The 72089-nt window shown below is 41.2% G+C and overlaps 1 protein-coding gene across 1 annotated transcript; it reads right to left on the bottom strand.

The window, feature by feature from the left end:
- Window positions 1-19281: 19281 nt before the first annotated feature.
- Window positions 19282-50967, bottom strand: hhip (hedgehog interacting protein). Its single transcript, XM_070924575.1, has 13 exons — window positions 50698-50967; window positions 46618-46810; window positions 40960-41104; window positions 38937-39138; window positions 32724-32875; window positions 31113-31286; window positions 30846-30989; window positions 30433-30551; window positions 29015-29138; window positions 27992-28137; window positions 26670-26751; window positions 19684-19832; window positions 19282-19478 (listed from the first exon to the last, which is right to left on the bottom strand). The coding sequence occupies exons 1-13, from the start codon at window positions 50965-50967 to the stop codon at window positions 19282-19284; spliced, it is 2097 nt and encodes a 698-aa protein (XP_070780676.1).
- Between the last annotated feature and the right edge of the window lie 21122 nt (window positions 50968-72089).

Below are 72089 nucleotides of genomic sequence, written 5' to 3'. Positions count from 1 at the left end.
GATACAGGACTGTGAGTTTTAAACGTTCTGTTTAAACAGGAAATTACTCACTGGTGCAGGTGTATCCATCTGCACTGAGTGTGTATCCAGGTTCACAGTAACAGCGATAGCTACCGTGTGTATTCATGCAGCGCTGGGAACATGGTCTCTCCAGGAAACCGCACTCATTCACATCTGGAGTCAATACGAAACATTATTCGAGCAGCAGATAGAAATCCTTGCGGTAAATGATGCCGGAGAACACAGGTAATGGTTAAGAAATTAGAAACATAAGACTGACAATGATTTTGTGCATTATACTCCACCTTCATCACACTGACGTCCTTTATACCCTGCGGAGCATAAACACTTGTCTGGTCCCACACATTTTCCATTTACACATGGCTTCTTGCACACCGCTGTGGAGGATGATACACAATATAAACCAACTTCAGTACACTGGTATATGATAAGATCCATCATTATAGTGAAAGTGTACTACATAACTGCAAAAATCAATGCAGCATTAATCAGTTTTCTTCCACTTGAGGGCCATGAAAAAAGCTGTAAACACAACGTTGTATCATGTTATAAAGCGGATACAGTGATATGGTGTTAGCAAACAGTTGCCTTTACACATGTACACATTCAGCAGTTATGCAGCAACATTAGCATTCATTTGCAGTCGGGTTTCATGGTGCCTGGAGTATGTAAGTCCAATATTCACTCTCCTTTTAACTCCATTTTGGTCTCCACCAACTCCTGAGAGAAAGTTGTGGGCCATAAAACCAAAACAATGAGCTGAAAGAGGCCAAAACGCTCCATAGAGCTGAGGGGAACTGCAGAGTTGGGTGATGATTCTCTGTGAGTTTGTTAACACTTAAAACAACATTGTTTGTATTACATATAGTCATTTGATACATTACAGTATAGAAATATTTATTAGTGCAGCTTTAAATATAAAAACACTCCATTGTATTCACAGTTCTGCTTAAACAAAGGTAAAATAAGTAGTATCAGCACAATGTACTTATGTAGAATAATGTATAATGAATAAGAGTATATTTTGCAGAACTGCATAATATATAAATATTGGATTATTACTGATGCATTCACACCTAAGTACTATTTTAAACTCATCATGTGTTTTCATCACACACATATGTAAAATCTGCAAAGTGACTAGTAACTAATGGTGTCAGATAAATGTAGTGGAGAAAAATATACATTATTTCCTTCTGAAATGTAATAGCGTAGAAGAGTAAACTAGCATAAAATGGAAAAGTAAAGCACATGTACCTCAAAACTGTACTTAAGTGCAGTAATTGAAGAAATTACTTATTTACTTTGATTAATGATTAATTTGACTAACTGATTAATTCACTAATGATTCTAATGTTGAAATGTTAATATGGAAGAAAAAACTTTGCAAAGAAAATAACTATAAATGCAAGAATCAAACTTCCTTGCACTTATTTCATGGTGTTTGTTGTGTTGTTGAGATCCCGGACTGATAACCTGTGAACTGTGGGTAATGTGTCATTGTAGTTGTGCTGTCACTGAATTTGCAGAATGACTTACGCTGACAAATGCCGTTAACATTCCTCCATCCCAAACAACAGGAAGTAGTCTGACCGTAGCTGCAGAGTCCTGGCCGTGCGCGACCCCCAGTGTGCTCCAGCGCATCCTCCACTGACCTGTGGAGGCTTGGACAAAAGGTTATCAGACCATTAAGCATCGTCAAGCCTTCAGGGCTTCAATTTCAGCACAGAACCCACACAGACTGATGCCTTCAAAGAATGTGATACACTTAAGAGAAAAGCACAGAGGTAGGCTTTTCTTCTGCCCTCGCTATGCATGTAGCTATGCAGCGAGCTAAATACATAGTAAAGTAAGAAGTAAGCATACTTCTAATAATGGTCGAAGACGGCAGCTTTCAAAGTTTTTACAGCAAGCAATTGTGAAACTGAAAACAAATTTAATTATAGGGATTACAAATCAGAAAAATTAGGCACCCTAAACAACAGTTTGACCAATGGTATTCCACAAAAATGAATCAGTACAGTAACAAGGAAACTGTATTCACAAAAGTATAAACTGCTGTCGAAATGACTTAGGCCGAGTCCCTCACGCCAGAAAGAAAAGAAGTATCACAGGTGAAAGATCATCATTAAATCCCCAAAGGAAGTGCAACCCAATGATTAATCCAGTACACAATTCATCATTCACCACCCCCCGTACAATAAACACGTAGTAGTTTACTCTGTAGTGAGCAGTAAACTGATATTTCAAACATTTATTAATCACGGTCATTTTGCGTAATCACAGGCAGGTTCTTCTTATAACAGTATTGCACTGAGGGACTGTTGGCTGAAAGTACATGCCATGTACTTTATATGGTGCATACATTTCATCATCATCATTATCAAAATGAGGCCCCAGAGGAAATGGAGAAAGGTAAATGTAGTGCACTATATAGTAAATAGCGTGTGATTTTAGAGTCCACAAGTGTAAAAGTAGAAAGAGTAAAATACATTCCAGTTAGGCCAAAAGTAAAGTACCAGTTACTTAGATAGATGTTGTATTAGCAACACATTCCTCAGACAGATAGCACAGTGGCTAGCTTGTTAAACAGTAAACTGATTGCAAAAAAATAAATAAATGACCAAATCAACAACCCAAAACAGCTGTAATAGGAAAAAGGCAACTCCAGGGCATTTGTGGAGTAGATAAAATATGTCAATCAATATTTGTTTAATCACGTCTGACAAAATAGTGGATGTTAATAATGTTACTTTTCTTTTTGTCTTTATAGCTCGCTATTCAGAAGAGGCAGTCATAACAGTACCATGACAACAATAACCAAGAGACAGATGTGACATAAATCCTGACACAATAATCATTCATCATCCTGAATATAAAAACAATAAAATACATTGAAAATATAATATAATAAAGACAATAGATATTAAAGGTAACTAAAAAGATAAACAGTGGGGTTAAAAAAAAAGTAAAAAAAAAGTAATGGCCATGTTTCGATGCAGTCAAGAATGAATCTAGCCTGCAATGAATTGCCACTAAGTTTCAATCCTTTATTCAGATAAATATGTAAATATCTCATGCAGTTTATAGCTTACCGGATCTTTTGAGCGCCCCAGAACCGACTTACTGCAGCTGTACACTGTAACTACTTATGAAACACCTTCCTCATTCCCATGCATTCACCAGAAAAAGTCCTTGAATTGTAAGCAGTAATAATTTATTCCCTCATTAAAATCTGCTGTCAGAAACAAAAGTGCAATAAACTACATGGCCTACAGAACGACTGAACAAGCTTCATTCATAGCCGCTGTTAAATCTCCTCACACCCACACTGCAATAAGAGCCTATTAAACGATTAGACACAGGCCAAGTAGGTTCATTTCACATGCTCACACTGTACGGGAAGAGCCCACCAACAGTCCTTCTTTAAAGAAGTTGACTGGATTGCTCAGGTTCTTGCTCTTAGGGAAAATTATACCATACCATACAGATGAAATTAACAGAAAAAGACAGATTCATTTTCAGAAAACTCTTTCTTACCTGTCCTGATGATGAGCCACAGAGAGCGTCATGAAATGCAGCATCACCACAAAGACCCTTCGGCTTATTTCAATCATTTTCTACCACCACAGTTTCTATAATAACCCTTTAAGTTCATATTAGCTCCCTCTGTCCTCCGAAACCTTCTCTCCGTCAAACGAGACACTTCGTTTTGTGATGTGTGTGTGTTTAAAAGGGAACTCTAGAGGGGTCTTACGTGCCAAAGGGCATTTAAGTGTGTGTGAGGGTTTGTTGGTGTCACATGGTGTAATTGTAGGGTGCTGAGGTAAGAGGTGTGACAGCTCACCTGTGTGCAAACAGAGACAAAGAGAGGCAGGGGGAAAAACAAAGAGAGAATGACAGAGGAAGAATGGAAGTACAAGAATGCAAAGAACTGAAAAAAATATATTAGTGGACAAAACAATATCCACTGAATGTCGACTTACTCATTTGTTCTGGATCGTCTCACACAGTCTTTATCAGCTCAGTTTGCTCAGTTGCCATTATTCTGAGTACTTCTTATTCATGTCGGCGTGACCGTTCATTCTTGACCTTTGAAACTGCAGTTCAAGGTCCACTTATTCCAGTTTTCTGTCTTTATATGACATGGTCTTCATCAGCAGGACAAAGTAACTGAAACTGAAGTGGAGGTTGTTTCGTCATCTGCTGTTTCCAAAGGCAAGACTGTCAAGCTAAACTTTTAAAGGAACAGTTTGATGGAAAATATGCTTTTTCGCTGTCGTGCAGATAGTTAGGTGAGAAGATTGATAAAATATAGAGCTAGGGCCTGCAGGCATTTGGCAAATTTATACAAGGTTTACAGGTTTTACACCCATACACGATGGCAGCAAGGACGCAGATAGGTTGCTGGCCGACCATCGGGAGCAATTTGGGGTTCAGTGTCTTGTACAAGGACACTTGTGAACAGGAAACAAGACACAAGGGGAAAACAGCTAACTTTACAACATATGATGACTTTATAAAATACAATGCATTGTTAGAGAGTACAGAGTGTAAAGCACGGGTAAATATGACATCTACATACCAGCTACAAAATACTGCTTAGGTTTGAACATCTCTAAATTTTACAAAGCAATTGTATATCCTTTGTTTGTTTCTTGCCACTGGTTGCTGGACAACCTCGCAGTTACAGCAAGACTTGTTCCAGCTACCTGTAAAACCCCAACCTGTGATACTGTTTATACTATACTTTTATGAGGATTAAACAAAATAGATATAATGTATTTATTAGTGAGCTTTAGAGGTGATGATAGGCAGATTTTGTATGTATGAGAACTTTGGACAGAGCCAGTCCAGCTGTTTCCCCCTGCTGCCAGTCTTTATGCTTAGCTAGGCTAATCGCCTCCTGCCTCTAGCTTCACATTTAGCAAATAGGCATGAGTGGGATGTAAATCTTCTCATCCTAATAAGCGTTTTGTCAAACTGTCCCTTTAAACCAACATTGACAAGAAGTCCAAAAAAATAATAATAATACAAATTTAGGGAATGTGTAGCTCTATGACAACATAGAAAACTTCATCAGCTCCAGACCTCTAGAAGAAGAACTGTCAAACTAAAATGATATTATTGTTTCCTATTCAGAATATGTAATGGTATTATTCTATTTTTATTATCATTACTGACAAAATAATGACTTAAATAATGATGAATGGCTTCTATTGTTTTGTTTGTTTGCTACTAACTGTACCGAAACTTGCAGTAAAAGGTCAAAACAAAATAAAAACAAATAAATTATTGTTCATACAAAATGACAGCGATGAGGACTAAGTGTTCTCCAAAGGCTGGGTCTGCGATCTCAGGGTCGGAAATAACTGCTGGCAGCCTCAGAGGTAGAGCCTTTGAAGCCTTAACTATTACCAGCACTGATCAGAGTGCAATCAGTTGTATTAAGCTCAAAGGCGGAGTCCATGTCTGGACGCCTGGTGGTCCGCTCACTATGCAAAAATCACAAGCGCTCACGCACACATCTTGCCTTAACATCTGTCTGATGAATGAACATCAGCTGTTAAAAAAGTCTTTTATAAGTTGAGGTCATGTGTTAACCTCCCTACAGCTTCACTGAGGGCCCAGATCAAACTGATTATATACCCATCCCCACCAAGGCCAACATTATTCTGCTTGTTTAGTCAGTTTACACCAAACCAGACTTTTCTGTTCTCAATCGACACCTCAATTTGTCCGACCCCATAACAGCAAATGTCACATATTTGGCAGGTCCCTCGCATCCCATTCGGCTAATTATGAGATTACTGTGGGTAGGTGGCCCCAGGGTGCCACCACTGCGGAGGAGACCATAGCACAGAACTGCAAACCACACAGTTTTTAGATTCAAACCAATCGTACTTGTAGAAAAATGTGATTGTATGAGGTGATGGAAAGGAGGCTAGCAGGAAAGGAGATGCGGTTAAGGGTGACTGAAAATTGAAAATTGGTGTGTGTAAAACTTTTGTCTCAGTTCATTTTCAACTGCGTCTCTCTCTTTAGACATATACCCCCCCCCCCCCCCCCAGCTCTCCATCTTGGATGGTTTTTGTGTCACCACCACACATCAGCAAGTGAGGTGGAAAGAAACCATAAAATGGCTATGCACGGCCTGCCTTGAATTAGTGCCAAACCTCACTCTGTATCTGTCATAAACGATACAATTAAACTTAATCCTGCCTGCCAAAGAGGAAAGCAATGAGGGAAAAAACAGAAAGTGGCCGTCAACAGTAAAACAGAATGATAAACGTTGTCAGTGCTAGCGCAGTGTGTGGCAAGTGCAGGAGTTGATCAGAAAGTTGTGCTGCGCTCGCCTCCATCTGCCAGCATGGACTTGGTTGGAGCAGATCAAGATTTCAAGTGTGTGTCTGCGCCAAATCTGCAGATCCTCCTCCTCCTCCTCCTCCTCCTCTTTTGACCACATTAGAGGTGCAACACATTGGTGGTCTTTGATTCCTCAACTTGAAAAGGGATCAGATGTCATGTACTTTTTTTTTTTTTTATTCAATTTGTGCTTTTACAGACAACATGCTGCCACTCCAGAACAAAGACAAAGAGGTATACACACACACACACACCCACCCCCACCATTTATTGGGTCATTTACTGACAGCCTCCTCCCCACCCCCACCTGCTCAAAAAATATAACATATCCGTCATAAATGATGAAGTTGGAGTGAATCCCCGATGTGAAAATGAGATTCCTGGAAGAATGTTGGTGGTCAGTCACACAGGCCATATAGACAGCCCCTCTGCTCTTATTAAATCATACTTTTTCATATGTAATAGTGACATGCGGGTGTACTACGTGACAATTCAAATTTTCTTGAAGAGCATTTGCTTTTCAGATTTTGCCCACAGAACCAAAAAGACCACCAGTGCACTGGAAAGTCAAATTAAACTTAAATGTATAATTGCTGATTATGATTTGGGAGTTACATACTGCCACTAATGGCTTAAGTTAAACTTAATTGTCAAAGGTCTGCTTCCAAAATGAAAACTTCAGGTTTCAGAAGTGTATTTTTTGCCTTTTTGGTGTTTTAATTTTTCCTGTTCAATGTTTTATATGTCGGAGACACTGAAATGTTTACATGCCAAGAAAGATAAAGATATGTGGAAATTAATTACAAAATAAACTGTGGAAATATGACAATGTATATCCCCCATATATGTAAGAAATAACTTTGAAAAGACACCCACTGTGAAATAGACAAGTTATAAATGGCAATATACTGTACACGTGCCGAAAGCTTACTGAGACCATGTTTCCTTTTCAAAGCGAATCACATTCTGAATTTCAGTGTGCTATGGAAACAAGACAAGGATAGAAAACAAAAGTAATAAATAAAAACATCTAACTTCTACAGGCTCCCATATTCTCAATAAACTTTTTTGCTTCGTGTCTGACATGTGATATTTTTCAAATTCATCACATAAACTGCTGGACGCTGCACACTAAGCTGCTTAACCAAAGAATAAAGCTTGTTTAGAATCCCAAGAAGAGAAAGGACAATAAAAGAAAAAGGAAAGGTGAGCTTGCTAAAAGATTTAATGATTTGTACGTTTTAAAAAATGTCTTACCTCACCAGGATGATTTTCTATAAACAAAAGCTTGAAATATGAAATATGATCAAAATAATTTGAAAGATGCTACGGTCACATACTCATCAAGTTTTAGGTTCATCTTTTAAGTTAATATCAGTGAACATTATAACTTCCAAGGGATGCTTTCAAAGACTACATTGGGTATTGAAATAAACAATGTATTTAGAGGTGCATCAAGCAATGTGTTTACACTGAACCAGATAATTCCTGTGGCTGCTACTGTACACTACCAGTACCCCTGAGGCCGAACATCCCACTCTGCAGCACGACGCAGCTTTCTGTCGCATTTCAGTTATCTGGACTGAAAAAAACAAAAAACAAAACAATCTCACATCATATAAAACTGTGGGCAGCTGCTCCATGCACAGGAGTGCAGAAGTAAACAAGTGACTGGTATGCTGTATCTCTCATGGTATGCATGATAAACACACTGTACTCGTGCATTCATATGCATAGTTTCAAGTGCACATGAAAAAGTGCAAAAGTACATCTGGTTCTGATACACATGCAAGTTTACAGTATGAATGTATGTATGAGTGTATATGTAAAGCAGATATTGGTCTTTGCGTGAGTACCATGGGTGTTTTTTCTCTATTTCTTGGTGAAAAGCAAGAAACTTCAACACTTTTATACCCTACAAGCAAAATCAACAGATAGATGATCAGGTTTATAGTCTTTTTTATATTGTGTATGTACATAACAACTTGCATGGCTATTTCAATATTTAGGCCTACCTGCGTATGAATGAAACTTGTTTGTCAGATAAGGAGGGTATCATAATTGCTTTCAGGGTATTTCTCTGATTTATGAGAGGCTGTGAGGAGAGCTTCATCACCTCAGAGCTACTATAGTTTCTTTGGTTAATGCTTTTAGCAGGTCGACCCCAGGATGATGGACAGTCTGGGGTCAGAGTTCGGAGAGGGTATGCAAAGGAGGCGCCCAGGTGTGAGGGGTTAAAGACTAAAGGTCAGGGATGAGGTCAGCAAACGGGACACCTGCGAGGGCCTGATGAGGACAGCAGGGATGGCCGTGGCAGGAGGACAACGTAAACGATTTGAGGGTAAAATGGGGAGGAAGTCTCATTCCATCTATCACCATGATGTTGATTAATGTTTTTTTTTTCAATCCTCTCTCTCTCTGATCCTGCTTGTGATCAGTCCGTCTTTCATGTGTGTTCTTGTTTGATGCCAGTGTGGTGAACAGGATGTCTGTTTCAAGAAATACGTGAGAGTACATCTGTCTCACTTATAACAAGACAATTCTCTAAACAGATAAATTATCCTACTAACAAGTGTTGTTGGTGTTGCCACAGTCGCGACCACAGCTGACTCCAGCTTCATTGTAAATTGAATATATTTGGGTTTTGGATTGTTGGTCGGACAAAACAAACAAGTTGAAGTTGTCACTTTGGGCTGTTAAAATTTGCCTTTTTCTCTATTTTCTGGAACGTTTAAGGCTTAATGATTGATGGATGATTGAAGTGTAAATAGACAGAACAATTGGCAATGAAAACACACGTGTAGCCTCATCGTCACAATTCAAAACACAAGACTGGAGCCTGCTATCACTACTAAACGGATTGACAGGTCTTGTGTGAGGCAGACTTAAAGAATAAAATCTCGGTAATTGATGTTTTCTGATGCCGTGACAGGTTTGTTTACATAAGCAATGTTTGTCAACACATGAGTAAAACAGGCATCTATTTTTGTCTATGATCAGGCGGATTCTTCAATTAAAAGTCACAGCTTCTGCTATTATATATGAATATGCCCACAATTTATACTGTCAGTCGGCCTTGCTTCCTTCCTTCCTTCCTTGCTTCCTTCCTTGTCTGATTGTGTAACAACCTTTTCCTGTCACCACTTTGCCATGCTTGTTAGGCTATAGCTAAACTGGAAGTACACAGTGTACAGAGAGGCAGTGCAGCCATTAGACACAGAGCTTTGGAGAGATTAAGATGCACACAGTACACCACCACCACCACAGGCAGTCTCTGTACCAAAAGCGAGGATTAGGGCTTTGGCAATGGCAAAGGCAGCACCACAGAAGAACACTTAACCATGCAAAAGACACCAGAGCATCGCCAAAGAAAATGATACACCATATGTGTTTTTACCTTATGTGGCACTGATGAGAATGAATGGGCAATATTTTCTGAGAAGGAATGAGCAATATTTCTTATTCAGTTCAATATTTTGCTGAGGAGAAGGGCATGTTTACTCTGTAATCCTCCGTTTCTGGAATAACACTGACTTGATTTATTTATGATTCATTTTGTAGAGTGCGCTCTGACGTTGGAGTTGGAGTTGGAGTTATGGGGGTGCATTTGTGCGATTGTGTGTGGGTTTGACTGAGAGGCCGAGCGCTGTTGCAATTTGTTGTGATAGCAGAAGCCATAAACAATGTTTTTTGTTTACCAAGCCCTGCGTTGCCTTTTTTTTGTTATACAGTAGATGTTGATTCATTAGACAAATTAAGAGAAGAGAGGTTTTTATTTTGATTTTGGATGTTGACTCATTAAAAAGCTTTACTTAATCAAGCTTCAAACCTTAAAGGAATAGTTAATTTTGGGAAATGTAATGATTTGCTTTCTTGCAGAGAGTTTGTTCCTTGGCAGTTTCTCGTGTTTGTACATTAAGTATGGAGCTAAAGCCAGGAGGTGATTAGCTTATCTTAGCATAAAGACTGGGAGCAGAGGGAAACAGCTAACCTGGCTCTGTCTGAAGCGTCTGCAGCCATGCTAGCTGTGAAGCTGTACTATGGCAAAGCCGTGTTTTGAGCCAAATACTAAAGTCAGTATGCTAACATGCTCACATTAACAATGTTAACATGGTGATATTTAGCAGAAAAAATGTTTGCCATGTTCACCTTCTTAGTTTAGGATGTTAGCATGCTAACACCTGCAACACTACACACAAAGTAGAGCAGAGTTTGATGGGTATGTCATTAGTTTTGCAGGTATTTGGTCAAAAGCCAAATATTGGACAATTGGAGATTTTTACAATTCATCCTCAGAATCAGAATCAGAATCAGAAATTGATTCCCAGGGGGAAATTACACAAATTGAGGCATGAATGGGGGCAACGTGAATGTTTTAATCAGATTTCATGGCAATACATCCAATAAATGGATTTAACTAAAAACTGAATGAAACAAGAGTATTTTTTTTCTTCTTTTTTTATTTTATTTTTTTTTTTTTACAATACTTCAGATTCATGCTGCAGTAGGATGATCGTCCTGCAATATCTGCATGCAGGGGTGTGCATTTGTCTCCATGCATGTTTGTTCATACATGATTCTCTCTCTAAGCGTACATGCTACTCTGGTGTGTGATTGTGTGTGTGTGTGTGTGTGTGTGCTATCACTCGTGCAAGACCCCAACCTCTTTGCTAGTGGTGTGTGATAAACTGTTTGGCCCACACAGCGCAGCAGAACGGGCCGTGCCTGTACAGATAACAAGGCGGCAGGCATCTGGCAGAGTTCACTGGCCAGGACACACAGACACACGGACAGAGGGCTGATGCAAGGCTATGGCCGCACTTCAGTCAGAGGAAACCACATCTTTGCAAGCACAGAAAACCTTAGTTTCTTTTCCTTTCGCTGTTTTTTCTCTCTCTCTTATAAGGCAGGAAAGTTCTGGAGGAAAGTCAGTGTTTGAAGAGCAAATATGTTCAAGGACACGGTCATCAGAAAATCAGATTGGTTACAAAGGGATTGAAATTGTTCTCTTGTAAATGAAAGAAACGGAATAGGACTAGTTTGCTGCAGTGGTCAGGTGCCTGTGAATCATCATCAGTGGACATTTAAAGTCAACTTGCCGACCTTTTTTGGTTTTGCTTGGTCTCTTTAGTTGACGCACACAAACACATACGCACACTATTTGACCCCAGTGTTAGCTCTAGGGTTAGCAATAAGGCTGCGGCGGATGTCCCTCTGTTGACTCTGAATGATGTAAGCTCGAGATGAGCCCCGCAGATTAAGAGTGAAGGCAAACAAAGGGCCCTGCCAAGATGAGCCACAGTGTATACAGATTAATACAACAATACAGCCACACGAGCGCTGCCGTAAACCATTTGCATAACTCTTTTTAATGTGTTTCGGAAAATTTCCTCGCTTTGCTTTGAGGGGATACCCCCACATGGAAACTTGTACCTAGGTGGTCCATTCTAGCCGACATCAGTTGTTTACCTAGCCCGGCTGAGGATCACAGAGACGGGAAGCAGACAAAGAGCGATGTGTTGTCTTTGACAGCCACACGCACATTCATTATAGATCAGACGCACACACACACAGAAATGTGTGATATATGCAAAGTTACTCATGCACTGTAAGGACCTTCATGCTACTGCACACTCACTCACAGTAGCACATTTCACTCATACTATCAGACCCCTCAATCAGGAAAGATACCACAAGTGAACAGGAATACTTTATGTCAGTTTCTCTCACAGACGCCCCTGAGGAGCGACTGTGAGTTGAATAAATCTGATTCACGCGGTCACACTAAACAAACACGAGTGCTTTGCGGCATTTATTCAGAAGGCAAATCTTCATGTCAAGTACAAGATGAACAGATTTTGACAGGGAAGAAAAGAAAAACAGGAGATACTCATCGATTAATTAAATCCAAAGCATGAAGGAGCCTATCTTCCTCTTGAGTTCACTGTCCAAGCAGCGGGAGAGCCTCTACAGTTTAGGCAGTTGGGTCAATTGTCAGTAACTCATGAAAAACACGAGTTAAAAGAAACATCCAGTTCATGTGCTAATACTTGTTTTAGTGCTACGCTCTGCAGTGTTCAAAGTGTTAAAACTTTAGTGTATTAATTCAACTTTATTTAATCTTAATCTGAAGTGATATTTTCCAATGTTTTCCTGCATCAGAGGTAGTTGGATGTGCGAATATCTTCTTGAAAAAATGTGCTTTATTTGATACAAATAACGTTGCGTTGATCCCCTCAATTAGATTAATTTAAAGGATTAATGTAGAACTCTATAGGTAAATAGCAGTATGTCTTCAACTTGTGTACATTAAATCAAATAAATTTATTTTTTAATTAACTCTTTAAACCCTTCTTTCAATAAGTCTCTCCTGACGAAAAGCCAGATCAACATAAATATACAAATACAAGTAATAAATAGGAAAGTTTTTGGATGACATGTGGGCATACAAACACACACACACACACATACACACACACACACACACACATTCAAGCACACAACTGAGAATCCTCTCCTTTCAGTGTGGTATCATTTATCATGGCTACATTTTGCTTCTTCTGCAGTACAAGACATCACACCCCCCTCGCTTTTTTTAACCACCACCCCTCACCCCCGTCAGTCTTACCTGTCGCCCAACACTCTGCTGCTCTCAGCCCTCTGCGGGGGTTTAGCATGTGTTAACATGACAGATTGAGCCCCAGTGGGAACCTTAATTGCATCATTTCATGGATGCGAGTCAGTGCTGTGGTCCGGGAGAGTAAACAAGCTCTGAATCCAGGAGCAGAGAGAGAGAGGGGGAGAAGGAAGGGGAGAGGGGGAGTGATGGAATGAAGAGTGGATGGAGAGATGATGGTAGAAAGAAGAAAAGAGGAAGACGTGCTTCAGGATTGGATATTGGTGTAAATAACTGAGGTATTGCAATGAATTGAGGGAGTGTGAAATGTGAGATACTGGAGGTGTGAAGACGGCAAAAAAAAAAAAAGAAAAATCTCTTAATAACAGAAGCTGAGAAAAATCAACAGCGTCGCATAAAACCACCCAAACCTCCTTCAAGGTGGTCGTTGAGTGAGGTTTGTTTTGTTATGTGATAAGCCGAGAGTTAAGTGAGACAGAAAGAAAAGGCAGCAGCAGCAGCAGCAGCAGCAGCAGGCTGGTCGGAAAGTGTGTCTTCATTAGTAAGTGATCTGGGCCAGGGAATATGAGATTTCAGCTGCTCCAGTCGTGCGTTTCAGCAGTAGTACTCACCGAGTCAAACACATGAGGTCACAGAATACACTATGCAATTAGGGGTGTGACAAAACCAGATATATAACCGGGGGATAGACATGCACACAGATGTACACACAGAAAATAAATGCAGGTACAGACTCACTGAAACAACCACCACAAATGTTTACACAGTCCAGATCCAGTATTCTGACATAAATCAATATGTTGGAACCTGGAGGGGCCACGATTTATACTCAAAATCACAAGAGACCAGTGCCAATGTGGACAAACACAGATGTTAATGCACAACATTAATCAGCCCAGCCGGGATCCTTCCCTGACAAGACATCATGACTTCATGTGTTAACGCATGACATCAAACTCAAACCAAATGTACAACATACTGTACGTTTAACAGTGATTTCCACTGTTTTGTGGTATGGTGGTAATGTACAGTTAGATCAAAGTGGAAACAGTCCATGGTGCAGGGGGAGTCAAACAAGACTTAGTGAGTATTGTGTGGATACATCACAGAAAAATCAAGAGGCCGTTGGAATAATGGATTATAATGTAGGTTTTATAAATGAGCAGAGCCAGGAAAACACTTTTTCTTTGTTTGGGTAGTTCAAGAAAATACCTTAAAACATGGTGGTCTACATTTAAGATAATTTAGTTCAGCTTTATTATAGGGACTAGCCCTTTTTGTGCAAATCTTAATAATGTATACCATATTTATAAAACCTTGAAAAGGCTATTAAGCAATTAGGTCATTAAAACACATATTTCACACCAACTACAGGCGTTTCAAGTTTCCAAGTTTACAGCTGGGTAGATTTATATGTGTGTGGTTTTTTTTAATTGTACTCTCCTAGTTAACAAACTGTTGTAAATGTCCATCACATTAATCAGATGACCCTTTGTATTGCACTGGTTGTGATCGCACAGTTTTCTTATGCAATCAGTGATTATTACCGACATTTTTAGTGCACTCACTTTCAGTTTTACCTCTAAATAAAGTAAAAGAGGAGTTTGCATGAGACTGATCACTCTGTGTGAATCAATTAGTTATTTCTTTGCTTGATTTTCATAGCAGGAGACAGTGATTGTCCCTAAAGAAAGCAGCTATTGCATATCTATCGTATCTCCCACTGGACGTAATGAGCTACTGCAGAATAAAAACACAAGTAAATGCAGCATAATGAATTGTTCATGTTCGTCTGGATGAGGAGAAAAACAATGACGTGTCTCTTTTTAATCACATGGCTATTGTTTTTTCCTGTTTTTTCCTGTTTTTTCCTGTCTGCTCCTGTTACCCTACAAGTATTGCTTGTGCTGACTCTTTCACTCATGTATACAATATTATAGCATGCACTTCCAGCCATCTCAGTCTTACAAATATTTGGTATACAGGCTCCTCATGTTTATTCAAAGTACTGGGTTACACTGTTTGGGAAAGATAGCCAGACAAGAGCCCTTTGGGGAGGAAAAAAGAAAACTATTCCAAATGAAAAGTAATGATTCATGCCACAGATAGTGTATAAACTCAAATATACGCTGGACCTCGCAGCACTATTGGACAGTTCCACTTTATGCAATTTTGATTGGATCTGAACAGTGCATAGACAACTTAGTATTGCATTACTCTAAATATGGCAGTGTGTGCACTTGTGTGTATGTGTGAGCGCGACCAGAGTGAGGTGGGTGGTCTCCACTCACTATCATTATACAACACAAAGCCTCATTGGTATTTTGAGAAGGAAATTAATATTGCCATCAGCGGTGGCTCTTGCGTGTGTGCCTCCATGCATGAACGTGTTTGTGCACTTCCGAAAAACAGAGTGGAGAATTTCCACTTTGCGTGAAGAATTTTCAGGCCGAACTTTGAGCGATGCCATGATGCTGTATGACGACACAGCAGCCATCTCGGCTCTCTCCTCGCTGTCAACTCTGCAGGCTGCTTTTCCGTTCAAGCAGGAGAAAAGGGAAAATCCTGGGCCCGGAGCCACATTGGCCCTAGTTTAACTTAAACATTTTCTTAACATCCTTCTCTTTACTCTTTTTACCTGGCGGTAGGACAAACCATCAGTGGAAATGTTGCAGCTGACTTACCAGAAATTAGACAGTTCCCAGTATGGGGCTAAGATGGGGGTTCTTATACATAAAATTACCATCCCTATGACTATGTTTGGAATCTTAGGTTACCCTTTATTTTAAGGGTCTGCAATTTCTCAATAATTTCCTAATGGTTGAGATCCTTTTTTGCCATTAGAGTATATAGATAGACAGGAAACATGGGGAGAAAGAGACGTGTCCAACAACAGTCCCGGAAAAAAAGGGACAGGGACATTGCAGTTTTATTGCACTCGTCTCGAAGGAAACCAATACCACTGTCAGATCTGTACGATAAACATGAAACATGAATACAGCTAGCAGCCGGTTAGCTTAGCTTAGCTCAAAACCACTGTAAACAGGTGGAAACGGCTAGCCTTCCTCTGTCCAAGCCTAAAAATATAACAATACTTTATAATATACTGTTATTCGTACAAATCGCGAGTATAAAAATTACAAGTTGTTGTTTTACGATGTGCTGAACTATTTCTTGGCTGAGAGCAGTGACTTCCCGGAGGTTCCGCTGGTTGCCTGGCAACCTCACAGTGATGACAAGTTCTGACAAAAATCAAAGTAAACAAACAAGACATGACGTGTTAATTAGTGAGTTTTAGAGATCTTTGTAGAAGTATTAAGTAAGTACCTTTCGACAGAGGCATAGTGTTTCCTCCTGTTTAGTCTTTTTGTTTAGCTAAACTAACCCTCCCATCTTACTTTCTGCTAGAAAGGAAAAAAGTGTATTTCTCAAACTGAGTGTTCCAGAACTTTGAACCACATGATCTTCCTCAGCAGATGTTGCTTGTCCAGCCAAGATAAGCCACGATGGACAAGTGCTCAAAGTCCTCTGAAAATCTGTAATTTGAACATTTGAACAGCTCCATCTGCTAATGAAGGTCATGCGAGACGATCATAAGCTCAAGAACAGAGAATAGTTGGCCTTGTGGTGCGATTGTTTTGTTAACTGCCTAATAATTTGCAAGAAGTTCTCTGGAACGAACTATGGCATTTGGTATTAATTATTTGGGAAATTCAGACAATTGGTACACTTTCAATTACTATGATTGCTAGTGTAACCAGGAGAGTCTTTTAGTCGTAGTTTGCAATGAAACATGAATAATTATTAAATATTTACGGCAACAAAACTTTTACTTTTCCAATAATGAGTAGTACTTAATAACAATAGGAAACTTATTAGTTAGTTGTTAGGAAATCTAAAGCTTTATCATATATTACTGAATACCAAAAACAAAAGAGAGACAAATATTTCAGACATGCTATAAATTTTAATAGACATATTGATATTTCTGTAGAGAAACAAAGTTATCCCTAGTTTTATTTACAATACAGGAATAAAAAAATTGTCACATACAGTACAATGGTAAAAACAACATAGAGAACTTAAATAATTATTTTATTTGTGTAACTACTTAAATAATGAAAATGGTTATTCTATTCACACCACGCCGTCTCAGCAGCTACAATGCAACTTTCACATTAAGTGCTAAAAAAAATTATAATTTTCCATTTTACAGCATGAATTCCATTTTGACCAGGTAGAGTTGATTTATTTCAGCAAACACGAGCGAGGCGGGAGATGAAGAACAAATACATCTTTTTACGGACACTGAACTTCAATTAATCATGACACTTTGGGAGAGGGCCAAACTGCAACTGTTTGCCTTCAAAACTGTTAAAGACAATGACTGATGGTTCTGTCGAGACTCATTTTATGGAATTTAAATGGCAGAAGATCAAATGTGTTCTTCATCAGATAAGTTATTAGTCCAAGAGAAAATGGGCATGTGTGTGTACATGTACTGCATCTGTATGAACTTCAGTCTGGCATCTGAAAAGACACAACACATTAATGTGGCTCCAGACAACCCCAGTCTGTGTTTAACCGTTTTCTGACTACGTCGGAGTCAGATGCTCATTAAAGTGTGATGTTCATCTTCATTAGACTGATCCTTGGGTTAATCTTAAATCTGCTCTCCACAGATAAGATCTGCCTCCGACTGTGGACTGCTTCCACAGTGACTTGGTGGCCCAACGGGATCTTTGATCATCTCACAACAGAGACACATTTCTGACAGTGGTAATGAAACCACATGTCGGGGGGGGAAACGAATTACATGGACTCAGCCAACTGCTCTGAATTACTGTATGCAGGCACAGACATGCATTACTTTTACACACCTCACGTGTCTTTCTTAACAGAGGAAAAAGCTGCATATGTATAAGTATAAGAACATGAAATGACATGAACTGACAAGCTTAGTGTAAAACTGCTTTCTATAAACACCATTCTCTCCCATATATTATTACGCTTAAAAAAATAAACCCTCCTCTATGATAACAATAGTAATGCTATAGTTTTTTTTTTTTTGCAATGCTAAGTAGTACTTAGGTAAGCTCTATTGGAAATATACATCACCGCGCATCTCTTCCCTTTGTAGTTTTAAGTTCAGGTTCAGTTTCAGTGTGTGACGTAATGAAAAGGAGTTTGTTAATCCATACCTGTGATAGTGTGATGTGTATGTGTGAATGTGAAACTACTCTCATTGCGCTTTTAATGACAAATTCATTTTGAATAATAAAGTGAATGAAACAAAAAAAAAATGAATACAGTGCATGGGAGCCAATAACTCCGTTCAGATTGTATGAAACTGGCTTTGACAAAATGTTCTCACTCTGTGTAGGTAACAGTCCTCTGTTGTAGATCCATTCTGTACATTGATAGCAAGTGAGTGTTACAAAACAAAGTATACATACTGTATACTGATATAGCTTTTTATGACAATGTGCCCACAAACTAAATACAACATCATAAGTGAGACAACATGGTTCATCTCTCTTGTATTAGTGCCTTTAGAATAGTATAGCACTGCGGGCTCTATGTGACCCACGACTCTCAGTGACTTCTCAGCTTTTTATAACTGAGGTGCAGAGTGTTCCTTCACAGTCTGTGTATGTAGACTGGGCAGACCTTGCTGGGTTTTGAATGGACCATGAGCACAAACGGGATCTTGAGCCACGCCGCAATTTTGAATCCTTAAAGAACCCCTGAACAATCAACCGTCTCCGCTGAAATGCCTCAAACTCCATTTTTTGGGGGGAGGGGCTATTAAGTAAGGCAACAGATAGCCCCTGAAAAGATCCAAAGTCTTGAGTTCTGTTCCTGTGGAGTCCCTGTTCCTGTGGAGTCAGCCGTGTGCGAGCGTTTTCTGAACGACAGAGGAAATGTCTTAGTGGAACTTCCGTAACTTGGCAATGCTTGTCAATCACTTCGCTGCTGTCTGCAGGTCTCTCTGAAAAGTGAACACGGCTTGGATGCCAGGCCTGGTGCTCAAGAGCAAGTAGCTTATAGGCGAAAGAGGAAGAGTTTGGTGATGAGGATGAAAAGCTGTCTGACGGAGATCCTGTGTACATTTGTGTGTTTGTGTGTGTGTGTGTGGGTGTGAGGGATATTAAGAGGCCATATTAAGGACACCTCGTTAGAGTCTGCTGGTGGTGGTAGGTAGATTTGTGTCAACTTGAGGATGACAGTGGGGAGCAGCCCCCCTCTGCGCACCCCTATACAATGTAGCTGGTCAGGTCTAGGAGGTACGAGGTCATGTCAATGATGTGGTCCAGTATGCCGTCTTTCTCCTGGTCATTGGGCATACCCCGCTCACTCTTCTCACACTGCATCCCGGAGTAGCCGCTCTTACACAGGCACTTGTTGGGCTCCATACACACTCCTCCGTTGCGGCAGGCTGGTTCACATTTGGCTAGGACCGCAAGAGAGAAGAGAAGAAAAAAAGAGTGGTCAAAAGTCGAGTAAGAAAAGTTGAAAAGAAGCACAAGCTGGTGTTCTGTTTCATTCAGAATTTAAGTCACAAAAGATCAAATAGATTTTTGATGATTTATAAGAAAAATGTGCATTCCTAAACCTCATTAATACATCTGGAAAGGGACAACAATGGGATGTCTCACCAACTCGGCAGAAGGGTCCCTCCCAGCCGGGGCTGCAGCAGCACTTGCCAGTAGGAGTGCAGTGTCCATTCTTACAGTGTCTGGAACAAGCTGTCATCAGCAGCTCTGGAGGCTCCACCTGACGCTGGCACTCCTTAGGGGCGTGAGGCCTGCAACAGTTGTTAGACAGAGGGAAAGTCAATATGTGGGGCATCATATGGCATGCTAAATTATAGAAAGTAGGGCTAGTCATTTATTTAATTCAATAATTTATTTAATTTAATATTATTGTGTAATCTAGTCTTTTAATAGTCACACTCTGATGAAATAATGATACTACATAATTAAGACACAACAGCTATCTCACAATTGAAGCTATTTAGGGAATATAATTTGTAAATATTGGTTTTAGGACATTGTATGACATTAACAAGATTTTAAATATTAATAACTCCAGTAATTGGGACCCCAAATCATTCCATATCCATTCTAGTTGTCTAATAGGGAGCAAATACAAAAAATGAATCTCTTTGGCTCTGAGGTCGCAGGGTTAAGTCATGCCCTCATTAGCATTATTAAATTCGGTTAAATGTTGATCTTACATTCTATAATAATGACAATTTTGAATCCTTGAAGAACCCCTGAACAGTCGACTATCTCTGCTGAAACAGCTTTTTTGGGGTTAGTGTAAAGTGCAGTGTAGTTATACTGTAATTCAGTGTTTGGATGATTTCATGTAATGAGACGAGACATGTTTAAATTGTAGCAACTTTTTTTTCCACTAGACGGCTAATCAGCTCTGTATTTGTTCTGTGCTCAGCTGCTGTGCCAAGTGGAGAAATTGACAGGGTTGTTATGTCCAAAACAGAAACGACTTCTCCAATGTGCAATGTGCAACCAAAGGTTGTTTCATAGGAATAGTAATGGATGGTTTCCTTCTTCTTACTGTATGTCTGCTTTTAGTCTGTTTGAGACTCTCAGGGAGAAGTCACACCCATCAACACACATCAGTTGTTATTTGCCAGATCACCACAGTTTCCACAAAGTTTCGTGCGAAATCCATTCATAACTTTTTTTTAAATATCCTGCTAACAGACAAACAAAAAGCGGGGACTGAGAACAAAACACACGCACAGTAACACGACACTACGATTTGAGGCAGGACTGTAGGAAACATCTTCTAGTTAAACATCTAACACTTCATATTGATGTATCCTGATAGCTATAGCCATTTGTTTACTGTAAAGCTATTTTTAAATACAGCACAACAAGAAGGATCAACAAATCTGCCATTATATATTGTGTCTGTGTTCTCAAATGATAGACAGCCTATCAGCATATGTTGACATGTAATCTAAGTGGCATAGCACTTTTGAAGTGATACACATTAAGACCAAGCTTTTTAACCTCTGTAGCTAGTTACAAATGTCTGTATTATCTCTCTATGTAGATTTTTTTCCCCTTTTCCAATGATTTGCCATTGATGTAGAGGCAGCTTTTCTCTATATTGTCAATTCATAACGAGTCAATTGTGAATCTACTGTCTAAGATGAATTTAAACTGTACAACATTGGGCAATACCCGTGTCAAGTGTGGTGCTTTTATTGTTTTGACTGGTGTTTTCCCTAAAATTCTCCCTACTTAAAGAAAAACAACACGTAGGGTTAACAAAGGGCACCCGCAGATATAAACATAATTTGGAAAATGCAGACACACACAAACACAAACATCTCCACACCATATGCGTCAAGTCTGAACACCAAAGACACATATTGTGATCATTCCATATTAAGACAAACATCCAGACACGCACATCAGCAAATGGGCTGAAACAGAATTATTTCATATCACGCTCTACAAATCTGGAAATAATACAGCGAGTGCGTAATCAAGTTCAAATGTGAAGCGTCTGTTAGCGTCTGTTGCCCACTGGCCCACACACACATTTGTCTGAGTATGCGTTTGTAAAAGAAAGAGCGGGAAGAATATAGACGAGTAATATAGTTCTGTTGTACTGAGGTAGAAATGCTTGAACGCTTTTACACACCGGCATGGTAACTGTGGACGGATGCTGGTATGAGAGCTGAGTAGTGAGGTCAGTGTGAGTGAGTGCGTCATGCTTAGTCCATGGGAGAACAGGCCTCATCAATTATGGCTTGAGAGCAAGTGGTCAATAAGCAGTAGAAACCAAAACTAGATGGAGTTCAGGACCTACAACCAGGGTGACCACTTTATATTATGACATCTGAAATCATATTTTAAATTGACTGTATCACATACATCTAGTTGAGCTAACTGTGCATTCACTCTTAGTATTCTGCTGTGGGAAAATATTGATCGGGTTTGTCAAGTCTCTCCTGCTCTGACCTTCACTAGTTGGGTAAATATTATATTTGTTTTACCTACTGTACAGGATTGACTGTGTGGGAAGAATTTGGTGGATAAATGACTATAGCTACAATGTTGTGTGATGATAATTCTATTTATTTGACTGTGCGAGTGTTTACTTCCTAGTTTGCGAAATGTGTTGCAAATGTTCTGACAGAAACACTAACTGATAGCAATGCTCAGTGACAATACTGTGACTGTGTGTGTGCGTTAAAGTTGCTTTAAATTTAGAGGATGGAGGGCGGGCTGGGTAGGGGGGGGTGGTTGATTCCCATGCTCCCATCAGCACCCAACTCCAGACTCCATCCGTGCTGGCTTTTGTTGTTGCAGGCTGCATGTAGTTAAAAAAGAGCGAAGGAGGGAAGCCAACAGAAAGAGAAGGAGAGAGAGAAAGAGTAAGAGTCCCTGGAGGATTGGGGGGTCTGTAGCTAACACTGTTAATAGCAGGCAGGGGTCAGCAGCGCTACTAAACAGTCTGTACGACTGCCAGGGTGGCTGTGAAAACAGCACCTGCTGGTAGCGCCACTTGACAAAGGCAGCTGGGTCAACAGCCACTGTGGGAATTTATCAACTTTGGGAGGGGTGGTGTATGTGTGAGAGCGAGGGAGCTGGAGAAGGGCAACAGTGCTCACACATGAGGTAGTTACACGGACGGAGAGAGAGATGACGACGACAACGAAAATCAGAAAGTTGCATAAAATGCAGATCATGTCACAATTAAAATGAAAATAGAGTGGAAAGTGAGCAAGGCATACTAGTTTCTGCAAAGATGAGGCAGCGAACAGGGAAGATTAAGGCAGGTTAAGATGTTTTGTGCTAAAAAAAAACTGCCCTCCCTTCTGTCTTTACATCAGGGGAGGCTGAACATTAACATATCTTAACACTGACATCCATTCAGGTCTGCGCAATCAGAGCAGTGTGGATGCTCTGCCACAGATTTGTTCCTGATTTGTTTGATTATTATGTTTGTCAGTCTGTGTGTGTGTGTGTGTGTGTGTGTGTGTGTTTAGCTTGTTGGCTCGCAGGGCCTGTTTGATTGACATGAGGTATATGTGAGAAAAGGGCTGTGGAGTGGTGTACATTGTGCGACTTAACAATGGCTTAATCAAACGGCCCAGTGTGGTCTCTTTTGCTGTTTTGTCATCCGACTCCATTGTTTGGGGGCTTCTTTTGTAGCTTCATTCCTTGTTTTAATTGTGCAAGAAATTTACTGTGTATTGTAGGAGCCAGGGCTATTCAGTGCGACTGGCAAGCAGCTTTGTCAAGGGGAGGACCACAGCAGAGATGTAGGAAGATTTAGGAGGGATAGGAAAATAAAGAAAAGGCTTTTTTTCTGCAGCGTGCTGGGAGCTAGCCTACCACACGCTCACACAGGCTCACAGATGTGCATGTTCGCGTGTACCCACCACCCACACAGTTTATATCTGTACACACACAAAACACAGAGAGGCACACATACAGATAAATATATCCACAAACGAGCACCCGCAGTCTCCTTCCCGTGTACATCCAGTGATTTGTGACTTCCATGGCTAATGCAGTTCATAAAAGAGGTCCCAGGACCCTATTCGAAGTTCACTGTGTCTTTTTAAGGCCTCTGCTCACTGTAATTCAATCACTCCAGCCTGCAGCTGACAAAACCAGAATGTGTGAAAAGTCCTCCATAATGTTTACCCTTCTTCTCTGCGGAGAGGGGCTGTAACAAACAGAACGGCAAATTGCATTTTACACCAGAAATCAGCAAGAGGTCTGGCTCTATATGTTACAATTAAGCTATTGCCAAAGACCAACTGTAAGAGCAAGGCTGCTGCTTTCCAACTGCATGGACATGCTTTTGAGTTATGGTACGATAAACATGTAACTTTACTATCTGACTGCCACGGCTTATTATATATACACAGAGGGTCTGAAATAAATCTGTCTTGTACTGTATCATAATATCTTTGTTTGTTAGTATGTTTCTGTTCTCAAAAAGAAAGGCCTCTTTATAGCATTATTTGTTCCTGGCATAAATATAATGCTCTCACTGTATAAATAATTATGTTATCAAATGCAGACTCAGTGGGACTGAAAAGTAGCCAAACTTGCCCATGAATACCTGCCTACAGTACATGTGCAGAGTAAACCACAATGAAACTGAAGTTTCCCTCAGTTTGAGGGCAACAGCAACAGCTAAATTACTGTTAATATAGGAAGTAAGATATAAAACCTTTAATATTATATTTTGCCTCAATCAGACATGACATTATTTACATATTTTACTCTTTTTGAATCCTATTTATCATGTGTTTATGCCTTTTTTATGTTTGAATTACCTTGTTGTTGAAAGGTGCTATACAAATAAACGTGAATGAAATATATGTACATAGACGCCCATTGTTAACCTTTGGGAACGATGTGTATGGTTAAAGAACTTAAAGGTCCACTTCCTAATGATTCAGAGCTTTTAACTGCATCTCAGGGTCACCATATAGAGACTATATGATTGGAAATTCTTTCCGACTGCTATACCACAAACAAGCCCTGTCTTGCTCTCACTCACATACACACTCACACCACACACATTCAGCATGTTTCAAAATGCATGGTGGCCTATTTATTATTGGAGGGGTACTCCAACTGACAAACAAATACCTAGAAATGAAGTCATCTGGCCAGGACATGTTTACACAAACACTGCTGAGGGATTTTATGGCTGATGTTTCTCTGTAAGCCTTTACCGCTCTCCCTAACAGTTTCTATTTTCCCCTCTATGTTCCCAAACACACAGTTGATCAAAACACAGCCCTAGATGCTATACTGGACCGCAAAAACCACCATACTCTAAAACAAACCTCCTTATGTGAGGGCTTTAAGGTCCAGATGTCCTCGCAGTATGGAAAAGAAGAAAAGGGGGAGGACCACCAGACTTGATAACGCGCTGAGGTCAGACACGTTAGCTACCCCATTTACTCCCCCTGTCACCCCCTCTCCATCCTCCCTGTAACAAGATCATAATAACGAAGCCAGAGTGTATTAGGAGTCAAGACTCCAACACCACAGGGTCCGCACAGACTAAACAATTCAGTTCACTTGATGGTGGAAAGAATTGTTCTTTGGGAGAAATGCGTCCAGTGGCTATGCCAGAAAACATAAATACGGAGGGAGCCACCAGGGCCCCTTTGAAACATCTGTGGTGTAATTAATTGCGCTAATGCCTGGGTGGCACTGTCGTCACCCAGGAATAATCAGCTGCGGATATGTTTCTATTGTGATCCTGAGGCATGCAAATTCTCTCTCTCTCCGAGTCTGCTTCCCTTACTTTATCTGCCTCTCTTAATCAAATCTGACCTTGCCTAAAGAAATATTATTCGTTTGGGACTTTTCTTGTGCATTCATTATGTTTAAAGTTGGACACGACCCACTTTGACCTGAGCAGATGGGCCTAACCCTGCAGGATCTCACTCTCTCAACTTCCTGCAAGAGTGCTGATAAGAACATAGGTAAAGTTCAGCTTGAAACTTAACATGCGATTGGTTTGAATTACAAAGTCGGCTTATGTTTGCGGTGATTTCCTTTCTGCCAGGGTAATATATCAGACACAAATGCTTATACATCCCTCCTGTATCATGTGGGATGAATTCAAGCCCTGTCTGCATATTTTCTCGTCTTGAGTGACAAATGTTTTTCACATGTACTTGGCTTTGCACAAACTGTTTATAGATCCATCACTATCAGAATGATTTCTAATACTGTGATGCATATGGTAAGCATTATGACAAAGAGACACACAAACACACACATCTGAATTATGAAGTTTCGCTCATGAGCATGTTCCCCACGCATTCCAGTTGTTTAATATCAACTAATTACTCATTAGACTGCATACTGGATTGAACCACTCAAAGTTGATGTGTGTGTGCTGGAGCATTACTGAGCTCCATCCACATAATACCAAATAAAATGTGTACTGCGTTATATGCACGAACATGTGTGTGTTTCTACGTGTGCTTGAATAAAATATAGAGGTTTCTGTGCTTGACAACAGGTGCCTTTGTATTGTTCTTACTCTCAGCAGAATAAACCCTGCTGTCAAATGCTCTGAGAATAACCAGCATAGTTACTAAGGCGAGCATGGCCAGCTAGTCAGTGTTGCTGTTAGATGTACTTTACACTAACATTTTGAAATGCTGTGCTTATTCTCCACTTACTGCTCAGCATTTGTTTTGGCCAAGGCAGGTGGTCATGTGACGACTTGTTGAGGGGCACAAAAGTTCTGGTCACAGCGATGTGTTTAGTGTGTGTGTGAAGGGGGACATGTACAAGTAGTGAGGACTTGAGGAGGAAAATGAGTAAGAAAAGACGTCATTGCTGTGAAACGTGATTAACTGTAGATACATGGTTTCATGAGTGTTCTTGTCGTATATACTGGATCATCTTAGTTCATCATAAAACAAAACCAGCATGGAATTAGGGATGGTGGGCTAGTTTGCTGGAGTTTCATTAGATCGCAAGTACTGAGGGATCATTTACTTACTGAACCAAGACCCAACTGTATGCCACCACAGTCTACAAAGCCCCTTTCCAAATGTGAAACAAACCACCCCCCGACAAAAAGAAAATGTACTACATGACTGTACCTTTTGGGGTCTACCAGCTTGTAGAGTTTCCCACTGTGTGACTGTGCCATGCTTTTACTGCTTGCCAGTATGTAGACTTCACCTGCAAAAGAGGACCAGTCACATGAAATGGGCCATCAGCGTTATTTGCATTACTTTTAATGTGCAGCATATGTCCCAATAATCAACTTTTTTGCCATCCATGCAATACCTGTGTCAAAATGAGGAGAGGAGACAAACAAACACAAGAGTACGACAGGCGAGGACATGAGGAGATGAGGAGTGTAGCTAAAGCTTCTGCATTGCTGCACTTGCCAAAGGACTTTAAGAAAGAGTTTAATGGGACAATTGGATACTCATGACTGGGAACCAGGCAGATAATTTAATGAACAACAAGCCTGCAAGAAAATTCCATAAGGGGACAAATTGTAAACATGTGTCTGTGGGGCCCATACTTTGGGACACAAGCCCACCCCCCTCCATGATTCTTGCACCACTTGCAAATCATGATCAAATGCAGGAATCTAAATACCTCGTCAAATAATAACTCCAAGACCTGGCAAGAACTGTGATCAAACATTTCTGATGGCTGTGTGAGTGATCCACATCATGTCTTCATTTTAATGAGAAACATCAGAGCTGACAGCTAATAATTCTGTGAGTGTGTGGTGGGGGTCCAACTGGTAAAAATGTTCTGTATTATATTAGTCCGCTCACCTCGGCTCACCCTACCGTATCTTTATGCTGCAGTACCCCAGGTAAACAGTAACACATCTCTCTACTCATGCAAAACATTGCGTTGTAGGTGGTCCAACACACAGCTCATAAGTGGGTCTTTGGAGTATCATTGCTATCTTATGGAAATGACAATTAATCCAGAAGGAGGTACGCACTATTTAATATCCTGTTGGGAATGTGCCATAGAGGTAGAGTAAGAGGGGTATTAGTTTCCCTGTAGTTTTGAGAGTTACTCCTTGTTGGCTAGGTGTTGCAATTTTTCCAGATTTTCATTCGTATTTTTATGCAAAACATATTTCAAACAACATCTTTTAAATAACCAACTCGAAAATTCAACACCATGATGCTAATATATGTACCACTAATAAATATACAAAAAATGACTCTAAGCCATTACTTTTTCCATAGTTTTGACATCTGTCATTTAAAGTCAACAAGCCCTCAAGGGCTCATGTTGTAAAACCCTAAAGTGATTTCAGAAAATATGCTAACACAGCTGTCACTCACGCGGATTTAGAGAGGAAGAACAAAACAATGGAAGAGAAAAAAGAGAGAGTCAGAGAATCTGCATAACAGTGTAGGGTTCTTATCATTGCCCGACTAACCTAGTTCATCCTCTCCAAAACCCAAGATGTGTCCCACAGGCATAGAGCCACAGGAGCCAGCGGAGCCCAGACACAGAGCTTTCTCCTGCCACTGTTCACCACTTGCTGATGTTGACAATGTAGACTTCTGGAGGATCCGCAGGTTACTGAGACAAACAAAACACATAATAGTAAGGTCAATTACTACAACCACTACGACTACAGTGTCAGTTTATCTCATGTAGACTGTCAGATGATACGCTGCACATTTCTTACATTTATACACTGCGGTACAAGTGAAAAATACAGTGCAGTTCATTTGCAGTGGTATTAGGCAAATTACAGTTGAAATCTGGAAAAACAGGGACAACTTCGACTTCTTGTAATATGGTTCATTGACCCATCTTCCTTTTCCACCCCATGTCTCACATGGTGTTATTTAAGAACTCGGCTTTTAGTTTCAAAACAAACATCATGCCGGAGCCTTCACTTAGCCACAACAATATGCCCTCAAATTGTAATGAGGCACAGAATTAACCGACCACACATTGTTTTAAACACAGTGTCAACTCCTGATAGTGTACTTCCCCCCCGCTATTTACTTCCTTTGTTTACTCAAGCGTCAATGTTTGACATCAGCAAAGTAGGATAAATTACAAACCAAAGAAAAGTGTGAACAGCACTGGGCAGGATGTCTAATCTCCATTTACACTGAATGGGCCGTGCCATAGTGGTGACAGTAACATAAAACTTGTTTTCCCCCACGTGGATGGAACTTTGTGTTTACTTTGGCACATGCCGATGCAAGGGACAGATTTTCAGTGTGAGAAGAGAGCGAAGAGACATGTTGATCTGTATAAGACTAAAGATGTTTCTGATTACTCATAAAACAAGTGTACTTTAACTCCAATAGGATGAAGCCACTACAATGTCTTTAAAATAAAGCTATCCATCATCAGGTATGCAGGGAGGCAATCAAGATGTCAACATGTAGCAACTTCAACACAACAGTACTGTTTCAACAGCCGTTTTTAATGTACTTACCCATTTTTATCTCCAAACACATAACTGCCATAAAGTCTTCTAGACTGGCAGCCCCTGTAGATGAAGCCCCCCACAGGTGGTGCTCCTCCACTGGACTGCAGGTCATAGACAGAAGGCTCATTTTCTAGGGAGGGATAAGGAAGCAATGGTCTGTTTAGGCACTGCTGCCTGCATGCATCATCAGTAGACAGTTTAATCATAGAGGCAATCTATTGTATCTCTCTGAGATATAATGTATTAATCACAATATTCATCAATCTGCATCCTTCAGTGGTAATAATCTACTGATTTACTCAAGGGTTTCATTATAATTTATGCCTATAATAATAAGTGCTGTTTTGTTAGTGTTGGAATCAAAAAGAATAGCCATGTTTACTTAATTCTGTCTATTAGACATAATGGTTGTGTGGTTCCTATTAGGGAAACTCACTTCAATAAGAAAAAGAGCAAAGAGTGAATCTGGATTTAAATTGGACAGCAATATATTTGACTTGTTCCTTGGCAGCCAACTTGGAATTAAATATGTCTTTATCAAAACTGGAAGTGAATTGATTACTCTTTTATTTAGTGTGATGTTAAGGCAATATGGCATGTTTGAATTACAGTTGTCTTGGCAAAGGGAAATATGAATGGAGATTTGCTGCCTTTAAAAATGTATGATAGATAGATCCAAGGCTCATTTCCAAACTGCAATCATTTTTTTTGGTAAACTGGCTAAATCAGGCATCGAGCCAGGTGAGAGATAGCCTATGACAAGAACCAGCACTTCGAATTAGACTGAGAGATTGAGGTTGAAGGATTCATTTGGGTTTCAAAGCAACATTCATTGTGGAAAAGATAACCAGCCCAATGTAATTTGGAACAAATAGCAGTAATTTGCCTTTTTGTGAAGAGAAGAAGGCTAAGCATTGTCAAGGCGCTGCTGTTATTGATTATTTTCTCAATGTGAGAAGAACTAGGCTCCTCTCAGCTGTGTTTTCAACAATACTAAACCATCATAGAGACAATTATTGTTGTTGACAGCTTTAAATCTTACTTGTGGACACAATCTCACATTCCCTTGGCAAATCTACACTCCACAGGGGAGGAATCTTTCTAGATCACATCATTTTTACATTTAACCTTCACTGTCTCTGCACTCAACCCGGTGTGTTTTCTGAACCTGCTGCCAAAACACCATGTTCTTACAAAATGAAAGACATTCGTAAAAACAGATGTCATTTTCAGCAGAATAAATATGAAGGGTTATCCAAGAGATTCATGTATTTTCATTTCTTTCTCCAGATGTAATGCCATCAAAGAAAAAACTCAAGGTTGTACTTCGTTATTTTTATCATGAACTATATTAACATTGCTAAACAATGAACATAAAAAAGGTAAATAGTATTTTGGAAAACCTCATGGAAATTGTAACTCACCATAATCTTTCCCCTTAGTAATCTCCAGTATTCTTCCTGCTGATGTGTTTTTGCCACTGGCATCTGTACAGAGGATCAGGAGACTCCCATTGTCAGTCTGAAGGCGATCCACTGCACACCTACAGTACAGAACACAGGAGAAACAGAAGTTATGTCTTGACACCAACCAACTACAAGGTGGCAAGTTGGCATAAGAACAGTCGGAGTTTATGAAACTCTTTCCTAAAAACAGCAGTAATAAAGCAGCATATTAAGATAATTGCTATGAAAGCTACTCATTTTTTTATTGAACAAAATACTATAAAAGTTTGAATCAGTCGTAGTAGCCCCATTTTGGGTCTCTCTTGTCAGGAATAGCTGTTATGTTCTTCAGTGTGTAGTTGCAGAGGTTTCTCACTAAACGTTTCACTCACCTGCCTGGGTCATGTAATCCATGGGCAAAGATTTCAGGTGGCTGATTAGTGCTGTTGAAGTACGGGTTGTTCCGTGGTATGGAGTAAGGTGATGTGCAGCAGTCTGTGTCCACATCTACCCTCAGGACGGACCCTGTGAAATCACTGCATTCAAACACACAAACAAAATACACCTTCACGATGGTAGGAGCTAGGAAAGGATTCAATCTTGGGACACACAGCAGCACTCGATCATTTATACTACAAATCTTAGATTTCTGATCTCACCTGAGTCCATCCATCTCCTCCATATCATCCAAGGTGATCATGCCATCTCCCAGGACGATGTGCAACAGACCATCAGGGCTGAACAGAAGTTGACCGCCTAGGTGCTTCCTGTGCAGCTCGGCCACTTCCATTAGCACCCGGACAGTCCGGGTGTCTACCTGGTTTGGGTTTTTCCTAAGAAAAAACAGAACATGTCACTGGGTGCATACAGTCTCATAAGAATATTTAAAAGAAAGCACTGTCTTAGGGTCTTGGTAAGTGGCTTTTGGATGCCACACAGTTTGTTCTTGATTGGGGTGAAAGCCACTGAAGAACTCCAATGTAATGTTTTGAAATATGCTGCGTAAGACATGATTTTATAAATGAGCATATACTGATCGTCTCTAATTACTTTAAAGGATAAGTGTTTTGGAGGGTAAAGTGATAGCAAGGCATGGATAAGAAACGCTGACATTACATGCCAAACAAAATCAAATATTAAATTAGTTTAAATAGTTTGTTGTCTGGAGACATTTTGTCTAAATCTAATGCATTGTCTCATTAAGGCAAAGCCAGTGGGTGGAGATGTAACACAGGCTTCAAAATGTTGCACAATTTCTAGTGCAAACTGAGGATTTGGCTTCACAGTATCTGCAACAAATATATCATGATGTGTTATTTTGGGTAGTCCTGAAATTTTTAAAAAGCAGCTTGCCAAAGAAAAATAATTACTCTCTTAAACTACCATCAAATACTTTAACTGTCATTTCTCTATCGGACCCTTAAATTAGAGACTATACACTGCAGTCACCAAGACTGCATGCCAAGACTATAATTAAGATTAGATCATTAAGTCAAACATACAACTGTGATTATGCAAATTAAAATGTAACACTTAAACACGTTCGTGAGAGAAGATTGTTTCCTTAATCACAGGTGTGTGATTAAGAGTGTTGCAAATGAACGCCCATCACAAGTTCAGCAAAACAGTGCACACTGAAAGTTAGTTAGGTGCATTCTAAATCCCCATAAGACAAAAATCCTTCTTTTTTTCTCACTGTTTCTTAGGAAAATTACACGGTGTGCCCTTTAAGCTTTCATATTTACTGTGGTTACCATGGTCTCTGGCAAAAATGTGTCAAATCAATGTTGTTGGATTGGAATAGCCAATATTGTAATCAATTCCTCCAGGGTTTTGTGATTAGGACTTTCTCATAGAATCCAATTTCAATTTAGTCCTATTCTTATCCTAAAAGCTTACAATTTTTACAAAGAGCACCATTTTACAAAGAGCACCATTTGAATTATTAAGCAATAAAGAGTAAAATGAGAGCATGTATTGAAAAGCAGGTTGTGGGAATTTTCACCAACCGTCATACATTACTACAAATTGAGACTAACCACATTGTAAACTGTCCTGTATTTTCCAATAAAGACGCCTTGAAATCTTTATGGTGAAATAAGTGGGCTTTGCATGAAGAAATGCATGTCCAGGCTATATTAATCTTCTATACCTAATAGATAAGTCTGTTTAATGTTGTGTAGACTGTGATGCAGCTGAGGTTTTGGTTTTCTTTCAAGCAGTGAACGAGCCACATTTAAGGTAGCATTGGCACACACTTCTCCCATTACCTCGAAACGGTGTATTCAACCACACGGAGAATGTGGTCGTGTGGTCCGATGGCCCAGCGCTCTTGGTTGGTGGTGTAGGATACGTAGAGCTTGCCATTCTTCTTGTAATTGGGGTGGAATGCCAGGCTTAGCAGGCCCCTTTCATCTCCACCCTGCAGTCAGATGAGAAACACAAAAGATCCAGGAGTTAATTATGTCCCTCCTTGGCTTCTGCTCAGCTGTGTGGGGTTGGAATACACCCCCCTCGGTCATCTTCATCATCACCCAGACCACTACATGCAACCCCTACACACCCATCACCCCCACCTCCTTTAATTCTTCAACCTCTCTAATCCCCTTTTTTATTTATCCATCACATTCCCTTTCACACCCCTGCTATTCTCCCATTCTCTCTTTTTCTACCCTCGCCTGTTTCACTTCACACCTTCACCAACCTCCTTGAATATACCATTACCAACCATTATAAAGCATTTGACTCTGGGTAGAGCTGCACCTCCTCTATAACCCCCCGCCTTCGCCCAGTCTTCTCTGCAGCCTGGTTATGTGCGCTTGTCCACAGGGTCGGGGGCCCCTGTGACGCCCAGGCCCTCCCGGTGGCCTCCATTGTGCAGTGATTTGTGTGTGTAATCTTTGGGGGATATCCGTGAATGCTACGCTGAGTGGCTGAAAGAATTTATTAGCTCACTCACAGTTCATAGAGAGCACAAAAGTGCAGAGTGCTTCAGTCCGTGCTTTTTGCTCTCCGTCCCCTCGCTCTTTCCCGGTTTACACAAAATCCATGCAAAATTCAAGGCTTGGGGAGGCGGTGAGGGTGGGGGGCAGAGAGCTGCCAACTCCCAATGTCTTGGCAACATGTTTAGAAAACATCCAAATTGCTTGTGTAATATGTAAACCTTTGTCTCACCCCGGAGGCAGCTACATCAGTTGTCACTACCCTGGTGGTCCTCCCATCATAGTTAGCTGTAATAATCAGCTACAGCATTTCATTCCCCAGGCAAGGCAAGCCAGGTCGGCCCTTTTTTTATGTTGTACTCTCCCTCACTATTTCTTCTTGACAAAAGAATGAGCAGAATGCTAGGCTTAGGTGTGAAGAATGTTTATAAAGTGGTCCCTGTGTGATTGTATCCCTCTGAAACAGCTTGATTCTTTTTTTCTTTCACTGAGAAAATAAAAAATAAAAAAAAGCAAAAGTGAGCGTCATGCAGGGAAGTTATCTTACTCGTGGCAAACAAACAAGTATTATGTCTCCAATTAACGAAGCTGTCTCATCCTGAAGGTATTCCCTCTCAAAATAGTAAAAAGAGGAATAAAGACAAAAAATATATCTTGGTTTGGACATAAGTGGCAGGTTCTGGATAGGTGTAGTCTATGTCAGAGGCCAAGGAACACACATCATAAATTGGTGTACTGGATTTCGTAGTTCAGCTTGGACTGCGTTAGACCTGGCCCAGTCAAACACAGCAGTGACACAGGCCACATGCGAATGCAAAAGAGATGACTCTTTGCGAAGGAATGTACTTTAAGTACCACTGAGCAACAACAGAGACCCACATGATAAGCCACAGGGGTTCTATCAATCTGAATATCAAGTGAAATGCTGTGAAAGTTGACAAATAAATCCCCATCCCAAAGGCAGAGGTCCTCCGCAAAAAATGTATGATTACTACTAAATGTTAGATCATTGAAGTCAAATAAAAAAGGAGTTATGTGGGAGTGGATGCAGCACACCGTACAGCTGGATGTTAGTTGGAGCAGAGGTGACTGCACTTTGCCAAAGAATGTCAAGAAGTTTCATCTTGGGAAGAGAAATTCGCAACCTCGTCTTGAAATGCTGGATCCATATGTTGGATTTGGGATTCAGTGACCCACATCCCCAAAATAAACTCACCATAGGGAGTGGGTCAAAGACCGCAACTCCAAAGATGCCTAGATCCGGAGCCAAAGGGGGACCACCAAGATACACAGTGGTTAAATTGGCTCAAATATTAGCTACCTTTGCTAATGACTAGGTTCTTCAGCAGCAGGCAAACAGCAGAGCTGGCACCGGAGCCATATGAAACAATCTGCATCAGAAAGCCTTTCACTGCAATCCAAGGAGGTACCTTGATTAAAAGAAGACTAAGTGCCAACCTGTGGCTCCTAAGCATTGATCATGGTAAAACTGCTGCCAGAGCTGCAGTAGGTAAGATATTCTTGGCACTGCTCAAAAACCAATATACTGTACAAACAAGCTCTGAAAACTGCAGGATATTGTCAGCTGTAAAGTGAATGTTCAAGGATTTTAGGTTCTACATTGTGGGTTTATAAGCTGTAGTTAGATTTTGGAGTTTTGCTTTGTCTTGTGTCATAGTACATTTTATACATTTTACTACTACAGTACCATGTGCGCACTTTTGTACTATGCTGTGTCATGCTGTACATCTCCAAACCTCTATCAAACTATACAAATTACTCAACTGAAAACACATTCCCTCCATTTTTCCCTTGAAATATCTTTGAGTTTTTTATGACTGCAATCATTCTTCCACAGCCAGGCAGGGGGTTCTGATTGAAACTCTCATGAGGTATTATCTCTTCATTTTTCACAAACACCTGCCTCTGCATTCCTCTTTTCCCTCCAATTCTGTTCTCTGGGGCTCCGGCTTTGGCACTGTCAAAGTGTTGGCGTCATTCCACAGAAAAGCTGGGAAAGTGAAGTGCAGGGATGAGGGGCGGTTGTTATCTCACATCTCACGGTGCATTACATGAAATACTGGTCCTGTCTTGAGTGGCAGAGGCAGCGACACACACAACCTACGATTTCCAATTCTGCAGGGGCAGCTGTCTTTGAGTCCTAGTGACGCACGTGTTGGCTCATGCATTGTTACCCTGCCCCTTTTGATCCTTCCTCACTGACTCGTGGGCATTCCTCCACCGAACGACATTCCACATGAGTTGATTGGAGCAAAACAATGTCTACGCCCTTCACTCAAAGACTACCTGAAGCATCTACGCTGACACCTCCCTCACACACAGACAATACGCACACCTCCTGTGTAGTATTCTCTGCTTTTCTCTTGTGCAATGAGAATCTAGTCTCCACCGCAACTCCTCCACCTGTTGATACATAAATCCTATGACAACCACACAGCGATCACATGATACATTAATCCTCCCACCAACCAAGAATAAGATATAATCCATCATCTGGGCCATAAACTTCATAGAATAGACATTTTTGCCTAACTGCTACATTTGTTAACATTTCATCTTTCACTAGCAGGCATCCCACTGCTTTGAGGATAATTGTGAGATCAGTATGAGTTTGACCCTGGCTTTGCTTCTGGTCAGAGTAAATAGTGAAGATGAGGCCACTTATTTTAGTCTGTATGAGAGCTGCTCTGAGCCTCTGATGGCCGCTGAGAATGCAGAGCAGCTGTCAGCGGAGCAGGGACAGAAAGAATAACATGCTGTGACTTATTTGTCTTAACAGTGAAATATATTATTGCAGGCCCCCTCGCCCCTGTTACACAGGCTAATACATGTCAGTGGACTGTCAAGCTTTGGGTTGCTGCTCACAGATGTCTTCATTTATGAAACTCACTGTCACTATCACACATGCTACTCTCAACTGTCTTTTCTGAGCCACCACAGGATAAAAGGAAGATTTACATGTATATCAAAGAGTGTCGTATTTGGCAGTAACTGTTGCATCTTAAAATTATATCCTCAAACTCACGAGATTTGTGAAACATTTGAGTAACTCAAATTACCTTAATTGGCTCTTTACACAGGCACAGACAAGAAAATTTTGTTTCGCAAACTTGCCCGGAAAATCGTTTTAAAACGTTTAATTTAGTGTTGTACTGTATATAAGAATATTGTTTGGACCTATTGTTTTATTTAATCATTTCAAGTTGTACATTTTATAATATATCTTCTTTTGTATTGTATTTTTTACAAACACACATACACCAACTAGAGTGCTTCCAAGCTGAAACAACAAAATCTCTTCTGTTTTGTTTGATCTGGTGTGTATATCGCATGAAGTTGCAGCCAGTAATGCAAATATGGATATGTGTTTGGAATGCTGAAAAAGTAACGAACCATTAGAATTGGAATGTTCAGTACATATTATTATCACAACTCCCATAAAACATATTTCTATGAAAAATATAGAATATAGAATAATACAAATATGACCAACTTGATTGTTATTGCAGTCTCAAGTATCCGTTTTGGTATGGACTCAAAGATCGAGTATCGGTCAGGACTTAGTAAATTTTTTGTCAAAATCGGCAACGTGCACCAAATCTGAACCACATCCTATAGCAGGGCTCTGTCCAATCAGGAGGTTTGTCCACAATTCACCACTCTGTTAGAGGTGTGTGAATGTGAGCCAGTTGTGGAGAGACCACTGTGATGATGACATGGGTAGTGTGTGTATGTGTGTGGTGGGTGGCTGGGGGGGGACTGGAGTATAGAGATTGAATTTCAGGAGAAGAACACCCACAGCGCAGCTAGGAACCCACACCACCACAGCACAGTATTGTTTCTGTGCAGTTCAGCTTAATTGGCACCGGGGGTATCCATGGAAGGAGGGGGATAGAAGAGCAGAAGGAAACACAGAACATTACAATCAAAGCACGTGCATGGAGCCGATGATAAACCCGTTATCTGTCCTGTCTCCTGGGGGCCTGGGTTCCTCTCTCTGTATAAAGGCACCTCCATCCTGTTGATGTTGCCAGTAAACACCTTAGCCCTCCCCTGGTTCTGTTCACCCCGTGTGGCTGGGAGCCCGTTCTGGCAGCCAACATCACAGAATAGGACTCCTGGGGCCTGCGGGGGCTCGAGCCACGTCTAATTGTCATAATGATCACTTTATCAACAACAACTTTGGATTGAATGATGATAAGAGAGCACAGCAGAGCAGTGAGTGCATCCCGCAGGGGGCAGTTGCATATTCATTGCTGTGCTCCGTTTGACTCCTTGTAAGCAAAGAGTCTTGTCAGTGGAGAAGCAGGAGGCATGCGTGATAGATAAACTTCCTGTCTGGGAGTGTGCCCCCACAAACATCCCAGCTACCCCATCTTGTGCGATCTAAACAATTTCGGAACAATTCTCAAATTCAAAATCTGAGATGCAGTAAGGATTACGGATAAAATATCGACATTATCCTGAAGATTACAGTGTCTTTGCAATTCAGATATCCATATAAGTCTTTCTATGTTTCAAATGTCAAGAAGAAGATGACCTCAGAACACACAAGTGGTTGTAAATATACCTACTCTATGACACAACAATTTCCAAAAATCTGCAAAAGGCTCAGAAGATGTACATGAGAAAAAGAAACTTCATGTGCACCTTTATTTCTTTTTTACTGCCTTGCATGTGTTTATTTTTCTCAGACAGGGCGCAAAGCCAAACAGAAGTAAACATATGTTTATTTGCCCTTTGACACCCCAATATCCTATCATGTCCCCTGAAGCAGACAAGGTAAATGCTACATAGGTGCTAATTCCTGTCAGAGATACAGACAGATCTTCACTCTATATATATATATATTACTAACCCCTCATTATTTTACACTAAAAGAGCAAGAGAATGCAAAAAAGATAAAACATCTGATAAAAACGTCTTTGTTGAAGTGAATATGAAGTGAAAACAAGGTCACAATTTAAACCTGAGACACAGTTATTTAACTCAATCATTCCAGTCATCACGTGGAGTACTGAGTTAGTCACTAATACAAAGTATTAGGTAAGTCACCATGTGGGATATTAGGACCCTTACGGGAACAATATGGGAGAGATTAAGAAAGCCATTAACCCATCTTGTGAGAATTAGCAGAAAATTAGCAGTGAGCACAATGTGTGCTGTATGTACAGTTAATTAGCAGATAATAGCGTGATGATCGCACGCATTTGATGAATGACTGCTTGTTTGGTGTAATTATATAATTAAATACTAATAGTCAGCAGGCACCACTTTCAAGGCATTTGTCTAGGCTGGAGATGTTCCTCACACATTTACATAGGTGCAAACAGTTGTGTTGTAAAGAATTGTGTTAAGACTTCACTACATTACTTCCTTACTTCAGCAATGTAGCAAACAATATTTCATACTCCATCAGACAAGTTCCTTTCCTTTTCTCTTTCCTGTTAACATCTGTGTGATCCACGTCATCATGCAATTTCTCCACTGTTAACACGATGAAGGCAGGCTCAATCCTACCTTCAGGCCACTCTGCACCAGCTTGTGGATATCCAGGAAGGGCTCCTTGATTAGCTCGAGGTCATGGTTGAGTATCCTGACAATTCCCTCCCTCTCCAGGACAAAAAGCCGCTGGGATCCATCCCCACAGTGCACCACAGCCACCGGCTGCCTCAGACCACTCAACACCTCCTGGGCACAGTAGCAGTTGTGTTTGTGTTTCCTGGGTAACAAGGGAGATACAAAAGGTCAGAGGCTGATGGTGGCGGTGAATAATCCAGTTAGCAGCATGAGAGAATTTGGAGTAGTAGAATTTGGAAGGAAGCATAAAATAATCAATAACAGTTTAACCCAAACTTATTTTTATGACATTTACAATGGTTTTCCCTTGACAGCCATCTGATTAAAGATTGTGCCATCTTACATATATGTCACCTCATATCATGGTGCACATTTCAGCCATTATCTATGCTATTTTCACCTTTAGTTGGTGGAGGATTTTGTATGTTTTATGAATGCTTTGCTTGTTTATTTTACTTTTATACATTCTTAACCAGTAGACACATTTAAATGCACACCAAAGTTAAGTGTAACAACGCATGTGCTGAATGAAGGCTTTCTGTTGTATACCTTCCTCTACAGCCGACTGAAGGCAGCAGTTACACAGTGATTTCCATCTGCAGTCTCTAATCTGAGTGAGAAAATCTGACTTCATACCCAAGATTCATCAGCTCCCTTAATCAAATCTTGCGCAATAAGCACCAGACTGTTGCTAAACTAAACATCCAAACTTTGCTGGTGACTCAAATAGTTTATGCTGTGAAGGTCATCGTCAGTGTTGTAAATTATGATATACTAAGAATGTATTATAGAAAATATTATAAGACAACTAAAATGTCTTTCTTTCACTGAACTCCCTCACAACCACCTGTTCCCACCAATCCTCTCTCTTCGTCTTTCCATCTTAATTCAAAAACACCAGCTTATCAGGGCAACAGCTGCATGCGTCATCACTAACTAACTAAACCTCCCATGTCCACCCTACATTGTGCAGGTACCTGACCAAACTGTAGAGACAGGGCCAAGAACTCTTGTGGCTTTCCCACCTGTGAGCATGGTCACTTTGGTGCAGAGAGCACAGATTTTAAGGGGGATAACAGAAGCTGATGTGATTGGCCACAGCTGATACCAGCCCGTAATACTAACACACTCACTGGTATTCCATACTGATGGATTCCTTCTTGTCCTATCCTGTTTTCCATGTGCTCCCAGGGTGAGCTATGTGCCACCAGCCATGAAAATACCAGAAAGTGCACCACCACTCCCTCTGTGTAACACATGAGCACTTGAGCCCTGCCTTAATTCCCAAAAACAAAGGCCATAATGTTAGCCAAAAACTGTGACTTACTTTTGGCACTTTCTCCAAGCATAAAATAAGAGTCCTTCTCATGGTCATTTACCAGAGTATACCTCTGAGAGGTAAAGGCACAGATGCGACAAATGAGCCCGAGTCTAACTTTTGGAAGTTATTTGACTGAATGTTGGTTGCTGCTATTCAGGTGCACATGCTGCTTGGCCTTCTTGCCTCAGGGAAAACAGAGATGAAAGGCATCCCCCCATGGACAAAAGGGCAAAGCCCTCTGTGATGTACAGACCTTTGCAGTGAGGGAGGCAACCAGAATGACGCAGGATAAGCATTTTCATTATGTGAGCAAAGCTGAGCAAATGCAGTCTGGACAAACTTTAGGATTAGAGGAGAGATGGCATTGCATTTCTGTTTGAGAGTAAAGACCATGTCAAAATGGACTAGTGAACCCAGAACATGTGACCGAGGCTACGCCTGTTTCTATAAAGACACAAAAATCACAGCTGAATGTCATGAATCTGAACTCATAAGTACTAATGAAGTCTGAAAAGAAAAAGTTCATATGACTGAAACAAACTGAACAAGCCAAAGTCCATGCAAAATAATAACATGTACATCTTCCATAGCAAAAGTCAATCATGAAATGGAATAAAACATAGTAAAAGTCAAGCTACAAACCTGCTGATATCTTCAATTTTCTCATCTCCCAAGTAGTTGGAATCTTGTCCTTGTGGTTGCTTTCTTTGAAAATCTGGAAAGCACAGACTGGCATCCCTCCTCCCATAGTACTGGCAGAACTCATCCACATCGGCTTGGAATAGTTCTAGCAAACACAACAGATACAGATATAGACGGAGGGTCTTACACTTACTGTAGATACTGCATGGTTAAATTACTTCATACACTGGCTCAACAGCTAAACCGAGAAAATCCAAAGAATATTGTCCAAACATTGTTTTTACGGTACTTACATTTTGTGGCTGTAATATAGGTGTGTGCATGTATGAGTATGAGCAAGAGAGCACAAAAGAGGAAGAGAGAAAGGATGTGATGTGCTTGTGTGTTGGGAGTGTTGGAGTTATGATTGATGAGCCAAACCAAATCCTGGCTAGACTGGGCTGAAATGAACAAGTGAGGAGAAAGTGGGCCAAACCAAATGGCTCACAGATTAGACGGGGCTCTGCAGTGAACTATGCCTACTCCACAGAGCACAAAAATTGCATTCTCAGTTAAAGTTTGCGCTGTCATTATTTTGCATGAGAAAAGATACTTCATGTGCATTTTGCATTATTTTGCATTTTTTATGAAATGATGCTTGTGCACTATTCCAAATTTATTCCCAAAGAAAAGACTCTGAGACTTGCTTTCTTTTCAGCAACATAGTAGACAGTGATAATAAAGAACTTGAAATACACCCAATGCAAGATCAGGTGTCATCAGGGCTGTCATTTTCTCTCTTTGCCACTAAAAATATCATATATCAGCTGGCCCGTGGGACATTTGAGATTTGGCTTGGTGTCTTGTTGTTTAGTGACATCCCCAAAGTAGTGTTCTTGAGAAAGATGCTCTATCTAGAAGAAAACACACATCTTCACCCCACAATATAAAATGCAGTTTTAACATGATTCTAAAAGCTGTGAGGTACAAAGCAAGACAAGCCTTCTATGTGATCACTTAATGAGAGTATTTCAAGAGCATTTCAGTTTTCACTGGCAGTGAACTCTGATTAAATTGAAGAAATGAGACAAAACTGCAATAGAGTCTTTCCTTTATGTTCTGCAAATGAACACTGCATATACAGAAAAACCCAACCAAAGTGCTTGATAAAAATTTAATTGTTAGCCAGTTTCATTTGGATTAATGACGCATTTACCACCTCGTATAAACAATACAATAACAATACAATTTTACATCCATCTAAAAGTAAGTGACACCCAGATGTACCACCACAAAATCACAAAGCCCTGACCTTTCAAGGAGTAAAGTCATATTCCCCTCATCCAGCTGGTCTAGAGACTCTGATCACAAGGCCACCCCAACACAGAGCCAAGGTCTGTGTTGGGGTGTGTGTAAAAGGTTGCTTCTGTGTGATGGTTTTCCCTGTGCACAACTGTGTATATTCAATTAATTGGAGGAAATCACATTTTATTATTCCTGCAATTCTTAGGCATCCCTAAATGTTCTTCATTGGATAAGTAAAAATTATATGATGCAAAATATGTAGTACCCCAGGGCTTTGTTCGTGGCCCTCTTCTGATCAGCAAATTCAAGAAATCACCAAGACCATCTTTTTCCACCTTTTGCAACATACCTAAAATGTGGACCTCTCTGTCCATGGCTGATTTAGAGACCCGTATTCAAGCCTTTGTTTCATCCAGACTTGATTATTGTAACATTTTGTTGTCAGGCCTGCTGTATGCTTGGACTAAAAGTCTTCAAATGACTAGAACTAGAAAATTGCACCATATTACACCAATCTTAGTTTCCTTTTATTGTGTCTGTCCCTATTCATGGGAGATCAGACTTTAAGGTGATTTTGATGAATTACAAAATTGTAAATGGGCACACCCTTTCACATCTGTCTGATCTCCTTAAACGTTATATTCCATTCCAGGCTCTCCGCTCTACAGAGTTTAAAAAAAGGGCCTTTTCTTATCGTGCCCCCTTTCTCTGTAATATGGACATCAGCTCTTTTCACTTAGGTTTCTCTGTGCTGGACCATCGGCCATCCTGAAAATCTGTGCTAGACCTCTCTCTCTTCCCTGGCTGCCGGTGCCTCATTCCAGATGTTTTGGATCTGGATCTTCGTCGTCCAGGAGATTCAGCCTCCCCTCTCGTCTCTCTCTTTCTCTCCCTTGTGTGCATGATGTCCTTGTCTCTCTCTCCCTCTGTGTGTTTGTTTCCTTTCTTCTATCTGTGTGAATGGTAAGCTTTAGTTTTGCCTCTTGTGTGTTTTTGTAGTCTGTCCTCTTTCCAAGTCTCCATGGTGCAGAAGAGGTTGTGTGGCTCAGGTCCTATCTGTTTGGACACACCTGGAAGTTGCACAACGTCCACCCAGATCCATAGTCTTCAAATATGTTTCTATCTATAATTTTGCACTTTCTGAGGTTTCTTACATTTTTCAGTTTTTTTTGGGGAGTTTTACCTTTTCTGAATCCAGGGTCTAAGGATAGAGGGTGTTGTATGCTGTACAGATTGTGAAAAGTGTGGAGGCAAATTTGTGATTTGCAATATTGGGCTAAATGAACTTAACTTGGCTTGACTTACTGATTGTATCCTACTAATTTAGCATGTTCAGTTGAAGGTATTTCATTCACACATCATTCCTTATTCCCTTTAGCCTGCTGGTTTACCTTAAATGTTTCAGTGCCAGAGCAAAAAGTGATTTGCATAAACATGGCAGTCACACACAGCTACGCCTCCAGCCTGTGCAGTCACAACATTATTCCCAGCAATAAGCAAAGTGTGCAGTGGGTCTCAGAGGCCCTTTGCGACCTAAAAACAATCTTGCCAATATTATTTCCTTTAGTCAATCCCTCAGAGGACAGAGGAGAGCAAATACACCAGTGATAAAAACACAAACAGGACTCTCCCTGTCCCTCCTTTCATCTCCCTCTCCTGCCACACCGACCGCAAGCGCTGACCGCACCAAATACTGGAGGTGATAGGATATCCCCTCAAACATCTAAACACAACATGAAGATCAAACACACATAGAAACACACACAGCTCTGGCTATACCACCCACCCACTTGTGTCTGCAGTTATCTTAACCATGCTGGTTGGGGACCTCGGGTGCAGGGTGGGGGGTGTGGGGGTGAGGAAGATATGAGAGAAGAGGAGTACGGGGAAGGTGGGAGGCCTCCAGGCAGAAGTGAGAGTCAAGGCAGTAAATGTCTTTATGGAGAAATGGGGGCTAAGTACATAGCCTAATCAAGGGCCAGTTGGAAGTTTCATGGGAGCTGGACGACAGTTATGGATGCTGTAAAGGCTACTGTTTCATTTTAATACTGTAAGCCATTTTTGAATTAGCAAAAGTTACAGACATATCATATTGTCTGTTCATGTTTATATATATTCAGAGTTGCTGCCTCGCATGATAAGATTCAGAGCAACAATTTCTAAAAAAAAAATGTGTATTAAACATTTAAAAATGCCTACACAATGCATATAACTTTTTGGGAGAGATTTCTCTCTGCAATATGATTCAATCTAATTCATCTTTTTGTGTTTAGCAGGGTGCGTATGTTTATTGTGAGGTATTGTAAATCTACATGCTTTGACAACATGTTCCACCTTCATTGTACTGTGTGCCCTAACAGAAAAAAAGATTGGAAAAGAGTATGAATCAAGTAAAGGAGAAGAAGAAGAGCATGCAAAAGAAAAAAGACAGGAGAGAAAGAGAGAGAGAGCAAAGAAGGGGATAAAGAGAGAGAAAGAGAGAGAAAGAGAGAGGGAGAGCGAGAGACAGAACTCTGTCCATATTCCCGGCTCCCCAGCGCTTAAGTTATACTTCCATCTGGTTATCTTCCAAGGCAACCTGGGTGGCCCACCCAAAGTACTTGACATCTTGATGCACTTCAGCAGTTTTACATACACACAACCTTTGTAGAAAAATAAATGTGTCATTCGTCACCACATATGCTGATCTGTGGAGGGCTGACGTGGGGGGGTGAGCGGGGAGGAGCACGACGGTGAACACAGGGAGGGGGGATTCTTCTCTGGATTCGTCTCCTGAGCTTTTTTGGTTTGACTCTCTGAGCCCACATGTCTGTCAGCTCATGAGCAAGTAATGTAACTCCAGACAAGTCTTCTTCATCTTCCCTCTCTCTATGATCTGTGGAGCCCCACTCGCCAACCTCAATTGTAGTTCAAGTGTTATACAAGACATGCCAGCAGTCCATTAGATGCAGACGAGGATGGACTCAGATGGAATGTATGATTGATATTTGACTTGAGCTGCAGCGTAGCATGTGGGTGGGTTGCAGACGAGTGTGTTTGAAACTGTTCTCTGTTTGCAAATCTGAGCAGATCTAATCAGTTTGTGGCGACAGAGATTGGAAGAAGACTTGGCTGGAGCAGAAAAGACAGTCAAAAAGTGTTTGATCATGTTTGGTATGCACTCTGAAGGCACAGGTACCTGTGATCTTGCAACCCTTCAAAGGAAATTCTTCTGAAGGACAAATGCTTTCAGGGGGCAGAAGGGTTCCTATCATTTAGCAGTACCGTATCCACAAGGATATGGGATTGCATCAATTCGTTTTTCCCGGTTCAGTGGATTCTGCCATCTCATAGTAGAGCTCATAGTCAGAGATGACAGGGTCCAGTTAAGCAACACTTCAACTATGTTTAGATTCATGTGAACTTACTGCTCAAATGAAAACATACTGGTGGCAGACCATGAGACACAGGTTTTTAAGTGACAGTCTGAGGAAGCAAGGTGCCGGGCAGTCATGTCTAGACCACAGCTAGGGTGCTTATGCATCCCGAATACAGAATCAACCCCAGGAGTTGAGTCTGGTGAGCAGTATCCAGGAGCAGGTCATAAAATAGTTCATTTTGCTCCAGTCCAGTTTTCTGGTACACTGGTCAGGCTGGGCTGGCTTTTGTTAGTGTATGTGAGAAATTTGTTTTCACACCCACCTTTGCAAATGCCTCAAATCTGTGTATTGTTACTACTCTCAAGGTCTTCAAAAAAGTCAAATGTTTGCAAATTTATGCTGATTAAAATAAACTTGCACGACAAACCTAACAGACAAGAGAACAAGACTTTCTGCGCCTGGTACCATAAACACAGCTTGACTGAATACTGTGTCATAAAAAGCACAAATATTGCTCTGCTATTTGCTTGAACGAATGTGCTAGATCAGTCTGCAGACTACTCAGCAAACTGGTGTTGTGTCTGTATAGGCAGCGTGTGGCGAGTAATTTTACTGATGCATTAAAGTGCAACAGTAAAGCAAGGAGCGAGGCAGTGAGCAAGCAAACTTGTGAGACAAGCTCAGCAACAAATGGAGGTGAGGTCAGATGAGGTAAGAGCTGGATAAATAAATATTCACAGACCAGACTACTGACGCACCACTTCTTGCATAAGTCCAAAAATCTGCCAGTTCTACATGTGCAGACTCAATGAGAAATGAAGGCTGCTGTGAATTTTAATTCATCACAATCAGACGTGTAAGTTTGATTTCAAATATACGAGACTTAAACGAGCAAGTATAACGCTACTTTCACTTGCTCTACTTATGTGTATATGTTTGCTTGCGCATCACCAGGTAACCACACAGGGGCTATAATTCAAGTCACATTCATGGTCATTATTATCTGCTTAATTACCTGGTATTTGCCCCCTGCAGGTGTAGTAGAACTCGCGGCAGAAGTCCTGGCAGAGCCGTGGCAGGTCTGGCTCCCTGTGTGGCATCTTATCCATGTCCAAGGAGTGGAACAACACCTGGGCATTGGGGGAGCAGCGAGCACACTTGATCTCCTCCAGGAGACGTCCACATTCGGTGTTGTTGGTGGAGAAAATCTGGAGACCACACGCAACATGGACCAGTGATTAAAATGGTGGGCTGTTAACTTTTACTTCTTACTTCAATTCGCACAGGCAAGCCCCCAAGTAGTTCAGATTACCTGGACAGCTGACAACTAGACATTGTTTGAGATTTTTAAGGAACTGTACAACAATAGATGTTTCCAAATGATCCCAGTGAGTCCGAATTACTTTTCTAAAGCAAGTTTTAGCCCTTGAAAGTTTTTAACACATGTATATATCAGCCCATGTAATGTGTAAAATGAATGGTTTTTATTAAATGTTTAAATCTTTCCTACAATAAAATGATGAGATGCTTAAGCACTTTCCAACCCTCATCAGACTTTCCCATTCAACAGCCATAAATTAGCTAATCTGACCCCAGTTACCACACAGTCAGAGATCTCTACTTAACACAAATACTCTGACGTTACAACCACACATTCAAATAAGTATGTTAACAACACTTTTCATAAACCCATTACTTCACATGCCACATCATATGTCAAATGTCAATGTCATCACGGAGTCTGTTTATATTCTACATGATCTGCAGATTTGACATGTGGCCTTTTGGATAGTTATTGTTGATAGTTATGGATAGTTACTATTGTTGTTTGGTTAGGGTTGGTATTGTGCAGTTTGTTCAGACAGCAACTGTCTTTCTTTCACAGCATCATCTGTAGAATGAAGAATGAGGAGTGAGACAGACAGTCACTTGTATAGTGTGAAAGTCTGCAGCATCTCTACCACGATCTGCATGAACATTCGCACCATTCACACTGCAAAGACACTCCACATTTTCACTGGTAATGGTGGTATAGCCTCTTTCCTCATTTTCCCACTGAAACATTTCTTCAGAGCTTTTAAAATAACAACAAAGCCCTGCAATTGGACATTTTAAAACTGAAGTACTGATGTTTTCACATTTCTATCCTATCCTAACAACATTTTCTGTAATATCCAACACTATATCCTTTGATACCAACTTGTTAAAGATTGAGGTTGGAACACCCTGTCTGTTTGGAGAAATAAACAAAGAAATCATCTCATTCACTGCCTACTTACCCAAGTTCATAAACAGTTAAAGTCAAATTACAATTCCCATGTCTGACAGATCTCGGGCATGAAATGAATGAAGCCAAATAAAGAGCCTCAAAGCCTGATTTGGGGTCATTACGCAAAAGTACACAAAGAGTTAATCCAAAAGAAATTAGCAGGATTGTTTACGTAACAAATTAGCTGTAATAAAACACAATGTAATCTGTTTTAGGTCAAGAGCGGCGCTGCTTGGGCAGCCAGGCAGGCAGGCAGGCTGGTAGTGCTTTGCTCTGTGTGAGGTCCATGTGTAAACACCAATTTAGAGATAGACAGGCACATCATTCCCACTCTGGTATCAACAAATTAGCAGTCTGTCGAAGTCAATTAGACCAGCGGACCCAAGGCCAACATATGGATGCCTTACACTTCGCTCTCACTGCAGAACAAACTGCAACTGAGGAAAAGATTTTCTGCTAAGAAGTTATTCACAGCCATGTTTACACAACAGGTGGCAGAACCTCTGGAAAAACCTTGAGGGTCTACCTGAAAAATATACTAACATATACAATAAAACTCTCATCATAAACGGCAGTATAATGGACAAATTTGAGAAGGAAAATAAATTCTAGTCTATTTGAGGTTCAATAGTTGAAACTCTGATCTGAATCCCACTTTTGTTCTTTATTTTATCTAATTGTTGACGTTTTCCTCAAAAAGGGAGCTCCGGGTTGGCTATGACCCTGAATGTGTGGTGTGTTCCTCTGTCTCCGTGCCCTCTACATTCATGCCATGTAGTGTTGTGGGCATGCCTGCCCTCCTGCTCTAAATTGCCCATTGATTCTGTGTGCCATGGGCTGGCACAAGGTCCACGGAGAGTAGCATTTGTGTGCTCTCAGCCATGCCCTGTGTCCATATGTTGCTGGGATGGGCTCCAATGTTGCCATCATCCAAACCAGAACAAGTGGACCTTTGTTTGTTGTCTTTTGCTGAATCTCAGCGAGTACGTTCCTCAAAAGCAGGGAGAAAATGGCAATGAGGCTCAGCTGTTGCACTTTTGCTGAGGACATGCTAAAGCAGGTCAAAAACAGAGCCATAATCAAACAAACATGGAGCTATAATAATGTAAAAAAATAAAATAAAATTGTCATTGAGGTATTCCCAGGCTATTTCAGATGTTTACATTAGATTTTCTAAAGTTGGCATCACACCAAGCTGCAATGCATGACTTCGTGTGGGAGAACAGCTGTTACAGGATTACTTCTTTCTACGAAAGCATTTGCATAATGGCTTTTTCCAATGAAATTGCCGGAACAAACATATTAATATACAATGCCACACTTGGAAAAAGTCTTCCGCTCTGCAAACCTCATATGGTCAGAGAAGGAGAGAGCACTGAGCACTGTAGGCAACAGTAAGTTTTAACAAAACACTTATCCTCAGGGAATAGGTGTAAGTTGGTTGGCAGGGGGATATAGTGAGGGACACACATCCTCTCAAAGGCATTAACACTTGGACAGGGCTGATGACGGGGGAGAGTGATGTTCTCCAGCTTCTCCCATTAGTGAAACCAACAAACACAATGGTGTTGTTGTTATTCTTTTGCCATAATCAGAAAGGACTCCGTGTGTGGGCAGTGTAGTGGGGAGGAGGAGAAGTCGAGTTCGTCCTATTGAGTTTCCCCCCTCTTATTTGCATGACTTGAGCAAATTAAATGATGCAATATGGCTTTTTGTCGCAACACAAAGTGAGATACCACCCAGCCACTGAATGATTCGAGGAGTGGTTTACATGAGAATGGCCCGGTGAGGATCCAACGGAATCCGCTACAAGTTTGGCGCATACATTCGCTTTTTTTCATGCCTTTTCCCCCACGGAAACGGAGCAGAGGTAGCTTACACGACATTTTAACACTTATGTTATCACTTCGGTCGGTGCCACACCGGTCAAAAGCGGGAGCCCGGTACATTTCGTGGAGCTTTCCCCTTAACGTTGATACGTTGGGCAAACAAAGTCCTGCACGCTAACGCCGAAGAATGGCTGGTGAACGAACGAGACGAGAAAACAGTTCGCTATCAGCTCCCAGTTGCGGTAAAAAAGGTCGACGGTTGATTAAAAAAAGAAGTACAACCGAGCTCCTACCTTTTCGGGTAAACGGTTCAACGGTTTAGCTTCTCCTGACAGTTGTAGCTGACTGTGGCGAGAAGTAACGTAAATCGGCGAGTGATTACCATGGTAACGCTGAAGCGCATTGGACAGCTGAATTAGAGTTGCACCGGATTGTGTATAGCAAAGACACCTGGTAAACAAAATGAACATTTACCCTCAAAACATGGTAATTCATTCAATTTCAGACCAGGTAAGCAAAACAGAAACAGGTAAACCCTCACAGAAAAGATAAACAGACCCTATACAAGCAAAATAAGTTGCTATGAGAAGATATTATAAGGATATTAGAGCGATATCAAGAGACTAAAAATATAAACATTGATAAAATAATAGTAAAGAGACACAGCATGTGTCACAACTTGGGATTTTACATGGCGAACCTATAGGTAATAGTTTAAAAAAAACACAAAGGTATGGTGAGGTTACCTACCATTGACTACCATAGACAAATTATATGTCCCAGTAGGAATGTTAAAATAAGACTTTTTCATCGGGACATTCAGAGGCAGCATAGCCCGGGGCAATTTCCCCTACCATCCCCAAATTCAGCTGTCGGCAATAAGAGGCGGAATGACAATACACAAGGGCTGGAAATGCCTCCCCTGAGGCGTTTTAGCAGTAAAACCCAGTCCCTTCATTTAAGGAAAATGCACTGTGGTGCATGTACGTTAACCTACCCTGGCATCCCTCCGGTGCAGGATCTGATAGGCGGCTCTCCTGGTGGGACAGCAGGACACCCGAGGATACAACCTGTGGCAAACTTCTCCGCTGCTGCTGCCGTCAAGCAACACTTTTCGCTCCCTTTTCTTCAGCCGCTTGGGCAAGCTTCCGTCGTAACATCTTCTCCTCCTGGGGCTAATTTCTCCCCTCTCGCCGAATTTTGCGTCTCCACATTCCCACACGTTGACCGCGATGGCCAGGACGAGCACAAATTGCAAATGCTTCATAGTTTAAAAAATCATAAAATTAACCAAAAATGTGAAAATACAACAAAAAAAAGCACAAGCTCTGTCCCCCTTTCCCCAAAAGAGTGGGGTTAACCAGCAATGTAATATTTCTTTTTTATTTGGGCTATATTTCTCCAAGCAGCAGAAGCCAATAACTACAGGAAAATGACAAATATGCTGTTTCAGAGCAGGTGTCCTAAATTTGATTCACTGCTATAAAGAAAGGTGTTTAAAAATAAATTATTGTTGCTTCTGCTCACATAATACAACTCAGAAATAAAAAATAAAATAAAATAAAAGCAAATCAATAACACAATTTATCCTAATGAACAGAAAAAGTCAAAACCCAACAACACCGTGAACTGCAAAAGAGCCGTGACGTTCCTTTAGACGTAATTCCTTTTAAGCACAGCACGGCGGTTTGTGCATGCACGGGGTCAAAAAAACATATAAGACATAAAAGTTGTCTCTCACTAAAGTCCTCAGACCGCTCACATGTTTTCCCGTGCTCTTTCCTCCTTCTTTTTAACCAGCGCGCGAGAAGCGGAGCGAGCACGGTGACGTATGACTCCGCGGGTGCGCGCATGTGGCCACAGTCGCGTCCACGTCGAGGTAAACAGTTACCTGGCAGAGCGGAGGACGGAGAGTGGAGGCGGCGAGAGACTCGCTGTTGGGCTCAGCCGACCGAACAAGTAAAGAAAGTTATTACTCAAGTCTACTTCAGCCTTAAATGTATGATGTAAACAAATTATAAACACTTTTTTTTATTGGTAACTGGTAATAGTTCAGGGGAAAATGACTAATAATACAGTATTAACCCTCCGGTTTCCTTTTCCAGTCCATATAAAATATAGCACTTCTTTCAGTGGTGAAATGTAACTAAGTACAGTTGCTCAAAAACTGCATTCCAGTGCAATTCTAAGGTACTTGTACTATAGTAGTGAGTATTTTCTGCTACCTTATACTTCTACTCCACTGCATTTCAAAGAAAAAAAGTTTTTAATCCACTGTATTTTTTGACAGCTGTCGTTGCTCTGCAGATTCAGATTTTACCTACATTTACAAGACATTGGGTAAGTTTATAGAATATGATGCCTTGTTATAGACTGACAGTATATAAAGTAATTAAAATTAGCTCCCCCATGACAACTATATTTCTTAAATGTTAATGTATCAGTTTTCTTGCATATTGTGTGCTTCTACTTTTGATGCTTTAAGTACATTTTTCTGATAATATTTTCATACTTTTACTTGAATGCAGGACTCTCACTTGTAATGGAGTATTTTCACATTGTGGTATTGGTACTTGGACATAACTAATCAGAATACATCTTCCACTGCTATTCATATGTTGGAGTTACTTCATGGCCATGGACATGAGCCAAGTCTTTAAAATATTTGAAAGTTTTTTTTCTGTTCTGGAATAACTGAGTTTACAGGAGAGGCATGGAGATTTCTGCAAGACACCGACATGAAAATGGAGAATATTATGTTACATCACAAACTGTGTCATGGGTGTTTGACTTTGTTTCTAAATATGGTCTAAAAGGTTTATTCTGGTAGCCGCAGAATAAAGAATTACATGTGTTTGGCAGTGGAAAATCAGCTGCAATGTGAATCAATCACTGTGACCTGATGCCCAGCAATTTGCTGCCCTACAGTTGTATATACTGTAAGGCATCTTAATTTGGCTCCTGATAACACCGACACAAATGTGGGACAAATCCTCTTTCATTCCCCTCTTCAGAAAAAGTCTCACGATAGCGATCCGAAAGGGAATGTCCAACCATGGCAATTACTGGAGAAACAACCGCCCCCTTTTTTTTTGTATACACAGAGAATCTGAAATCAGTTACATTAGCGGCACCTGTTCTTACTTGGGGGTCTCCGGCACTCACTAGAGCCCCAGCTCAGCTTATCTACAGGAATCTGGAGCGGGAGGAATCCAGGAGGGGTTGGTTTGATTGTGGGCAATTATGGAAATGACTGTGTGTGCTATGAAGCTGTGGCAGACCCTGCCAGATCTGACCCCCCACCCTCTACATTCTTTACGTTACCCAACTGGAGCCATTTCAGGACCAAGTATAGCCAAAGTGCTACTGCAGTATTCTGGATGTAAAGGAGGGAAGGAACAAGACCATATGCAGAGAAGGAATCTGCCACCACCACCACCAACACTAGAGCTCCATGCAGAGAAAAAGAATATAACTGCATTGTCGAACAGCGTGAAAACATGTGGGATGCAGCTGTGGAGCAGAGAGGAGTACATCTGCTGGGAGAGATAGACCATTAGAGAGAATCACAGTTCGACAGACCGCAGTTCTAAGCTGACAGAGTCCTGGTGAGGCACAGGCTCAGAGCCGACACACACACACACACATGCATGCATGCACATGAAGAAATAAGCAAACAGCCATATAAAGTGTCTTCTCTTGCAATACTTGCTATCCACATGATCAGAACTGATGGTTTTATTACATTTATTGCGTCACACTTCAGGTGTGGAGATGAATTCTAAAGCTCACTTTGCTTCAATTTGGCTCATTTCGACCGTGCTTGTAACTCAATATTGATATGAATAAGATAACATGACAATTCCCTGAAAAGATTCCCACCTGCTTTACCCTTTTATTTCTGCAGGGTCAGTGGGGAAATTCTCATGCGCTCACCATCTGACCCTCCGAGAGGATATCCCAGAGGATGATGGTTAGGTTTGCGTGTGACCACATAAGGATCAACAACATGAGTCTGGAGCTCTGCATGCTCTCATTGCCGCCTCCAGACTGAGATGTTGAAAGTTTACTCTGTTCTCTCCGTCCATTCTGTTTCTGCATTGTTTGCTTCATAACTCAGCATCGTAATCACGAGCATATAACAGGACTGATGACAGAACTCCATTTGTGTTTTTTAAATTTTTCCATTCCAAGCAGGCGAAAACAACTGCCTCACACCTCTCAGTTCATAAGTCCAACTAAAGTTGTCTCCGCGTGTTGTTAGAGGTTGCCAACACTTAGCTGCAGGTCCAGTGGAATTCATCTGTAGGAGCTGCAAGAAAAGTAGGATTTTTAGCCATTATGTGACACAGTAATAATCTATGAACACGGAAGAGAAAGTCAAAAAAACTGTAAAAATTGGAAGCAGTCTATTTTAAACTCTTGTCATGTTGCTATGATTCAGAATCAGAAATCCAGCCTCTGTTCTGTTTTCAGATGATTAGCTTTTTAGCCATGCTAGCTGCCATGCTAGCTGCATGGCTCTATGGATGGTAATGTTGGTCAGTCGAGACATCTGTTGGTCCACCTCTTTGGTCCAGACTGAAATATCTCAATAATAATTTGATGGATTACCATGGAATTTAGGAAAGACATTCATGGTCCTCAGAGGATGAATCCTCATGATTTTGATGATCTCTAAGCCTTTCCTCTATCACCACCATGAGGTTCACATTTGTGGCTTTGAGTGAAATGTCTCAACAACTATTGGATGGATTGCAATGAAATTTGGTACACACATTCATATTCTCCTCTGAATGAATTGTAATCGCTTGATTACAATTTATTGATTGATTACCTGACTTTAGATCCAACGCCATCATCAGGTCAAAATTTCCAATTTATTCAATTTGTCCAATACTTTGTTTATGACTAATTACCTGTAAAGCTAATAATGGCATTACCATCTGCTTCAGCTGTAGTTTGTGTTTCGTGCTAGTTAGCAAATGTTAGCATGCTAACACACTAAACTAAGATGGTGAACATGGTAAACATTATACTTGCTTATTATGAGCATGTTGGCCTTGTCACTGTGAGCATGTTAGCATTCTGGTGTTAGCATTTAGCTAAAAGCACCACCGGTATTTGTGGCCAGTACTTATCTGACAGTACAGTATGACTGTAGTGTATTCCCCTCTACCGTAGAATTGGAGCACAGACAATGCACAGAATACATGTACACAATATAGCATCGCAGGGTCAATGCATCCGAATTCCAGTTCCACAGTGCTGCAATCACATCACATTATACAATTTTTCTCAACTCCACCACTAACATGAAATCATTAACGTCAGCCCGCTGCTAACAGCCATTCAACCATGTGCATACTTTTCTTTCATGGCTTCCATCCCTCACCTTGCAGCACACAGCAGCATTGTGTTACTCTCACACCTTCTTTAATGGCCCAGCTTTGGCAATCGCAAGCCCTAAGGCATACAGAGCTCGGAAAGTGTTCACAATGTCATTAATAGTCCTGACAACAGCTTAATGAGCCTCTGCCATCTGTTTATGAAAGCTTCAGGGAAAAGCGAGAGAGAAACAAGAAAATCAGATCCAGTAGCGATTTCCAGCTGTGTGAGCGCGCCTGATTTCCACTTGAACATTTCTAAACACATGAGGACATTTTAAGTGTAGTGACTTATGCAGCGTCATCTACAGTGAGTCAGTGACTGAGCCTGGGCTGTCTGCCCGGTATCAACAGCCTCTAAATCATTGGCTTCAACCATTGGACCACACTACTTCGCCTTTAGCTTCCTCGCCCCTCCTTCCTCTGTACCACCCTGGAGTGTCCTTAGGCCTTGTTTGGCTAAAATATACACATGGAATGAGTAACTAAAGCCACCCAGGGCTCCCTGGTGCGGTGGCACGAGACACATACCGGGTTGCACAAGTCAAGAAGATGAAGTGTCCTGTCGCTGTTTACGCGAAACTCAATGCCTGATGCATGTAAATACACACAAATACATTGACATAGCTCCAGGGAGATAAATACTGCAGCAATGGCTTGCATTGCTCCGTACAGGAAAGTGATCAGTGATTTGCTTCAGATAGATGCCTTTCCAGATGTGTTGGCACAGTGACTCTTTAGATTCCAGCTGAGGGAGCTTAGAAGTAGTCATTCTACCTCTCAGGGGTCTCAAGTCTCTCACTTCACTTTGATCATGTCTTTTCTAATCTTAAAGCAAGCAAGGATTGAAGTGACCATAGCTCTGTCCTGTTAGTACTTGGCGAATTGCCTCTGTAGTCTGCTTTGAAAGAGACTATTTCCACTTCCTCCCTGTTTCAGTTTCTTTGGTCCTCTCTGAACCCTATAATAGAGAATTGCACTATTCCCCAAAGGCAAGTAAGAGGTTAATGTGCAGATTGATGACTCTTTGTGGCCACTTGTTTGTAAATGTTTCCATCAGGGGGTTAAAAGATCCCAAAGTAGTACCATGTTAGGCACTGTACATATGTGTGCAAATTGCAGATGCATTACAGTCGAGAATCACTGCACTGCAAATGAATTTGGTGGGATGGGATGGGGGCGGGCGAGTGGTGGTAAGTGTAGTCTGGTGTGGGCAGCAATGATGGTGGTCCCTGACTGTCGATTCTCTCTCCCTTCTTTCCCTCCCTTTACTCCCTCATTCCCAGTACCCCGCCGTCCTCAGCCCATCTGTTCCTGCTTGGCCTCTCAGGCTCTCCATCAGGTAGGCCCGAAACTATTGTGTGCTCCTCTCATCTCATGGCATCCAAATAAGCCAGGCAGAGGAGTGGGTGTATGTGTGTGTGCGCATGCATATCCGTATCTGTGTTTTTTCAAATGTACTGTCTAAAACGTTTGACAAATGAGGGCCCACTAATGTCATTAGCTGGCTATCAACTTGCCTTTGGGCAGATCAGCTCAAGTGAAAATATTTAGCATGAAAAAGTACAGGGAGTGATTGCTTGTGTTATTCTTTTAAACACAGACATGTAAGAAGAACAGGTGAAATCACACGGCATGACATTCTAATGCCATTTTTTTCCTTTGCAGATTTGCTCGTTAAGAGATTATTTTCACACCGTTTCAAATCTAATCAGTGTCACACCCCTTCTAAGCAATTTCTGCCTTTATTAAGAACCATGCCAGGGAGTTTATGCCCCAAATTCTTGCTTGCTTGGTGGATATGGAAGGCATCAATTCTCACTCTAAACTTCAACATTTCATCTGAGGAGACTTGCCTGCAGTGTTGCTTTACTGCCACATACTGTATATTGAACTCTTATCATTCAAACAAAAAGGCTAGCGGACACACAGGTCAGATTAATCAATTCCACCTGTATTTAGATTAAGCAAATGGAAAGTGTTTTATCCATTCCTTCTATTATTTGGAAAAGTAGCTCTCAAGGTGGTCCTCAGTGTGAGTTTTGGGGGATGATAGGTATGATAGTGTAGTGCTGTACAAGTTCTCTCAAAAGTGGACATTATATAGTTTTCCCAGGACTTGTGGTCAATTGTGAAATCCCGGTTTACACAGTCTCTTTGGATCGTTTTACCACTGAAGGAAAAGAGGCGAATGGAACAGACGCTCCCAAGAAGGCAGTTAGGTGTGGTATGGAATCAGTTTTGAGGTTTTTTCCTTTCTTCCCTCCATACAAAGGTCACTGTTTGGGAACCCACTGTGTTTTATTGTCCCAGGGAATTGTTTTGAGGTCTCATTTCAGAGTAATATTTCCTTGTCTGGCCCTTGTTCTTTTATATCAAAAAGCTGAAGTGAAAACTTCCCCTTTGTCTGGTATCTGGTTACCAAGCATGAGTCATTTTTATAATGTGCCAGCCTCTCCTGTCAGGATGTTTTTGTTCTAATCCCTTTCAGTTAGTCCAAGGTACGTCTGCTAGAAAACACTGGCCAGTTATTACAGTATACATTTTCATATTGCCACCCTAAATGTAATTCAAACTGTGGTCTCCTTTGTGTTTTTGGTTCATACTAGCCATGGAAGGTATTTGGTGGTAGCTTTGATGCAACAGCTTGAAAACTGTAATGTGCCAGATTTGCTACTGCTTTGGTTAGCCTCACTTGCTCTAAACTCAGTGTGACATCAACATGTTTAATTATTTATGTCCAGGTGCATTTCCACCTTGCCCCCGCTGCTCTTTATGTACCAGCTAACACTGTAATAGCCACAAAGTCTCCGAATTGGTCGAGCACAACTGCATGTTAGTCAGATGTGTTTTGCCTCCTCGTGGCCTTAAGGTTCTCATTAGCAGCTGAGTGAGCGTTGTGTCAGGAGGTGGTCTCCATGTTGGCCCCAGTGATGGCAGGTTTGAGTCAGTCACTACGTTTTTCATGCACACAAGGAAGCAGGTTACTGAAAAATCATGTTCAATTATAGAATCACAGAATGGGTTTTATATGCACTGCACCTGGTTAATGAAAATCTTTATTTGCTTCCTTCTACCATATTTTTGAGCAAAGACAGGCATAAATAAGTGTTATCAGATAGTTATTTGTGTCTCTGCAGCAGAATGAGTTTTTTTATTTTTCTTTAATTCATTGTAAGAGCATTTGGAGAACAGGCTCTAGAGTGAACAGTGCAAAGTTTTTACTTGCTGTGAAAATGTATGTGAATTTCACAAATAGTCTACAGGGCAGCTGTGGAAACCGCTTTATTCAGACTCATCGGTTTTAGTGTCAGTTTCAGTTTTAGCTGAACTTTGGGTTTAATTATTCAAAACTGTTCTGTATGTATAAGTATGAACAACTACTGCAACTTCTGCATTGCTGTCGCAGCAATACTTTCCTTGAAATCTTGGTCATGCACATGGGCACATGTAAAAGGCCCATTAGAAACATAAATAAGTGTATATATGGTCATAGTGGTATGGTCACCCAGGTTTCTCTTAATCTCTTCATCTGATTGAGAAAAACAGATTTCTCATTTACACAGGGAAAAAAAAGTCAAGCTAATGCAGAAATCTGACAGTAACCCGGCTGGGAAAGTGCATGTAAACACACTGCGTGTGATTGAGCAGTTGCGTCCCCGGCCTCAGACCTCTCTCAGCAGAGTTCATCTCAGACGGATGGGGTCACTGCCCTGTCTGCCACTATATGTCCCCCTCCCATTCCTCAACCCCTCTGTCACATTGACACTAGGACAGACAAGCTGTCTCTCATGTGGTCTGAAACATGCAGATGTCCTCCACACTCGCGCGTAAACCCATCCTCACAAGAGCAAAAAACATGCAAACAGTTGCAGCCCTATTACCATTAAACACTCAAAAACATAAACACTGCCTCATTATCTTCATACTCCCCTCACAGACATTTAAAGCAGACAACAAATTAACCAAAGTCAGTGACCATAAACACAAGCTACATGTTTGTACTTTCTTGTGGGAAAGATCATTTTGTAAATAATTTAAGAAACAAAGGATAAATCAGGACAGTGTAAAACCCAAGTTTATCTTCAGCTAATTGCAAAGATACAGAACAGGACTTTTTGGGTGCAGTCCCCACTGTGCTACATTCCAGATGCTGATAGCAATATTGGACCACCAAGGACTTTAAGTATACTTACATGACTTGAGATGTACAAAGACTCTGATAAAACGTTTCCCTCTGCTGCTTATCCATCCTCTCCCTGTCAGAGAGGCAGTGTTTTGTCTGTTAAGTGGCGTCATTTATTTAACAAGTCTATAAGCAGAAGTTTGAATTCTGTGCATGACCAGAAAGAGATGAACAACGATTTTCAGAGGCACTTTATCTTCAGTAGAAAGTAGTTCCAATGGCAACTGTCCACAGTGAGCTCTGTGGATAGTAGAGAGTAACCTGCTGCTTGTTTATGGAAAGACACATTGTTGTTGAAGTTTTTGGCAATGGTCTGTTGTTAGGTCCGTCAGTCCATCACATTGGTCCAGGCTAAAGTATCTCAACAACTATTGGATGGATTGCCATACAATTTGGTAAAGACATTCACGTCCCCTCTCAGGATGAAGTGTAATAACTTTGGTTATCCCCTGACTTGCCCTCTACTGCCATCATCATGGGAAACATCATACCTGTGCTCCAAAATGTTAGCATTGCAGTGTGGGCATGTTTGCATGCTCAAAGCACCACTGTGCCTAAGTAAAGCCTCACTAAGCTGCTAGCATGGCTGTTGGCTCTTTGTCTTGAAATTCCTTTCACCTCCATTGTATTGAGGTAGTGGTGGTAAATCTTTTACACTGATGTCTCAAAACCTGGACAAAAAAAACCAAACTATCTGCATGGCTACATATAGAAAGGGGTAAGTGAGAAAAATATGTTTTTTTGTTTCCGTGAACTTCGGTGAACCGACCCTTTAATTTAGAGGTCTGTTTTGAAATCCATCTGGAACAAGTACTGTACATAATTATGAACAGCAGTACTGTAAGTTGAATGGTGGCATGCATGAGCAGGTGTTTGACGTTGATGCTCATAGATGTACAGTTTGTGCTAATTTGCTGTAAAATGCTGACTTTTTTGTTCAGCTTTTGGCAGGAGAATATAAAGAAGGAAATGTGGTGTTTTGCCAACATTAGGCCACAACTGGAATCAGTATTCCTTTGACACAATGTCTTTGATTAGTAAGGTTGTTATGATTTTACAGGCCAAGACATAGAAGCCATATGGTATGTTTTTTATTAAGATGCTAAATTAACTGAGCCTTTATGTTCTTGTGGTACACTCAGCCCACCAAAAGAGCTCTGTGAATTCTGATATCCAAGGGAGAGTTGACCGAACTTGACAATGCTGGTGAGATAAACCAGCAAGCAAATTAGGGAATAGATTGATCATAAATCATTTGTGCACCACAGTGCAACATTCAGATGCATTTCAACACTTGTCCTTCCTTGGAGAGTGGATTTTTTCCTACCAGTCTTTCACAACCTGTGGCTTGTATGCTGTTTCAAGGAGAAGGAGACTGCCAAGTATCACTGTGCACTCCAAATATTTGTGCTGTCAACTGGACAGTGCTGTTGCGGTTGGATCCCATCAGTGATGTTCAAACACTCTTAAACTGGCCTCATGTTTTACACTGTGCTGTTCAAGTGTTCTGCATTTATTTTGTTATTCAATGAATAAAATGTGGCAGTTATTCAAGGGAGGAGATATCTTTCGGTTGTCTGTTGATTTCTGTTGCCGTGCTCTAACTGAGCAGCATGAGCATTTGGTACACATTACAACACTTTAATGGGGAGGCAATAAATTTGGGTTTAATTGCGTCATACATAGAAATAGAATTCTTTTGTTTGCATTGTTGTCATTTCAGAATCTGAATTCTGAATTCTGATTCTGATTCTGAAATGACAACAATGCAAACAAAAATCTATGGATGTTCTGATCAGTTTGTGGATCAATACCAGTGACTAGATTACTTTGGAAGTTACTGAGATTTTCAGCTTTTGGAAATCACTTATGAGTCTGTAATTTCAGGAAACTCCTTATCCATCCGCCCTATTCATGAATCATTCTTTAGTTTGCATCACAAACGTCTTAAACCCCCCCCCCCCCCCTCCACACACACACAGTGCTTACTTGCATTTTTATGACAATTTGGGATTCACTCAATGACACATTGCTTGTTGCTTCCCTGCGGTGCTTGAAAATGCAATAGGGTACATTTAATGTGGGACTTCACCTGTCGGATAACCCCATATTTCACTGAAGCTACTGTCCAATTTGAACATGAACTAAACATCGACCTTTTCCCTTTTTATGCATCAGATGTGCAGTTTGAGTTAGATTTTTTTTTTTACTACAAAGCCATATCTTTTCCTTTGTCTCACTTTGTGCTCACAAGGTATTAACTTTGGTACATACAGTGCAGCATTATCTGGTGACCAAAACATTATTTGCCAGTATGGGTGTCCACAGTCACAGTAAGCAAACTTCTATCATTGTTGGAATACAGCTCAGTTACTGTAAGCTCTGTGTTGATTCATCACTGCTGTAGACCTCCGGTGTAGACGGAAATGTAACGTGAGAGTGTAACACAAACTTGAACACGTAAAAAAATGAGGAAAGTCATCACATTTATTGGGAATGGCGTGGTCTCCAAGATCAACTGCAAAATGCTGGACATCCTTAAATCACTGTGCCTGCAGCCTCATTAGCAACCAGCAGAGGAGAGGAAGCCATATTTTAGCAAATGTTTGCATATCCAAGTGTGACAACTTCACCAGTGGCCAAACACAGAGATGTCATGTGTTTGTACCTGTCTTTGTTGAATGCTTAGCAACCAGTGGCTTAGTCATTTATGACTCTTGTAGATCCACATGACTAAATTATTTTCCATCATAACATACAGTCTAAAGGATCTCCTTCACACTTTAAAATGCTAATGGATTGCAAAACATATATTTTTTGTAAAGCTAGTGTGCAACCTCGATGTAAACATTTTTTGTCTGTCTCATTTTATGCTGCAATTTTCTCTAAATTATGTTTTAAATTGTACATTTCGACAGAGTTTCTTGTGTTGCAGCTGTGATGGGTGGTTTGTAAAATTATACAAATGCAGCCCAATGACGCTGCTAAATGTTATACCACTATTTTAACATTCTGACTCTACTATGTTTGCAGTCACCTTCTCTGTGTTTCTGGCCTGGTTATCCACTTTTGAGACTGAACATCTTATGTGCATTCAACTTGTTTTTTATGCAAAATTGTAGATTTTTTTGTGTTGGTGGCATTATTGGTAGTATTGATGTTATAGCTTGAAATGTATACTTTGTTCTTCTGTGGTGTCAGAATGATAGTCAGTACACAGTCAGTACAATTTGACATTTCAAGTTAACAAAATATCACACAGCGTTTTAAAGCCAAATACTATATTGACACATGGATACATAAAGGAAGCAGTGCAGTATACAGATTATGCCAATGATAATTGTTTAGCAGGTTGTTTGGACTGGCTGTGTGTCACAGTGTGGAGTCCTGGCTAAATATTTACTGGGTGCTGGGGGGTTAGAAGGCATACTTGGCCGAGCTTGGGTCTCTGGTTCAGGAGCAAAGAGACGGAGGGGGGGTAAGATAGTGAAGTCATAGCCATCGACCAATGTCGTTAGCAAGCCACTGACGTTCACTTCTGACCCTTTTACCATTTAGGGGGCCCTGGACTGATATGAGTGTTATTGACCCAGAGGCCATGCGTGGCATGTTTTGGGTCTGCAGAATATATCCCAAGCTTTAACCTATACAACGGAGCCAATTATAGCTGCGAAAGGCCAAACAATACAATCCATCACTCAGGTTTCTCGGGTAAACAGGAATGGGCGGCCCATGTCGGGGTGTAAACTCCAAATCCCAGAGAAGCTAAGGGTCAGTGGAGCTGTTTGATTGTCTAATTGGGGGTTGGACTCTGTGTGAGTGTGAGCGTCTGAGAAAAAGAGAGAATGAGAGATAAAAAAAGAGAGAGTAAGGCAGACTGTGCATGTGTTTGTGTGTACATGTGTGTGTGTGCTTCGCTGCGCAAACACTACGGGTCTGGAGGCACCGAGACACCTAATGAATGTGTGTTTGTCCTTCAGACCCCACACACCTCTGTTTATTTGAACACGGGATAGTGTTCCTGAGCTGTTTTATCCTCCCTGTGTTTGCCACTTAACACATGCACCGCAGGGTTGGCTTGTGCAGCAGTGTGCGCTGCATTTCAAAAAGAAGGAAAATATCAGTCAGCCTGACAATAATGATAGACAAACAAGCTTTATCTTGTAGTTTGTGGATACAGTGTTCCTCTTCATTATTGTTCCTTCTTCATTATGAAGCAGGGTGATAATCCAAACAGCTCCAGAGCAGACGGTGCCAAAGGCAATGAGCCAACGGAAGATTGGCGGTCGGTTTAGTGTCAATGATGTGGTGATGTGGGTCAGGGATAGCAGCAGCAGCGATCATTGCACAGTGGCTAAGAGCCCAGCCAGACCACCGGGGAGGAGGCCTTCACCTCTTTCCTCAGCCATCAATCACTCACATACATATAAGCAAAGATAGATACAAGCAAACACAACCAGACGCTCATCCTTACACCTCGCCATTATGTATAATTTACACTTGCTTTCAGCCAGAATTACCTTCAATGAAAAGATGTTGTAATTTACGCTATGCTGTATATTATTCATGCCAGATCTTTGGTTCCCAAGCATTGATTGATGCAGCATGTGTTATTCGTAAATGTGTATTTTCTTATGTTCTCTTTATTTTGTCTTTTTTTGCTCAGTCCCTCAAAATTGTCACGGAATGAGCCCTGAAGGAATTCTTTTTTAGGATGTCTCCGCCAACCGGCAAAAGTGTTTATAGCGAACAGCCAACCCGAAGGAAAAAGGGTGCTGCTACAGTGAGGGGAAAGATGCAATAATCGATCGAAGGGATCTTGTTCATACAAAGAATGACAGTGGAGTAATTCTGTGAAGAATGAAACAGTTAAAATCCTGCCTACTTACACACTGCAAACTCTGCGTGAAGTGGGCCAGATTGTCAGATTGACGGAAAGTTGGCAGACACAATCCCCCTCCAATTTCGACATCGAAAACATGCCGGAGGATGGGATTTCAGATACTTTTCGACCATCCGACAAGCCCTTCGGTTGAAACATAATGATGCCTTAAATCCCCAGGGTCAAACAAGGCCTCAATAAATACTGACCTCCAGCTTTATGCTCACAGATAAGGAGGTTTATGTCTCTTACATCAGACCAGACCCTCTTTGATGTTCAGTGCCATATCTAAAAACTAAAAACACCCAGGTAGCACAAATGGACACAAAGCAGGGTCTGTGGATGGATATTATCCTCGAACACAGACAAAACAGTTTCAAATGCATGTTTAGTCTGAAAGGAAACCTGACCAAATGGATCAATCTGTGTCTGTAAAATGTGTATTTTCTCGCTACCCTGAATTGTGTGTTTAAGATCACTAGGAGTTGGTCAGTGCAGACAGTATACCAGAATAGAAACTCATGTTCTACAATATTAAGAAAAGTAAACGTATCACACGTCTGTGATAGAACAATAAAGTCCTGCACTTTGTCTCTTCGTCCCTGGTGTTTCCTATTACCATAAGGATTCCCTCTGCACCAAACCTGCTCAACATTATGTCAGTCATGGTGCACTGTATCTTTGACCTTTGAGACCTCGGTGTGTCTTCTGTGGAGGCCTGCTACTCATCTGGTGTTTGCTGTTTCATGCTGGTATCATAACTGACAGTTATTAATGTTTATGGTTATCTGCATGAAATTCACCCTGAAAGTGGTGATGAAAGGGATGAGAGTGTCTGGAGGTGTATAAGTTTGATATTTATAGCATGGTGTCCTGCATTTACGTTTTAAGTTTTATGATGAAATTATTAGTATTATTTAAAAGGTTTGTGAATCCATCATGTAATTGAGTGTGTGAAGCCAGGGAGCTTATGGACACACATGTGGATATGCATAAAGGACTACACACACACACACACACACACACACACACACACACACACACACAGAGGAAGCCCTGATGTTGCATGTCTTTAATCACACCAGCACTTGCTATTCTTCGCTGGTGGTGTGACAGTATTTGCTGAGAGTCGTTCCTCCTGAGTCTTTCAGTTGTCTCAAACACTCTACTTCAGCGCAAGGCCTTATTGCCCACCCAAAGAGGTTATAGGGATTCTCGACTGCCCTCTCTCTCCCTAAGTGGGTGGTCCTCTGGGGTATGGCTGAGGCACAGGTGGAGCATTGTAGGGGTGCTCACAAAAATAACCCCCCCCCCCCGACACTCCTCACCAACAACCCCTCTCCCCACCCGTTTTTTTGCCACGCCTGCTCCACGGAAAGGTGGACTAAATTTTGCAGAACCCTCCATTAGACCGTTAAGGGACTAAACACTGAAGGTGAAATGTTGACACACACAAACCTGTATCCCTTTCTGGGAAACTTTAAGCAAATCAAACACTCATGCACAATACAGCTTTCTCTAGTGCTCCTTTAGTAAATAAGAGCTTTCATTTCAAGTGTCATCATAACAAGGAGCTTGTAAAATATAATTCTTAATAAAGTTTTTATCACAAAGGCTGTGGCCAACAAACTTGTCAAAAAAAATCCCCCCTCCCCTACTAAAAATATTCCCATGCTCTGGTTTTGTAAATAATTATAGTTCTGCTGAATGTGTCCTATAAAGTTTACATGGTAGGTTCAGTGCACCCTATCTGTTGTTTGGAGCCCTGCAAACCACCAGCAAGATGTTGACATATGGCAGCTCTGGTGTAGTGCACAAGGCATGGATTACTTGGGACCATAATAAACAGGAGCATAAAGAGGGATCTGTGCAGAGGGGGTGCTCTGAGAGGGGTGACTCTCCTTGGACCTCCTTGTCTTAATATCACTGTGTCTGCCTCCAGCTTTCTGAAATACTTCACCCCTCTGGGTAGGTAGTGATGCTGGGTGTAATCACACGCACTTTCATCCTATACAATCGGACTGTGTGACTTGGTTGGAAAGAGGCTGCCAGCCACCTGCTCATATGTGTTAACAGAGTGATTTATTGTCAAAGGATGACGAAGATAGACAAAGAACACGTGTCTTGATAACCTTACAAGCCCTAAAATGACAGGATATCAGCGATATAAAGGTAAAATAATGAATGTGTTTTTTTCCCCATGTCATGCAGTTGACACATAAGCGCATAATAGAGACATATTTGTGCAGGAATATAGCAGGTGCTCCCCATAGTGAAATTGCAATGCTAGTGTGCACAAAGACTTGGCTGTGTGCTCCATCCACCTGCACTTAGGTAAAGAGATGCCAGAATTTCTGATTCAATGAACCATTTATACAAGGTCGAGTAACATAGTGGTCTGCATGCTCTCCACCTGTGCACCAATGCAGAGTGCATCATGCAAAAGACACGAAAATGCTTGTTAACATTTTGTTGAGCATCTTACTGCAGAAAAGCACCATTAAGATTGACGACTTTGGCGAGGTCGTCAAACACGCGGTGACAGGTAGCTCAGACAATGATGGGATTGCCGAAGAATCAGCCAACTTTATGTGAGGCTAAATATCCATTATCAGAGTTCCTATCCTCTTACGTCTCACATAACTTCCTGCTCAGATCTTTGCGAGGGCCAGATGGTTACATTGGCCACTGGGGATAGCAAGAAGCCCAGAAAGACAGTTTTACAATGTGCAATTACGGGACAGATAAACTAAACGCTCAACAAAGCAAGGCATTTCCAGATCCCTGGCTTCTTGACTTGACTGATAAGGAACAAGCTGCATTCCTTGGCCAATTTACTGTCTTCAAAATTGAAATACCAGTGCTAATGAAGACTCTTACTGTAGCTTGAATGGGAGATTTTTGTCTCAGTCTAATGAAGGCAGAGCACTGTAGATATACTGTAAAGCATGCTTCAGTGATCCAAGTGTGGAACCATCAATGTGCGCTTAAAAAGCTTTGCAAAGCACTCAAAGCTGTCCAATTTGTTTTGGGCTTGGTCACATGCCAATTGATGCTAAAGGGGATAGAGTTTCTTAACCAATGAGCAGGGCTCCACATATTGCTACACTCAGAGTTCAGCCTGTTTTGTTCCACATTAACATTTCACAGAGAGATCAGGCGCCTGCCCTCTGTGCTTTACCCCAGGGAGCAAGAATCCCCCACAAACTGACACTGATACAATCTCCAGGTAATGGCTGCCTGCCTGCAAGCCAGAGGGTGTCTGAGGATATACTGTGTGTGTGTGTGTGTGTGTGTGTGTGTGTGTGTGTGTGTGTGTGTGTGTGTGTATGACTCGAGGAGGTACCCAGCATCACTGGTGTGGTCACAGGGCCAAAGTTCACTCAGAAATGTGTGGCCTGGGGTCGAGAGGTGCTATGGCCTCCGTTAACGGTGAGGGTAGAGTTTCAACCTCCACCCTCACCCTCTCCTCTTTCTCAAGGCTGCTCTGCCACTTACATTTCTCACCGTGACACGCGTGACGACCCCCACCTTTTAGTCAGGTGACAGACGCTTGATGGAGGTGAAGAAAGAGCGGACAACAGAGCAGGACAGCAGGGTGTTAAAAAACAGAATTAGATGGCAGCGGTTTGGTAGTTTGGATTTGTTGATGCGTTGAATTTCAGTCGGAGAAAGTCCATACAAAACATCAAAAATGGATTGTTGGAAAGGTTTGTGAATGACTTTCATGTGGGAGCGGGTGTGTTGATGGTAAATACATGGTTCACAAATGTAATGACTAGTCTCTACATTTGGAGCAAAGCAGTGGTGGAATCTAAGTACAATAACTCAAATACTGTACTTAGGTACAATTATGAGGTACTTTACCCTTGTACTTCCATTTTATGCTACTTTACCTACTTTTACCTTTTACTCCACTGCATTTGTTACACCTAACAGCTGTAGTTACCTGCTACTTTGCACATAAAATTACATACAAAACCTGTGACCATTATGTACAATATACCATTGTTACAACTGACAATACAACTAACATTTTTTAAGTTGTTCAAATTTGCCCTCTCATGACCTGCTACATTATAATGGTGCTTACATGTTAATACATCATAAATACAGGGTTAAATGATACACTATATAATAATATAATGCTGTCAAGGGACATTCAGCTGCTTAGACTTTTGATATTTTAAGACATTTGCTGAAAACACTTGTGTTCTTTTATTGAAATAACTGATTTTGGCCACTTGGGGCGGCGCAACAAGCTTTAAACTCAGTGTTAACATGATTGCAAACAGATTTAGAAATCCAGCAGATACAGCGCAACATTTGCATTCATTCAGAGTCATGTTTCCAGCCACCTGGTGAATTTAAGTCGTTCACTCTCCTTTTAGCTCAGTTTTGATCTCCACCAACTCCTGAGGGAAATATTTGTCTCTTTAGGTGCTAAATGCTCCACTCTATTCACCAGCTAGTTGCCGTACAGTCGCGCAGTAGGTTCATCAGAGCGGTTTTGCTGAAACAACCAAAACAAACAAACTAAAAGACGGCAAAAAGCTCTGTAGAGCTAAGGGGAACTGTCTAGTCAGGTGGTAGTACGAGATACCCCTTTCACATTAAACGCAGTCATTTGATCCATAAATATAAAAACATTGATTAAGTTGAAGATCAGAGTACTTCGTCTTCCACCACTGGAGCAAAGACATCCAGCGCCGTTCCTCTGGTGTACAAATTAACATGGAAATGTGACTCTGACGTGTTCACAAACAGGAGCTTTTCCCTCTCTAAATTCACAGTGACAGTTTTAGTAGTGATCTGTTCTAGTAATGTATGATATTAATTGGTGCATCTCGCAAATACGGACACACGCACACACACAAACACACACGTACACACATTCTCAGCCGGCACTGTTTAAGTGTTCCCCAGACAATATGTGATCCTCAGACAGGACAGTGCTTCCTCCTCTAGTAGTCAGGTCTTGTCTGAAGGATCAGTCTGGCGAGGTCATCCAGACAGAGACAGAGAGGGAGAGAGGATCTCTCTCCTTTATGATGCTCCTGAGCCCGCTCAGAAAAATGTTGTTTTTTCAGTTCCGTCTGAACTGATGTTACTAGCAAATGTTGTTGACATCTTTTTCAGATTCTTCAGTGTTTTTGTGCTTCAGCTTCAGTTTTTGTACTCAATCTTTCCCTGTCTGTCTGTGTATTTCCACCTAGCTGTGCCGGCTAGGAGTAAATTCTTCTTTCTTTTCTGTTTTAGAAGACGCAGACCTGTTAATTCCCTGTTAATTTTAAACATTGTATCATCTCTTTGACATTATTTCCTATGCAATGTTCTCTCTCTTGTTTTTTGTGCGTTTGCAGTTTTGCCTCCTCGCCTCCCTCTGTCTCGCTTTCTCTGTCTCTGTCTCACTGCTGGTGTTTTTCTGAAAAATAACAAGGTCTGGGGCTGTGCGTGTGCATGTGTTTTGCGCTGGCTGCATAGACTGGATGGGCTGGCTGCACTGGGCTGGCTTCTTGTGTGGTCCCCCGGCAAACTTTATGATTTATTCAGCTAAAGGCAGAGGAGCACGACCCCCAGTGACCACAGAGAGAGAGCTGCACGTGGGTTTAATGATTTCACCACAAAAATGTCTGCTATGGCTGGGCCTGCATGGAGCTCAGAGCCCCCACACTGGCTGAAAGGGGGGGGGGGGGTTTGAAAAGAGAGCTCGGCTGACCGGCCTGAGTCAATACAAACGCTTACCACTACACATCTACTTGGAGGGATTACGAGGGAAGAAGAGGACAGACAGAAAGCTACATCCGATTGGCATGTTCCAAATGTTTTAAACTCCTGTCTTTCAACAAATACTCAGTGATTCCTGCATGCGTGTTGCGTGTTATTCTTTATCACGCATTCTGCTATTTCTCCATCTCAGCCCCCACCCCCTCTGAGTCTTGTAGCCAGTGGGAGATTTCAGAGGCATTATTGAAATGTGGACACTGAGGATGATGTAACCAAGCTTTCAAGAACAGGGAGAGGGGCAGAAATAATAGGGTGGAGGGGGGGTTAAGGTTGGGGTGGGGTGATGGTTGTGGGGGGAGGTATTTGGCATATTTTTCTCTGCTGGTGTCCAGGTCTGCTGGCTCAAGAGAGTGACTGCTGAGGGCTTGGATCTGGATGCTACGCTTGGTGCTGCTTCTCTCTCTGTCTGTTTGGCTACAACTCCCCAGAACAAGATGATGTCATTCACAGGGATTTGTGAACATTCTTGATAAAGAGACAAAATCACGGGGGTGAGCCTAATTATGCTGCCAGAGTGAACAGGTCAGGGAGCTATACCAGTCCTCGTTTTGAAACAGGTTGGCGTGGTTCAGCTTGCTTTTTCAAAATGAAACTGTTCCTGTATATTTGAAAGACTGGGAATTTATGAATCTGTGAACAACAACATTTGATGGAAGGTGATGGTGCTGCAGGTGGAATTTATGAATGAGTGCTGATAGACCTTTTTCACTGAGGACATACTGACACACAAAAGTCCCATTATGAAAAGCACACATGTGAATTATCAAATTAATGATGGCTGCATTCCATTTATCTGCTTCAGTTTTATTGTCCTGGTATTGTGCAAGCTGGCTCGCTGTCACGGCTTACTGAGACACTTGAATGCAACAGAGCCATCGTTAATGTTATTAGTAACACCTGTGCTTTTCCAACTATGACAAGTCAAAATGTCTGCTGTGAAAAAGGTCTGTTCATATGATGTTGTTCAGTGCAAGTCAAAGATTCATAGGTACTGACTACGTAGTTGGGTTTGTTTTGTTTTGTTTTGTTTTGTTTTGAGCAATCACAATGTCATGACCATAAGGAGTAAATTCAGTCTGTTGCTCGTTTGAACTTTTTTGCATCAGGATTGTTTCTGTGGCTTTCACAGTCTTTCAATAAGCTTTTAACCAAGAAGTAACTCACTGTACTTAGTCAAAAGAGCATTAATTGATTTTTGGCCACTTAGGGGCAGAGGAACAATCTAAAGACACAACATCTGAACTACTATCCCCTTATAAAATTGTTATTGCAAATGTGCACACATTTACACATCCAGCAGACACGGAGCAACATTAGCATTCATTTTTCAGTCACCCGATGAATGTGAGTCCAATATTAACGCTCCTAAAATTGACCCTTTAGCTGCCAGATATCCGGCGTTCTTCACCAGCTAAATTTCTAACTTTGTATGTGCTGAGCAGGAAGCATACAGTTGGTTTATCAGAGCCTGCTTGCTGGTAGCAGAGTTGCAGGCTGTAAAACCCAGACAATGAGATAAAAGAGGCTGAAAAGCCATCACACCGCTAAGAAGCTATGATAGCTTTCTCCTTTTTGGACTCTCAAAGTCAGCACTGTCAAGGCGGCTTGCTATTGATCAATGGTTCGAATTTGCGTGTCAAAGTTCACCAAAGTTGAATTTACTTTGCCCCTGCCAGCGAATCCACTGATGACTGCGTTCCATTCAAGTTAATTGAATTTGCTGCAAAATGTCACAGTTTCAAACGCTTTAAAGATTTATTTGTGCATGGAAACCTCTTCTAACTGCTTCCTGCTACGGACAGAAGCTCTCGCTGGGTAGTATCGCTTACATCACAGCAGGTTTTAGTCTGTGTTTGCATGGATACCTCCCGAGCGTCTCTGCATGTGTGTCAGAGGGTAAAGCCGTATCAAACCGGCCATCATTACAAGCTCATTCCACAACCCCAGGAGGGATTACACAACGGTCAGTGCGTAGTGGGTGTGACACAGGCTTCTCCGTCAACCCCAGGCTCAGAGCTCACAGTGAGTAATGAGTCCACCCAGCAGAACCTCAGCACACGCCCAGGGCCCAAGGAAATGTATGTGCTCACCATGTCTGGTATGACAACCCCCCTCCTCGACTAGCCAGGAACAAAAACTCATATCTG

The sequence above is a fragment of the Enoplosus armatus genome, chromosome 2 (genome assembly GCF_043641665.1).
Source record: "Enoplosus armatus isolate fEnoArm2 chromosome 2, fEnoArm2.hap1, whole genome shotgun sequence".
In the NCBI taxonomy this organism is placed as follows: Eukaryota; Metazoa; Chordata; class Actinopteri; order Centrarchiformes; family Enoplosidae; genus Enoplosus; species Enoplosus armatus.
This window is presented reverse-complemented; position numbering and strand designations above follow the sequence as displayed.

Excerpts from the sequence above, each read along its gene's own strand:
- hhip (XM_070924575.1), bottom strand. The coding sequence starts at position 50,967 with ATGAAGCATTTGCAATTTGTGCTCGTCCTGGCCATCGCGGTCAACGTG. Across the intron at positions 30,990-31,112 it reads GAGGAGATGGATGGACTCAG|TGATTTCACAGGGTCCGTCC; the intron begins GTGAGATCAGAA and ends GTTTGAATGCAG. Across the intron at positions 30,552-30,845 it reads GGATTACATGACCCAGGCAG|GTGTGCAGTGGATCGCCTTC; the intron begins GTGAGTGAAACG and ends TCTGTACTGTAG.